Source organism: Lepus europaeus, chromosome 7 (assembly GCF_033115175.1).
Source record: "Lepus europaeus isolate LE1 chromosome 7, mLepTim1.pri, whole genome shotgun sequence".
Classification (NCBI taxonomy): Eukaryota; Metazoa; Chordata; class Mammalia; order Lagomorpha; family Leporidae; genus Lepus; species Lepus europaeus.
In genome coordinates, this window is record NC_084833.1 from 34,506,815 (window position 1) to 34,578,903 (window position 72,089).

The window sequence follows — 72,089 nt, forward strand, 5'->3', positions numbered from 1 at the left end:
ACCCAGAAGAAATGAAGCTAGAACTTCATAGAGGACTTTCTGGATGAGAGACACCTGAGAAGGGACTTTAAGCCTGATGAGATTACAGCAAACCCAAGTAGAAGAGAGTATGCCATGTAGAGAAAAGAGTAAATGAAGGCTGGAAGTTCTGAAAATTTCCAGTACTTAGTAAAACCAAAGTGGTATTCGCAATGGAAGCAGGACTGCCCCCTAGGGGATGTTATGAAAAATTAAAAGAGCTTTATCTTTGTCCCAGTGACTGGCAGGCACTACAGTTTGTAAATGACAAAGGCCGGGGATTGCTAGGTATTCTGCCACAACATATTTTTGAACAGTTTTAACATACATTGAATATTCCAGGGATGCAATTATTATATAAATCAAGAAAATATTATATTTTTGTTTGTAATTTTATTGAGTCATTCTCAATTTCTGAAAGTAATATTAATAATGTAATGCAGCTCTTCATATCTGGTTGCCAATTCAGCTACCTATATCTGTCTTAATTGTTATTATCATAGTAAATATGATTGAATTTTTAAGGCAAGTATCTGACAACTATATTATGTTCACCAGTGTAGCTGTGCCTAAGCATTTTTATACTACTTTGTTTTCTATTCATTTTTCCTTTAGTTATACTTAGGAAAATCCAATTAGAAGATGAGCTATTTTGTGTATGAGTTTCACTTCAGGATAGTGAAAGTGTATTTAAAATGTTCCTTGCATAGAAGGGGAGCATTAGGTTGCAGGGGAGCTAATGGGCTGGTGTGTTGGAAGTACCTCATTCCCTAAAGCTTTCAGTTGTTGCATAAAGATCTTTAATTGCCATGTGATAATCTCAGTTTTAAGGGTCTGATTATGCTTTAATGCTTACTGGAAAAATAAATGTCCAAAATCAAGTTAAGAAACACTTATTTTTCCATGCATGAAACATTTTAACACAACTTTAAACTTACTTTTCCCTGGTTAGTTAAGCAACATAAAAGACCCATCTCGAGTAAAAAAAAAATAAAAAAAAAATAAAAAATAAACCAAGAAATACCTCCACAAATGCAGAATAAACAATGATCCAATTCAAGAAACAAGAATAAGGAAGACAACGTGATGCCCCCAAAAGAACACAACACATCGATACTAGATTGTGAAGATCATGAGATTGAAGAAATGCCCGAAATGGAATTCAAATAATTGACCATAGGGTTACTTAGAAGTAACCAGAAGCACATGCATGAAATAATGAAATCCATACTTGAAAGAAAATTTCTCCAACGAAAATGAGATCTTAAACAGAAACCATATTGAAAACTTAGAAATGAAGAATTCAATAGAACAATTTAAAAATGCAGTGGAAAGCCTTAGCAACAGAATCAGTGAAGCAGAAGAAACAGTATCTGACTTAGAAGACAAAGCACAGGAAATTATACAGTCACCAGACACAAGAAGAAGAAATTAGAAAACTAAAAAAAAAAATTGTTGGTATTCAATAGCATACTATCAAATGACCAAACGTATGGGTTCTAGAAGTTCCTAGAGGCATGGAAAAAGAGAAAGGATTAGAAGGCCTTTTTAGTGAAATAATAAGAGAAAATTTCCTTAATTTGGATGAGGAAAGGGAAATCCAAGTACAGGAAGCACATAGAACTCCTAATAGACATGACCAGAAAAGATCTTCACACAAAGACATTGTAATCAAACTCAACAGGTCAAAACATACAGAAAATATTCTAAAATGTGTATGAGAGAAATGACAGATTACATTCAGAGGATCTCCAATTATACTCACAGTGGACTCCTCATCAGAAACTGCAGGCTAGGAGAGAATGGCGAGATATATTCCAAATCTTGAGAAAACAACTGTCAAACCAGAATACTATACCCTGCAAAATTTTCCTTTATGAATGAAGGTAAAATAAAGACAATCCATGACAAACAGAAATGAAAGAATTTGTCACCACCTGTCCTGCCCTGAAAAAAGATGCGTAAGGATGGGCTACACAAAGAAACACAGAAACATCATTATGAAAGAAGGCAAAGGAAGAAAATCTTCCAGTAAAAGTACAAAGGAAATTCACAGTAAAAAATAGGAAAATTTATGGAAAAATGGCAGGGCAAAATTGTTACTTATAAATAACCACCTTGAATGTAAATGGCCTCAGCTCTCTAGTTAAAAGACACAGACTGGCTGAGTGGATTGAAAAGTGCATCTATTTGCTGATGACAAGGAACATATCTCACAAAGATACAAGCAGACTGAAAGTGAAAGGATGGAAAAAGTTATCCATGCTAATAGAAACCAAAAACTAAGCTGGTGTTGCCATCCTAATATCAGACAAAATAAACTTTAACACAAAAACTGTTAAAAGAGACAGAGAAAGGCACTATGTAATGTGTAAGGGATCAATTCAACAGGAAGATGTAACTATTATAAACATATATGCACCTAATTACAGGGAACATGGCTATTTACAAGAAATGTTAGGGTCTAAAAGGAAATATAGACTCAAATATAATAGAAATGGGGGATTTCAATACCCCACTTTCAGCAATGGACAGATTAATGGACAGAAAATCAGCAAGGAAACAGCAGATTTAATTGGCACTACAGACCAAATGTACCTAACAGATATCTATAAAATTTTTCATTCTACAGTTGCAGAATACACATTCTTCTTACCAGTGCATGAAACTTTCTCTAGGATTGATGATATGGTAGGCCATGTAACAAGTCTCAGCAGTTTCCAAAAAATCAAAATTATACCATGCACCTTCTCAGATTACAATGCAATGAAGCTGGAAAACAGCAACTCAGGAATCTCTAGAACATAAGCAAACGCATGGAGACTGAACAACATGCTCCTGAATAAACAGTGGGTCATAGAAGAAATCAAAAGAGAAATCAAAAAAATTTCCAGAAACAAAAAAAGATGACAATACAACATATCAAAACTTATGGGATATAGAAAAAGCAGTGTTAAGAGGAAAGTTTATAGCAATTGGTACCTACATCAAGAAATTGGAAAGGCACCAAATAAATGAGCTATCAATGCATCTCAAGGATCTAGAAAAACAATAGCAACCAAACCAAAAACCAGTAGGAGAAAAGAAATCAATAAGATTAGAAAAGAAATCAATAAAATTGGAGCCAAAAAAATGCAAAAGATCAGCAAAATGAAGAGCTGTTTTTTTATAAAATAAAATTGACATACCATTGGCCCAACTAAGAAAAAAAAAAGAGAGAGAGGACCCAAATCAATAAAATTAGAAATGAAAAATGAACTGTAACAACAGACACCACAGAAATAAAAAGACTCATCAGAAATTACTATAAAGAGCTGTATGCCAACAAAATGGGAAATCTAGAAGAAATGGATAGATTTCTGGTCACATACAACTGACCTAAATTGATCCATGAAGAGATAGAAAACCTAACCAGACCCATTACCAAGACAGAAATTGAATCAGTAATAAAGATCCTCTCAACAAAGAAAAGCCCAGGACCAGATGGCTTTCACTGCTGAATTCTACGTGACATTTAAAGCCAGCATCACCTTAATCCCTAAACCTAAAAAAGATGCAACTGAGAAAGAGAATTATAGACCAATTTCCCTAGTGAACACAGATGCAAAAATCCTCGACAAAATTCTGGCCAATCAAATCCAGCAATACATAAAAAAGATCATTCACCCAGAGCAAGTGGGATTTATCCTTGGTATGCAGGGATGGTTCAACATTTGAAAATCAATCAATGTGATACATCACATTAACAAAATGAAGAACAGAAACCATATGATTATCTCAATAGTTGCAGAGAAAGCATTTGGTAAAATGTAACAACTTTTCGTGATGAAAACTTTAAGCAAATTGGATATAGAAGGAACAGTCTTCAACACAATCAAAGTGATTGATGACAAACCCACAGCCAGCATCCTATTAAATGGGGAAAAGTTGGAAGCATTCCCATAGAGATCCAGAACCACACAAGGATACCCATTCTCACTATTGCTATTCAATATATTCCTGGAAGTTTAAGCCAGAGCCATTAGGCAAGAAAAAAAAATTCAGAGATACAAATTGAGAAAGAGGAAGTAAAACCATCCCTATTTGCAGATGACATAATTCTATATATAGGGGATCCAAAAGACTCAACCAAGAGACTATTGGAACTCACAGAAGAGTTTGGTAAAGTAGATGGATATAAAATCAGTACACAAAAATCAACAGCCTTTGTGTACATAGACAATGCCATGGCTGGGGAAAAAATTTCTAAGATCAATTGCATTCACAATAGCTACAAACAAAATCAAATACCTTGGAAGAAATTTAAGCAAAGATGTCAAAGATATCCATGATAGAGAATTACAAAACATTAAAGAAAGGACTAGAAGAAAACACAAAAAATTGAAAAATCTTCCATATTCATCAATTGGAAGAATCGATATATATCATCAAGATGTTCATTCTTCCAAAAGCAATTTATAGATTCAATGTGATACCAATCAAAATGCCAAAGACATTCTTCTCAAATACAGAAAAAATGATGCTGAGATTCATTTCAAAACAAAGAAGACCTTGAATGGCAATCTTATACAACAAAACCTAAGTAGACATCACAATACCAGGTTTAAAGACATACTACAAGGCAATTATGATCAAAACAGCCTGGTACTGCTACAAAAATAGATGGATAGACCAATGGAACAGAATAGAAATGCTAGAAATCAATCCAAGCATCTACAACCAACTTATATTTGACCAAGAGCTAAAACTAATCCCTGAAGCAAGGACAGTATCTTCAACAAATGGTTCTGGGAAAACTGTATTTCCACGTGCAGAAGTATGTCGCAAGACCCCTACCTTACATCTTACACAAATGGATTAAAGACCTAAATCTATGATCTTATATCATCATATTATTACATAACATTGGTGAAATCCTGCAAGACATTGGTACAGGTAAAGAGTGCTTAGAAAAGACTCCAGAGGCACTGGCAAATAAAGCAAAAATTAAGAAATGGGATTACATCAAATTGAGAAGCCTCTGTACTGAAAAAGAAATACTCAGGAAAGTGAAGAGGCAATCAACAGAATGGGAGAAATTATTTGCAAATTACGCAACTGATATAGGATTAATAAGCAGAATATATAAAAAGATCAAGAAACTCCACAACAGAACCTACAACACAGTTTTGAAAAGGGCAAATGACTTAAACAGACATTTTTCAAAAGAAGAAATCCAAATGGTCAACAGACACATGAAAAAAAGTTCAGGATCACTAGCCATCAGGGAAATGCAAATCAAAACCACAATGAATTTTCAACTCACCCCAGCAAGAATAGCTTTTATACAGATATCAACAAACAACAAATTCTGGCAAGGATGTGAGGAAAAAGGCACACTAATCTACTGTTGGTGGAATGTAAACTGGTAAAACCACTATGGAAAACAGTATGTAGATACTTCAGAAATGTGAATATAGACCTACCAAATGAACCAGCCATCCCACTCCTGGGAATTTATCCAAGGGAAATGAAATCAATAAGTAAAAGTGTTATCTGTACCCACATGTTTATTGCAGCTCAGTACACAATAATTAAGACATGGTATCAACCTAAATGCCTATCAACTGAAGACTAGATAAAGAAATTATGGGATATGTACTCTATGGAATACTACACAGTGGTTAAAATGAAATCTGGTCATTTGCAACAAAATGGATGAATTCGGAAAACATACTTAGTGAAGTAATCCAGTCTCATAGGGGCAAATACCATATATTCGCCCTAATCAATGAGGAGTAATAGAGCATCTAAAAGGAAATCTATAGAAGTGAAATTGATACTTTGAGAAGCAATGACTTAAATAGCCCTTGTCTTGGCTGTGGAGGAACAGTTTTTTTTTTTTTTTCCTTCTTCATACTCTTTGTTGAACTCCTTACTTCACATAGGTTAATCATATGTGTATAAAGTCCATTGAAAATAGTCTCAGTAAAAATAAGAGTGGGAATAAGAGAGGGAGGAGGAAGCTTGTAACTGTAAAGTTGCATAGTTCCGCATACATTCCTATGAATTTTCTTCTAAGGGTATAGTTTCAAAATTTGCCATGGGATCCAAAATCCCATTAAGCTGGGTGGTAAAAATGCCATCTTAAGTATTAAAGTGATTATATTAAGTATTAAAGTGATCATATAGACAGGATTAAGTATTAGAGAGATCACATAAATAATATCAAGTGTCTGGTAATAATAATAGAATTTAAAAAGAGAGAATGTTCCAACATGGGGAGCATTCCACACAGCAGATTCATAAAATGATAATCGTTTTAAGTAGTACTCTGAACTCAGAATCAGCCCTTAAAGCATTCTGGTCTGGCTTAAAAGTCCATAAAAGCATTTCAGGCATGGAAAGCCAAGACACTATAACAAAAAAAAAATGTCCTACATGAAGGATCTATGTGAGTGAGAACCCAGTGGAAAGAAGTGGCCATCAAAGAAGGATGGACTTTTCTCTGAAGGGAGGTGATAATTTCCACTTTTCTTATGGTCTTATCTAAATACTGACAGAAATTGTGCATTAAAAAAGCTTCCATAGCCTTGGCAGCTCATGTCAAGAGACTCAGGTGGTCAATGATATCATACATGAGAGTGTTAATTGTTAAATTACTTCCTATGCAGGACCTCTGTCTTCATTGAGTTGTATTATGAGAATTAACTTTAGAACTTGTTCTCAAACAGTTGTGTGTGGGTGTATGTATATGTGTGTAAGTCTGCACATTGTTGAAACCTTTACTTACAGAGTTGGTCTTCTGTGTTTAAAGTTAATTGAAAATGAATCTTAATGGAGAATGGGACTGGGAATGGGAGAGGGAGGAAGAACTGGGGTTCAATTGGGGGTGGGAGGGCAGGTATTATGGGAAGAATCACTACATTCCTAAAGTTGTACTTATGAAATTTGTACTCCTTTAAATAAAAGGTTTCTCTGGGAAAAAGAAAGAACCATCTCATCTCAGGGTCTAAGTGAGTAATTTGAGAACTGTTTGTATCGTATTTCCTAATTGATCCTTTAGCACCATTTATTCAAAGATGAAACCATAGTAGACTAGCAGTTATTAAGCACCTATTATGTGATAGTTCTGGTGCTATTTTCCATATATTATCTCTTAATCTCACTATGAAACTGTAAAGTTAAAGACAACTTTAAAGACAAGCAGTGTTAAGTGACTGTTTTATGGCTGCACTGACTTTAAATTATAGAGGAAGGATCCAAGGACAGGTGTGTTTGGACTCAAAGTCCATCACATTTCAATGACACTGAATTTTGCATATGTGAAAACAGCTTTCTGAGTTTCTGTGGTTTCTCACACTTTTGGCAGGAAAAGTTTCAAATTGACAAACTACAGCACACAGGAAATATATTCCCTCTTGAAGTCATGGTGGGAAAACAGCTAAGAAAGAATAGTACATATTCATTGGTTGTCAAATGACTCATGACAAAAGAGCAGGCTCATAGGTTTCTCTCTGAAATATAATGAAACCATATCCAATGTAAACATATATGGGTTTTGGATTTCTCCATTGGATAATTAATATTGCTCCAAGTTTAGAATCATATGCATAGATGTTATTGGACATGACTCTGCCATGGCTCAGTATTAACTGAAATATAGGTCATGATTATCACAAGTTAAAGGAAGGATTAGTAACTGACCATTTTGTCCATGAGTAGAATTGCTTTTTGTCCTTTACTAGCCTGTATTTATCAAAACTAAAAACAACAACAACAATAAAACAGTAGACATGGTACTGAGTCTTCACAGTGTGAGGGGAAGGATTCCTTTACAATTGGACCAAGTGGCTCATCCCATTGTCACCACTATGCTAAATAAAATTACTCAAAAATACTTAAAATAAGGACTCCAAGCAAACTTTGGAAGAGATAATTAGGTCTAAACAGTATTTGCTTTAATAACATACAGAACTTGGGCACCTGCTAAGCCTTACTGTGATTTCTTTCTCCTTTCCCCCACCTTCCTGACTCGACTGCATCAGCACTATCACCATCTACCTGTGGAGATTACTGAGTAGAATATGGCTGCCTTTAAAGCCAGAGGCGAAAGGCGGTGCCTTATTTGAAAAATGGAGATAGAATGATGTATGGAGCAGAAGCATACCTGGCATATAGCATTTGATTGATAAATGATGGTTATCACTGAATGTTGTTAAATACAACTGAAAGGAAGGGGCAGTTTGAACTTCATTTGAAATAGAAAGATTCATATATAAAAGACAAACAATAATAGAATGTGGACTACACTAATTGTGTAATGATTCAGGCAGACAATAAATAGGGAAGAGGTTTCTGCTGGCAGAGTGAGTCAGGAAGGGCTTCTTGTATAAGCAGGGCCCCAATGGGCCTACAGTGTGGGTAGCAAGAGCAGGGAAGTGTTCCCACCAATAGGGCTGGTATTCAGGGGCAGAGTGGGCACAGAGTACCAAGAATACACCTTACTTTTAGTAGTCCATGAAATCTTTTACTTGCTTTTTAGGAAAAGAAACAAAGGAATATAAAAGAATAAATATATAATAAGCAATTCAACTTGAGTTACATTTATCTTCATATAGTAGTCTTCCCTTAACCATGGTTTTGCTTTCTATGATTTCAGTCAACTATGGTCTGAAAACAATCAATGGAAAAGTCTAGAGAAAAACAACTCAGAAATTTTAGATTGCATGCCATTTTGAATAGCATGATGAAATCTCACATCATCCTGCTCCATCCAGTCCAGGGAAGATGGTCATCCCTTTGCCCAGCTCATCCACACTGTGTGTGCCACTTGCCTTTGGTCACTCAATAGCTTTCTGAGTTATTAGATTAATTCTCATGATTTTGCATTGCTTGTGACCAAGTAACACTTCTTTTACTTAATAATGGCTCCAATGTGGAAGAGTAGTAATCATGACAATTCATATATGACAAAGAAAAGTTCTGAAATGCTTCGTTTAATTGAGAAGGTGAAAAATTATCATAGGTATATGTATAGGGAGAAAAAGCATAGCATATGTAGACTTGACTACTAACCGAAGTTTCAGGTATCCACTGAGGGCACTGGCATATATTCTCTGTGGCTAATACACCCACACATTTGTAAAACATAATTTTATTACTTTTTTGTGGAAGAAGGATCCCATGAATGCCAATGTTCCTAGGGTTGATGTAAGCCATAATAGAGACCTCCTTTTGTCAGCTTACTCTTCGAGGAGTTTGTGAATCAAACCAAGAAGCAATTATATTCTATAGAACAACACTCCATGTTATTTTTTTAAAAAGCTTTTCATAGCACATGGGGTGCTTTCAATCCTTCCAAACTCATCTGTCATTTTATCTCATAAAAACCTTCCAAGCTTATTCTAGACTCCCAAGGGATCTGGAGGGAAGTCCTTCAATCCATGGGGATTGTGGTCCCTCTCTGTGCCCATGAGTTCCTGGGCTGTCACCAGATGTTCACTGAAACAGATGTCACTTATTCCTCACCTTCAGAAAAAAAAAAAAAAAAAACAAATGAACAACCAGAGGCTGCTGCATGGAGTGCTTGAGTCGCTCCTTGGATTATCCACCACCACTGAAGGAGCAACACCTAAATCATTCCTCCCTGGGGACAGGAGAAGGAGCCTCAGTCTGAGGATTATTTTTGTTTCACATACAAATCTCAAAATTATCTATCATATTTCCTTTGCTTAGAAGGTAGTGTTATCTTTCTACACTTCTTGTCCCCAAATCCATTACTGACATCAATAAATAAATAAATGAATTTGATGAAGTAAGATCTTCTTTCTAAAATCTTCCCAGGTAGTAAGAACCATAGTACTTTAGAGCCAGATGAGATCACCAACACTATCAGACACCAACCACTTTATTCTGTTGCTGTCTCTAAGAAGACAGCTAATGAAATATCCACCATCAGATTTTTGCCTCTTATTCTGCCACGCAATCTGTTTCTCTTGCATAGTTACTGATTTTTCAGAGGATATTATGTAGCTTCTCTTCTGCCTACCATATAACTATAGTAAAGTTCACCAAGTTTTTGGAACCTTCTCTTTCTCTTTTTATCCTATTGACTTTTGAAGAATACTTTCCAAATTGTCCTTGTTTATGCATCTGTATGAAGATGTTCCTTTAAATAATTCTAGCAGGGAAGGAAGGAGGGAGAGAGAAAGGAAATATCATTATATTCTTAGAATTCTATCTATAAATTACAATGAATCTGTTAAAAACTAATGAACAGTTAAAATAAAAATGTAAAACTAAAAATAAATAAATACATAAATAATTTGGATCCATCCACCCACGCAGAAGAATGTCATCACCTCACCATGGACAAGGGCTATACCTTCAAACCAGTGCTCTCCAGTTCACCACTGCTGGATATTTTTAAAACTTTTGCCTTGACTTCATAGTTCCTAGCCTTTGAATTTTCATTTCACTGCAAAGCTCAGTTTTGAGCCTTAATTTCATCCCCTACTTGGCTTTTAAATACTACACTGGACTTGACTTTCTAATTGGACTTCGGCATTCTCTAATCTTAGTCTCAACTCTGGTCTAGAGAATCATGCTCTACTTCCTCTGCTAAAAGACATCGCTAGTTCCTTGAACCCAGACATGCCTACTTCCTAGCCTTACAGAGAGGAAAATCAGAAAAATGGTCCCATTTACCAAACCTGTATTTATGACTCCTAAATCATTAGATCAAGCTTCTCTCCTAAGCTCCTCATTCTCATGTACAGCTCTTCATGGACATCTCTTCAAAAAACGTCTGCTGGCTCCTGGTCTCTTCAGCTGCAAGATGTGCGTGGTAGAGCTGACCTCCCTTCTTCATTCCCCTCTCTTGTTTATTTGGTTTCACAGTCCTCTAAGATTCCCAAATTTGCCACTTTCCTTCTGTTTGTTGGATTTACCACAGAAAAGTGATTTTCATATCTATCCTCTTTTTGGGTTCACTGCTATCACTCTACCTGTCACTTAACTGTGTGAAGTTGTCTCCAACGTGGATTCTCCTGTTCCCAAAGTTTTATATCCAACTAAACTGTACACAATGCTGTCAGAGTAGCAGTTCTCTAGGAAGACAAAAGAAAGAGTGGTCCAAGCAGAAGGAACAGGATTAACTGAAGATCCAAATGTGTAGCAACTTGGTGTGCACATGGAATTTCAAGTACTTTCCTTCCGCTGTGGTCCTAGCACAAGATGGGGCCCCTACTAAGGGAGAAGTAAAGATAAAGCAGGCCCCTGTTGAAAGGGGTTTTGGTGAACCTTCTTGGGGAGAATTTGACTGCATTTTTCAGTCAATGAGGAGCTGTAATAGAGTTGTAAATCTGCAAGAGTCCGACTAGGACTTGGTAACATTGGAATGTAGGAGTTGACAGAGGCAATAAGGTAGGATTGTAAAATTCTTTGAACAGGAAAATTAACTTTTAACCACTATGACAACCACTGTCCTTTATTTCCCCAATTGTTACCCCCCCTCCCTTCTCTGTTTCATGAAATTCTTGCAGAAGGAAAATGCTAACACCTCTCAAAAGACTCAGGGCATTCACATTGATTGTTCCAAAGCAAAATTATAATCCCATATCTCCTTGCTAGTGATTGATTTAAGGATGAGCATATGACCTATGGTTGCCCAGTCTATTGGAGGTTTCTGGAAAAACTTCCTCCCTGATAAAAATGAGAATAGGGTGCCTACAAGTAAAGCAGCTATCTTATTACAACAAGGGGTCAAGCTCAAGAGAAATAGGCCACAAGTGTGGAAGGCAGAGTGGAAAAGAAGGAATCCTTGATGATATCACAGATACATTAATCCAACCCTGAAACCACCAACCTTTGGAATCGCTGTCATATGAGCTAATGAATAAATATCCTAACTGTATGGCTACTTTTGGCTGTATTTTCTGTTACGTGTAACTGAACCTGCCCTAACTGACACATAATGGGATGATTAAATGCACAGATGTTGGAGCTGAACTTAGGTTCAAGTTTTAATTGTAGCACTTTTGCCAGCAATGTGAGCTTGGACAAGTGACTTAAACTATCTGGCCCTCAGTTTCCCCATTTGGAAATTTAAAAAGAAAATAATAGGCCTACCTCACAATATTTAATCAAAAACAATATATAAAGATAGCATTTAGAATATTCTAAGGTAGGTTCACCTTGTGGTGTAACAGGCTAAGTCACTGCCTGTGATGCAGGCTTCCCATATTAGAGTGCCAGTTGTAAGGCCTGGCTACTGTACTGCAGATTTAGCTTTACTGCTAATGTGCCTGGAAAGGCAGCAAATAATGGCCCAAGTGCTTGGTTCCCTGACACCCCTGTGAGAGACCAGGATGTAGTTCCTGGCTCCTAGGTTTGACCTGGTCCAGACCTGACTATTGTGGGCATTTGGAGAGTGAATTGGTGCATGCAAAATTTCTCTCTCCTCCTTTCTGTCTCTTCTCTCTCTCTCTCTCTCCCTCTCTCTCTCTCTTCCTCTCTCTCCCTTTTTCTCCCTCTCTCTCACTCTCTCTTTCCCTTGTCTCTCTGTCACTCTGCTTTTCAAATCAATAAATCTTAAAAGAATATTTTAATTTACAGCAAAAGCTCAATGAGAACTATTTATACAGACACTTAATACAACTTCTACTGAGTTAAATTCTAGACAAATAACCTTAGTTCCAGATACATTAGGTAACCCATTCACGGTCACATGAAAATTTAGGAACTGAGGTTAGACTAATATCCAGATATAACATTGGGCAGAGTTGGGGTCTCCTGTAGTTCTTCAGGGAATAAACACAGCTTCAGCAGGCTTTGTGTTATCTGCAGTTGACCAATATTCAGAGCTTGTCTTGGGAAAAAACTTAAATTAAGACAGCACTTTTAATTTTAAAATTAAAATTGGCTAATGGTATGGAACTGTAGTTTGAACTTATGCAAAGTTTTAGGGACAAATTTTTCTCTCCTAGAATTTTTCTTTCTTCAGTGAAGAAATGAATCAATGAAGATTGACATTAGAGAGCTTTTGATCATGTGAATAGTACTCACAGGCCTAGTCTTAGTAGTGGCTTTTACATTTATTTTTAGAATAAGCTTAGACTAATTCTCTGACATGGGGTAATCCATACTTCTGCACTCTGGAAGACTTTATCTCAGGAGATTTTGAAAATGTCCTTCTGCCCAATGAAAGAACACCTGCTATCAATTAAATACAAAAAGAGAAACTCTTTTTTATTAAATCAATCCTGATGCTCCAGTCTATATAAAAAGTACAACCAAATATATAATAGCTGCTGGATCAAATACACTTATTTAACAGCTTGTACTGTTGTACAAATAGAAAAGACAGTACATAATAACGTTCACATGTATTTGAGAATCTGGTATAGGGTATACTAAGATAGTATAGGAAAATAATTGCTGTTAGAAAGCCTATCTTCAAGCCCCAGTTTCAAAAGATTTGTGTTAAAACACTTTACTTCTTTGATGTTACTTTTTCCTTAGCTTCAAAATTGGAAGAATGATACCAATCTGTCATAATTTTGATAGGAGATAATTATGTATAAAATGAAAAATGTTATGCAAACATTGTGCTTACATCTTACGTTGACTAAGTGGCTTACAATTTTATTTATTCAGAGCTATAAATTCCTTAGATGTGGGAAAAAGTCTGAGATGAATAGCTCTCCGTCAGTTTTGATACCTTTTGTGATTTCTTTCCTTTGTGTGTATTAAGAATAAAGGTGTTATCTTTATTCACTTGACTTAGTGTATTAACACGTGTCTCATCTTCCCTGCCTGACAATACATTGGCAAAAAGTCCGTGCTGAATGTTGACAACTGTCATGAAATTCCCATGAAGTAACAAGAAAATTTTAATGATGGGGATAAAGATGAGAAATCCATGGAAAAGAAGTTAGTGAAGAGAGATGAGAAATCTGGACAAAGCGATGAAAATCAAGGCTTCACTGCACATCGGCAGGAAGAGGAAGTTGCTACTCCCTAGGGGACACATTGGAGGAGTCTTTCCATCCCCAGCAGACGTTCTCTGGTTCTGATTTGCACAGGCAACTCTGGCCAGCTGCTCAGCAAGTCTTTGCTAGCTGACTGCTTCCCTGTCTGTCACACCTGGTCCACATCGCTTAGTTCCACTGACTCCCTAGCTTCTTCCCTTGTACTCCTCTTATCTGTCCTTCGTTTCTTTCTTTCATTCTCTGTGAATATACTCACGTTTGCTTCTCAGTTTGTAGCATAGGAACACATACAGACACAAACCCTCCATAGTGAATATGAAAACTATTGAATTCAATAAAACTTTATTTTACAGAATGACTGGCTAATATTGTAATAAGATAGCACTATTTATCTGTTAATTTCTGGAGTTTTGTTTTTGCTTTCTTTTTTCGTTTCTGGAGGCTTCGCCCAGGTAAGAATTAACTAGGATATTCCAGACTTCCTAACTTAGGGAAGATAAATACAGCTAAAGTCAGCTTCTTGTGAAGGTCTTGGCAGAGCCTGTATGTCTGGAAGAGTACATGATTTCTCAGAGTTGTTCTTCCCCAACCCAGAGTCAATAACGGATTGGGGAAAGTAAAGAGAATTAGAGAGAGAGTACATACCATAGAATTTGGCAGGTTCCAAAGAGAATTTTCTAATACGTTTTGTGATCTGAGAGCAGAGGATACCTATGCTCTCCTTTTCTGGGTAGAAAAGCCTCAGGTGCATGGTGCAAAAGTGACAGGAGAGAAATGGCTGAGTGTCGTAGCTTCATACTGCTGCTGTAACAAATTGCCACACTTTTCGTGGCTTAATACAACTTAGATTTACTCTCTAATGGTTACAGAAGTCCAATGTGGCTTTCAATGGGTGAGAATAAAAGTACGGTCACAGCTGAATTCCTCGTTGAAACCCTGGGGGAGAATGTGTTTTCTTGCCCTGTCCACCTTCTAGGGGCTGCCCACATTCCTTTGCTTTCGGTAGCCTCCTTTCATCTTCAAAGCCAGCAGTAGCTCTTTAAGACTCACACTGAATCACTCGCTGACACTGACATCTCTGTCCTCTATTCCAAGTTTAAGGACCTTATTATTTCATAAGATCCATGGGGATAATTCAGGATAATGTTCCTCTTTCAGCTTGCAACAACCTTGATTCCATTTGCAACCATAATTTCCCTTTGCTATGCAATAGCATTTGCAGATTCTGGGGATTAGGACATAGGCATCTTCAAAGGGTCATTATTTGCTCCACCATAGCTGTGGATGAGGCCCAACATGATTTTACAGAACACCCAAGGTATCACAGAGAAAGACAACGTGTTTACTCCTTGTGTAGTTGACAATAGCGTGGAGACAGCACAGGTGCTAGAGCATCCAGAGATGCTGTACTGTCAAACTCAGGAGAACACAGTAGGAGATTTGTATAGTGCACCAGTGACCAAAAGTGGAAAACCAGGCACAAGGGAAGCTGACGTGCATTTCAGTAGCAGCCAGGTGGTGGCCAAGGACCAGGCAGTCACCTTGTCCTAACTCCATTAACTTTCTGATACATAATGCCAGATGCCCCCACCCTCCCACTGCTAATTTAGAGGCAGCTTCAAGGAGAAAAGGAAACAAAAAGTCTCAAATCCACTGAACTCCCCTGAAATTGACTGATTTTTTGCTATCCACAATTTGGGGTTATACATTGGAGTTAGGTACATGTATAGAGAAAAAGCATATTTTCATACTGAAGTTTTTTATCTGATAATTATATTTAATGTACATTAAACTCTCAGTAAAGTAATTTAGTATGAGCACTGTCGCTGTCCTTTCTGAACTCATTGGAAGTTTGCAATCTAACCCATGCTTGGATTCCTGACATTCAGATTTCAGAGAAAGAGGGGATAGTAATGGATCCTAGACCAGAGCTCCCATATCCATCGCCTTACTCCTTTGTTTTCCATATTGGTTTCCCAAGGAAGATCTTTTTTCCCTTTAACATATATTTCTATTTCTAACCCATCTGGATTATTTCAGAATGGATGGTAAAGTTGAGACTCCATCAGAAAGCACTTCAAAATCATTGACTTTCCCAAGGCTTATCTGAAAGAACTTTAAAGGGCCCTATTTTTGCTATCAACTTGAAATTTTTCCTTAATAGATGAAATGATGGCTGTCAAAGATCTCTTCTAAGAACTTTATATGTAATCACTAATTCCCACAACTATTCAGAGTATTAATATTCCTGGTTTATAAATGAGAAAATTAAGATGCCAATTTTCCAGGGTACACCTTCCCAAACTGCTTTAGACAAGGTCCCCACTAGCCAAATGGAAAGGATTGTGGCAGGTAGTTTATTTGGGAAGTGAGTTAGGGAGCAGGACATAGGAACACAGGAGAGAAAACAAACAAAAAACAAAACAAACAAACAAAAAAAAACAGAGAAGGAAAAGCCAGTACAAGGGTAAATTATAAATTGGCCACTTCTGCAGATGACAGAGCACCTCAGGTTCTAGTCCCGGTTGGGGTGCCGGATTCTGTCCCGGTTGCTCCTCTTCCAGTCCAGCTCTCTGCTGTGGCCCGAGAAGGCAGTGGAGGATGGCCCAAGTCCTTGGGCACCTGCATCTGCATGGGAGACCAGGAGAAGCATCTGGCTCCTGGCTTTAGATCGGCGCAGCACACCAGCTGTAGCGGCCATTTGGGGGGTGAGCCAATGGAAAGGAAGACCTTTCTCTCTCTCTCTCTCCCTCTCTTACTGTCTAACTCTGCCTGTCAAAAAAAAAAAAAAAGAAAAAGAAAAGAAAATCAGGCCTGCAGAACTGCAAGGCCTGGGTGCCTCCCACAATTCAGTGGAGTTCCCAAGAATATATTTGGCTTTGTGGAATTTAAGCATGAGCTTATTACTGTGGGCAATTAGACGAAGATCTGGTATTGATTTTGCACTGTGTCAGAAGTGGAACATTATAAAACCACTCTTTGTGTTTCTGAAGGAATGAATTCTTCCCCCATTAACTTTCCAAATGGGATTGAAAGTAAATACACTAAATATAGGACTCTAGAACAGCCCTGCCAGGCAGAAAAATAATGCAAACTACATGAGCAGTGTTCATTCTTTCAGCAGCCATATTAAAGAATGGAGAAAGAAGTGAGAATAATTTTCACAACCTATTTTAACTCATCATTTCTAGTGTACTACCTAGCATTTTACATGTAATCAATAAAAAATGATTGTTGAGATATTTCACAGTCTTCCGGTTTGTTCTGTCACTTGAAGTCTTCTGAATCTGGTGTGCGTTTTACACATTAAGCGCATTTCCGTTCAGACTAGCTGTACTTCAGTGGCTCAGTAGCCAAGAGTGGCTCATGTTCCCATTGTGCATAGTGCTTGCAGCTGTAGGATGTTTTTCTCTTGGGAACTGAAAGAGTTAATCTGTGAACCTTAAAGCTGTTGCACTTTTCCTTGGGATGAGATGGAGTAGGGAGGATTCTTATACCCTTTCCTGACATTCCCACTTTCATCTATATTATTTCTCTCTGAAATAAACAAAATGTCAAATTGACAAGGTTCATGGCCAGAAGTGATTAGAACAGTAACTTGAAGACCAAACCAAGCCATACGTGAATTTAATATTTCAGGGTTTATTTCTCCTGTTCCCGTTTTTTAAATTGCAAGACATGCAATTTTTAACTTAGAAAAGAAAAATAAAGAAGAAAGTCGAACACATTGGCAGGAAAAAAAAAAAGTAACAAACAAGGTATCTAGTTCTGTCTGAACTGTCATATGTAAGTCTGCTTGCGATAAGAAAAAAGTATATGTTTTTATGGGATTTTACTCACATATAAGACATGCAATTTACATAAAATTCAGTAAGATATGTCACAGATATAGACATTATAATATAGAATTTAAAGCTGGATCTGGGTTTAAATCCCAGCTGTATTACTAACTATGCAACTTTGAGCCAGTTACATAAGCTTCTTGAGGCTCAGTTTTACCTTCTCTGAAATGGGGATACAATGCCTCTTTTACAGTATTATTTAAAAAACTAAATAAGATAGGATATGTTGGCAGCATGACACAGTATCAGGTATATAACTAGCACTCAACAAATGACAACATTTACTATTAGTAAATAAAAATCTAACAAAAAGGCAGAGTACAGAGTGTGCACCTTACCTTCAACTTTTTTCACAGTCTATCAGTTATGAAACCCAGGAAAGGAAACATGGATTGCTATGGGTGCCACTGAACCCTTGCATGTCCAGAAATGTACCAATCAGAAAGGGTAGTTCTCATTCAATGCTGGAGAATTGTTCATAAAAATCCGTGGGCTCAAAGCAACCTGGCTGGGAAGGCCTTTTTTCCCTCCATGTTCTTTTTTTTTTCTCTTAATCCTCACACTGTGGCCTGATCCCTATAACAGCTGAAATTAGCACTTGAATTTCCATATTATCTTGTCTATATTATAGATGCATAATGTGGTGGAATAAAAAGAGGAATCTTAGAGGGAATTACCAAAGATGGAAAAAAAATGTATCATGCTTCTTCCTGAACAGTCTTTTCTGTCCTGCATGGACTTATCACCAGCAAAGGAAAATAGGTGTCCATCCATTCAGTGTGGAGCCAAATCACACAAGCCGTCCCTTGGGGAGACAGACATCTCCTGAGATAAGCCTCCGGCATCCCTTGTTCCACATTCTCTTTTCACTACCTACTTCAAGCCAAGTGGTTAGGTTCACTTGTCTCCAAACAAAATACTATAGATTACACAGCAATAGTAATAATAATAATAGCTCAAATTCATCAAAATTCACACATGCTAACTCATTTATTCAACACAGGAAGTGTCTTAAAGATATAGCAACTGAGGCACATGGCTTAACAACTTGTGCAGAATTAGTAAGTTATGGAGCTAGGACATCAACAAAGACATTCTGACCCCAGTGCCTGCACCCAGTAATGCTGCACATAACACAAAGGAGACTCAACACAAGTACAATCTACCAAAAAGTTCTGCTAGCTCTGCTTTCAAACTATGCTTCCAGTTCAGTCCTTTTTTTTCCATTTTCACCTGCATCACCCTAGTCTAAGCCACCATTGTCCTTTGGTGGAGAGCTGCAATGGCTTCTAATTAGGCCCCCCAGCAACCTGGTTCTACACAGCAGTGTATAAATCAGACTTCGCCTCTAATTTTTCTTGAATGTGTTAAGCCCTCCAAGCCCTCTTGAAATAAATTTGAAGTCTTTACCACGGTCTTCAAAACTGTAGTCTGGGTGCTATTGACTTCACCGTATCTCTTCTTACCCTCCTTCTCACTCATCACTTGTCTTTTTTCCTTTTCTTTAAGTATTAGCAAGCTCAATCTTTATTTAGGGCATTTATACTTGTTGTTCCTCTACATGGTCACAGAGCAGAATGCCTCTCACTCAGGTCCAAAATGGAACTGACGCTCCTGAGGAACAGCTTTCCTTATCACACACACTAACTCTGCCCGCTCCATTCTCCACTTCTCTGCTTTGTCTTCTTAACACCTATCTCTAGACAGAATTATTCATCCATTTATTTCTTAATATATTTTGCTTTCTGTCTTCTCTCCACTACTCGAAGAATGTAAAAATCTACAAAGTCAACACCTTATGTGTCCTAGCCATGGCTTTAATCTGCCAGGCCTATAACCTGACAATTAATAGGCATTTATTCAATGAAAACTTTATTCACTAAAAATATGAATGAATGAATGAATGAATACCAGGACCATGTTTCCATGCAGCACCCTCATTAATTTCCATAAGGAGGTGAGAAATGGGATTGAACAGGAATATTGACAGAGAAGCTATCCAGGGATGAGAAACGTCCAGTCCATGAGCTGGTTAAGGCCCACAAAATCTTCTGAGCTGGTACTCAAAATATAGTACACTTATAGCAGGCTAATTTTTAGTATCATAATTTTGTATGGACCATGCATGAGGTTATAAATATCAAACGGCCCTTGGCAGAAAAAGGTTCCCCACCCCTAAAGAAAGAGGAAATCTAACATAATATATTTTACGCTGTTGACACCCTTTTCATGCTGCCTGTTTTATCTCTGCCCTGGAGACTTTTTCATATTTATTCTCCTCTTTACTTCTCTGAAAGAAAATGTTGGAAAAGTTATACACCATATATTGTGCTAGGTATTTAATTTTGTAAATTAATAAAGAAGTCTGGAAAGCGTTCCATGTATTCACACAAGCAATATTGATACAAATGCTCTTTTTGTGGCTTGCAAATGTTTCTGAACAATGAAGTATTTACTAATCCTTTAAGATGGCTATAGGTTTTAACAGCAGGAGAAAATACTTATGCTATCTACATTTCTGAAAAAAATATTTGATCTGCTGAATACTTAAAATATATATTGAAAATTACTAGCAGCAATTTTTAATGAAGGTAACTGCTAGCAACATTTGCTTCCTGATAATAGAATAACAAATGTCCTCCTCTCCCTATCCACCTCTCACTCCTCCTTCTTTTTCTGGTTCTAAATCTCTCAGCTTAAGTTATACTATGCTTCAAAAAGGAATTATTCTGAGATCTTACGTCTTTGCTATTTTCTTATCCACTGTAGGGTTAGATGTAGCTCTACTTCACATTCTCTTCTCTCTTACCCATGCCAACAGACAAGTTTCTGTTTGGGACATTACAGTCTCACAACAGAAGCTCAAAAAATATCTGTTTTCTCACATTTCATTGGCCTAAGCAAATCACATACCCTGTAGACTCAGGGAAGGCCCTCCCACATTTGGAGAAACAAATTAGCCCACCACAGACCTCATATACTTTGCAGATTTTCTGCAGTGAGTGCATAAATTATTTATTAGAATAAAAATATCTGAGATGTGGCTTTTAAAGGAATTTTATTTTTATTTAGCTAGAAATACATTTAGCTGCAAATTATAGAAAATTCGACTTTCAATGGACCAAAACATAAAAGATGTTTTCTTACAGAATAACAAGTGTGAGGGCTGGGTTTTCAAGCTTTGATTTACAACTCAGTTGTGTCAGAACCAACTTCTCATCAGTTCTTTTGACTTTTCCCTTGTGTTTACAGCCATTTTCAAAAAAGGGTCCTGTGGCTATGGATGTAACATTGCCAATGAAGGAAAGAGGAAGGGGAGGGGGGAAAAAGCAAAACAACCTTTTTCAAGAAAGCCAAGAGTTCCAGATCCTGCATTGTGGAGCAGCCAGTTAAGCTGCTGCCTGCAATGCCAGCATCCCATATGGGGGATGGTTCAAGTCCCAGCTGCTCTTCTTCCTATCCAGCTTTCTGCCTATGCACCAGATGAAGCTCCTGGCTTCTGCTTCAACCTGGCCCAGCCTTGGCCTTCATGGCCATTTGGGAAGTGATCCAGCAGATGGAGGATCTCTCACTCTTTCTGTCTGTCCCTCTGTCTCTTAGAACTTCCCCCAGAAGATTCACCCTCATCTCCTATTGGTCAGCGATTAATCAGATGACCACTCAAATACAATGAGGTTTTGGAGAGCAGAAATTATTTCTGTAATAGGTGTAGGGTAATCCTGGGGCTCAGCTATTGGGACTTTAAACAAAGCCTAGGTTATGCTCAAAAAAAAGGTGTTGGGGACTGGATCTTGGTTTTGTGGCCACCACAGAAGCTAAGAGAGTGCAACTGGTAAGTGAACCTGACGGACACTTCAATTGGATCTAGAAAGAGAAGTGAGATTGTATCCCAAAGGGAAGAATGCTGTTTATGCAGGTTTGGCCTGATCCAGAGCAACAAAGTAGTTAGAAAATTCTTATGTCAGACTGTCCAGAGTATGGCACAATACTTAGTGCTCTTAGCCATCAATAGCAGCCTTCAATCATTTTCTGTCTCTCTCTCATGCACACACACACACACACACACCCCTCCATTCACTTATAAGCATCCTCTTCAGAGCAATATTCCAGAACACTTCCATCTCTCTGTACTCTCTTGAGAAACACTGGTTAAAGTGACAGAAGTAGAGCTTGGTTCTAGCTGCTACTCACAAATTAATTTATTTACTTATCCATAAAATGGACATAATTTTGATATCTACCTTATTATATAGATCAAAGGAAATATGCAAAACACAATCCCTGAAGCATACTCAAGCATATAAGCATTTCCAGTTGAATATGCTAGCTTGACCAAGTAAAGTGGATTAACTTTTCTACCCTTTTTCCTGGGAAATGCTTAGATAGGTGAACAAAATGTTAATTCACTGGCCCATTCTACACTTCCATATTCTGGTTCCTGCTCATTTAAGAAATTAGATAACTTAAAGAAATATTTTCAAAAATTAAATATAGTTCTGGTATTGGAGTAAAGCAGGATACTGTGGAAATAATAATAGGAGAAGGGAGAAAGCCCATTCAGGAAAAGGCGAAAATTGCAGATGGGTAATGTTACAGAATCCCAAGAAGTTCCATTTCTTTTATCTATGGGCTCATGGATTGGAAAATTGATTCATATATCTTTTAGGATTTCTTACAGATAATAGTTCCTTAGTGAATGGGAAGTTAACCAGTTAATCCAGAAAATTCATCAAATTGCTATAGTTCTATAAAACTTCTATGGTTGAACTTACTGATATATAGTGTTAAAGAAGTAAATAGCTTTAATTGTAGTATATGGAATTCCTTTATGTATTGTGTTGACTGTAAACAATAACCTAAAGATGAATCACTATTTCTTTTTTAAAATAATTTTTATGTTTTCCCAAAAATTAAGACTCATAAAAATTATGCATATTTTGGGGTTATTATTGCTGAATTGATTAACTGGTTGGAATGAAAACTGCACTTCTATCCACTGAGTTATATCCACAGACTCACAGATATATAAATGCTTTTGCCACAGAGACTTAACAAATAGTATGTGGGACCATTCACAAAAGCTCTAAACTTTCCAATATCAGTGAAAATAAGGAAGAAAAAAAGGGATATTATTCAAGACCTTGTTGAATGTGCTAATTTTCTTTAGATTCGAGTTTTATATAAATATAAGCTGCGTTATAAATATAAATTATTCTAGGATCAAAAATATTTCTTAATTAGCTAAATTCACTCTACTGGATGGTTCCTGTTGATACCTAAGATATTCCCCACACTATTTTAGACCCTGGAGGCAAAGCTTTATAGATCATGTCAACTGAACTCCTGGCTCTCCGGCATCCACTTGGGTTGAATTGACAGGAGAAATGCTGGGTTTGGGCATAATTTAAGTATGTCCCCCAAAGATTCATATGCTGGAAGCTTAGTCCCTAGTGTTGAATGGTGGTAAGATCCTTACCAGATTGGTTGTGATGAAAGATGATTAAGTCTTTAAAAGGGATTGATGGGACTTCACTTTCTTTCTTGTGGGAAGTTCCACAAGAATGGGTTGTTGTAAATTAACCTAGCAACTCCCCCTAAACTTCCTTCCTATCCACATGTGCTTCCACCATTGTTAAACCATCTGCCATAATCTCATCACTAGAGCTAAATAGATGCCAACACAATGCTCTTGAACTTCTACAACTGTGAACTAAATAAATCTGCTTATAAAGTACATAGCCTCAGGTAATTTTTTAACACACAAAATACAAACAGACTATACAAAAGATAAAATACATACAAAATCGCCTGAAACAACAGATAAGCAGGAGATGGGTGAATGGGAAGGAAATGAGTGGGAAGTAATCCTCCCATCTCCCTCATTGTGTAGTCATGGCAAATTGGCTGTATTCCTCAATCAAATACCACAGCTTTTGCTTGGCAGCCCTTTCCTACACTTGTAGATAAAGCAATACTTTGTAATCATTCCAGATTCCAGGAATCATTCCTTCCCTTTATCCTTGTAGGCAAAGGGGTGGAGCGTAATAGTACCCCACTCTTAATAGCATTGGGGCATTGTGTTATCCTTTCTCTGTCTCCCTGAAGTCTACAGCATGTTACTCATTAAATACTCCATAACTAGTCAGTTTTGAGGATGCCATGTGTTTCATGATAGAATTCTGACTTATACATTCACCTCATGCTGCTATGGTATTTCAAAGATTACGGTAGCCTAGATGGATGCCTTGCCCAGTAAATGCTTACAAATGCTGACTACTTTCATTTTCTCTTCATGAACTCTGGGTTATTCTCAGTAATGGGCACTTAAATATTAGGAAAGTAGAAATACATCTAAAGATGAATTTAGATGACAAACATTTCATAGCCTTCATTAAACAACATTTGTAACTAAAAATAAATATATTTGATTAATTTCCTCCAAAACTTGGACATGGATTTTAATCGCATTATTCAAAGTTCAGCAGAGGTGGTGTATTACATTATAGTAGATAAAAAAACCACATTAATTAGTGAAAAAATGGTGATGCACTTTAGACAGGTTAATTGAGAAGAGTCTAATAAAAGGACTACTTATAAAGATGTTGACAAGGTTAAAAGAAACCTGTAGAGAAGAGTAAAATATCCCTGTGTTAGCAATATTTAAGACCTGTTGCCATCCTTAGGCCAGAAGGGAAAATGGAGAGAAAATTAGGAGGAATCAGTTACCTAGCCTGGAGACACCCATAGTCTCATTGTAGGGATAGCTAACTAACAAGTACTTTGGTCCTCCATAGACTACCAAGGGTAAGAAATTACCTTAACATTCCTTTTTCTCACCTTCCAATGTCATATTGTCACATGCCCTTGGGACAAGGTATGGGAACTCAGTTGACTCAGTCTGAGTTATTGTGCTCTCGGGAAGCAGAGTAACAGGATGTAGAATTGTAGAAGGGTAGAACACAGGCTTGAGGATGTCAGATGGAGAATGCCCAAGACCAACAGCAAATGCAATTCTCTTATTGACTTTTTTTCTACATGTCTATTTCTGTATTCCTCCAAAAAGTCATTAGTTTTGATTGACATTTTAAGAGACTTTATGACACTGGAAAGTAGACTTATTAATACTGTTGGAAGATGCATCCATTCAGGAATTGTATGATTCTCAGATACTTAACCACGGCTTCTCCTATGATCATTGCAAAAATCAGTATTAAATATTCATTATATACCAGGCATTTTACATTTATACTTCATGTTACCTTTGTATCCACTATAGAAGGAAGCCATCATTATCCCATCTTACATATACACATATAAAGAGATAGTAAGTAATTTGACAGTTTTCATATTATTATAACAGCAGGCTCTGGACAAAAAGGTATGCTCAGCTTAGTAGCTGGTAAAGCAGACCAAACATAAAGCAACTAAAAAGAAGGAAATGATAATATAGGAGACACAAACAAATCAATTTTTTAAAAGCCAAAAATAAAAAATGCAGCAATTTCCAAAAAAAATGGACTTTTTAAAGACTTCTATTTTGGAATAATTTAACTTTAGAGAAAACTTGAATAGGTGATAATATCATGTATGTCTATGTATAAATATGTGTATATATATGTATGTATATAATATATATATATCATCCAGTTTTCTTCAATGTCTTATACAAGCATCTCACACTGTCATGTTTTCAAAACTAAGAAATTGACATGGGGATATTACTATTAATGAAACCTCAGACTTCACTTGGATTTTGCCATTTTTTTTCATTATTATTGGGCCAGAAATTTTAAGGAAAAAATTAATCAAATAGCACTATGACATAATAAGAAACATATATTTATGATCCTATGCCCCTAGTCCCTGGCAGAGAACTCCTGAAACCCTTGTAACCTCTTGAGCAATAGCAAGACTAGGAGAATCTTTTGTTCAAATACTTTATCTTTTACCTTGGTGCATGTATGAAAGAAGCATCTGGGCCGGCGCCTTGGCTCACTTGGCTAATCCTCCACCTGCAGCGCCAGCACCCCGGGTTCTAGTCCCAGTTGGGGCACCAGGTACTATTCTCGGTTGCTCCTCTTCCAGTCCAGCTCTCTGCTGTGGCCTGGGAAGGCAGCGGAGGATGGCCCAAATGCTTGGGTCCCTGCACCCACATGGGAGACCGGGAGGAAGTACCCGGCTCCTGGTTTCGGATCGGCGTAGCGGAATGTCTCTCTCTCACTGTCTATAACTCTCTGTCACTGTCTAACTCTGCCTGGCAAAAAAAAAAAAAAAAAAGGAAAGAAAGAAAGAAGCATCTGACACAGAGTTCCTGAATCCCTGGGAAATTTCTGGGTGATAAGAACATTTTTTGTTCCAGTGAAGTGACTCTGGATGGGCTCCTGGCTGGATCTGGTCACCAGAAAGACCAACCCATCATTGTGAGCTTGTAGCATTCACCTCCCTTTCCCCTTCTCCAGAGAGAGAACAATGACTAGAAATGAACTTAATAAACAATGATGACTATGTGATGAATTTTCCATGACCATCCCTACCTGTAGGGTTCAGAGAGGTTCCAGGCTGGTGAACATATCCATGTGCTAGAGGAATGTATAACCTAACTGTATGGGAACAGGATTTCCTGCACTTGGGATCCTTCAAGATGTTGCCCTCCATTTCTTTACCTCTGTATGTCTTATTATACCCATGATAACGGGATAGCTGTCACTGATCCGGTATGGAGGAAGAAAATGGGGGAATGTGTTAATAGGTAGTCAGGGTGGTCCCAATAGAATTTGGGGTGTAGAATACATGCTTCCTCACCCAAAATGTTATCTCTAGCAAGAATAAATAGGCTGCCCTCCTTCCTTCAGAATCTCCAAATTTACCATGAGCACAGCAAGGGAGCTCTTCCTGAGCTCACAGCTTGCAGTGAAAGCAAGTTACCTGTCCCAGCCTTCTGGATGGTTTTTTGTTTTGTCCTGAGCAGACCAGACAGGATGGAGAATTGTAAATCAGGTCTTTTGATGGGTTTTGTCCGCACCTGTTAACTGAATACCAATCTGTCAAGTTTTTTTTTTTTTTTCCCTTCAAAATTATACTTTAAAAACCCCTGTGCGCTATGAGGTTCTTCCGGTTTTTTCATCTGGAGGAAGCCCCACTCCGTGCCACTCTGGTTGGAGGTCTTTGACTCTAATAAATCTTTTTAAATCTCTCTGCTCATCCACTGAGAAATTCTTCTTCCGTGTAAGACAAAGAAACGAGGTAATAATAATTTCTCCGCTGCCATTTTCCCGTGACAGAAGGACATATTTTCTTTTAATCTTTACCCAAAGGGAGAAAAGGAACGTCTTTCACAACCAGAAATCAATAACTTTAGGAGGGAAATGTTGGGTCCTTCCCTGACTCTTTAAGCCAGCTGTATTACTGGTACCAAATTCTAAAGACTGACAAATGCCGGAGTCTCCAAGGCTCTGCTCAGCCAGGATGGAATTTCCATATGCTGCTAGTGTCTATTCTTTCCACCATCTTTACTGATTCTGGACTCTCGCTCTTGCTACCCAGATTTATATTCTGCCTCTGATGAAATACAAGCTCATATTGAGTCTTTCCAGGTCTTGAGACTTGGATTTTTCTGAGAGATTTTCACAAGGTTTGCACTTCTGACTGTCAGAGGTCCTGGTTTCCCCACCACTCTGTTTTGTCTCACATTCACACTTCCTAGCCAAGAAAGTCCCAGAGCACTGGGACCAGGAAACAGTCTGGATCAGAGATCCCGAGGAGATATTCATGGTTTATGAAATGGCACATAATCATTCATGGTGAGAAAAGTGTGGATTTTAAGGTGAGGGCCACCCAGGATTGAGTGCCGGGCTCCAACCATTTTATTTTTACCTTAATATCTGTCCATCCATATATTTACCTGCAATGTAGGTACAAAAACATGGACTGGAGTATATGTACACAGTGCATAATTGGGACTGTTCCAAGATGAATCTGAAAACCAGGTAACATTAGGGAACAAAGAGGATTTTAGCCTTTTCAGTAATGTCTGAGTACTTTTACATCAAAAAAAAAAAAAAGTAAAGATACTATGACAAAATGTTAACATTTAAAAATTCTGCTGATGGGTTATATTATTCTCCCTTTTGCTCTACATTGAGCATCTTTTCTTAAATTTATTTGTTGCTTTTGCTTTGTTTACTATGTGTTGTTTATTCACAATTGCCTCCTTTTTTGTCCATTAAGTTATTTCTTTCATATTGCTTTGAAGTTATGGATTGTAATACTAATTCTAGATTGATTATGTAGATTGTGGGTATCTTCTCTCTGTCTGTGATTTATCATCTTTTTTTTGAGGTGACCTTTTATAAATAGTGAATGACAAGTAATGGCAGCAGGTGACTTATCAAATTTTCCTTTAAGCTGTGAGTTTTTGGTGTATTGTCTAGAGTGTTTTTCCTTACCTTGAATTCATAAAGTTAGTTATTTTCATCTGATACCCTGAAAGGTTTATTTTTCTCCTCCTTGTAGGTCTCTAATCAATATTGAATTAATTTGATTTATCAAGGATAATTTACAGATTTAATTTATTTTTTTCTTTATGGTAATCCTATTGTCTCCAAACTATTTAATGATTGCTTACAGGAATGCTATCGATTGTATACCAGAAAACTTGTTGAATTCTCATGCATTTTAATAACTATACATTTTATTTAATTTTCTATGTAAATAAATCCCTACTATAGCAAATAGTGACATTTTTGTCTATCTCTAAGTGTTATATATTGTCTTTTTTTTCTTTCCCTATTGTACTGTCCAAATCTGTAATACAATGTTAACTGCAGTCAAGACAATGGGCATTCTTATCTCATTCTTCACATTAATGAGAATGTTTTGGAGCTTTTTACTATTAAGTAGAAACTTACTTTTGCTAGATTTTTTAAAGATTTATTTATATATCTTGAAAGTCAGAGTTATAGAGAGAGAAGGAGTGAGAGAGAGATAGAGGGGGAGAGAGAGAGAGAGAATCTTACACCTTTTGGCTCACTTCCTAGATGGACAAAACAGCCAGAGCTAGATCAAGCCAAAGCCAGAGTGCTAGATGTTTTCTATTAGGTTATAGAAGTTCTCTTCTGTGTGTGTGTGTGTGTGTACACAGTAGATGGATATGTGGGACAAATCCATTTATTTATTTCTCACAAATGGCTTAAAGGGTCAGAGAAGGACCTAACATTTCCTCCTAAAGTTAATGATTTGGGGCTGTGGAAGACTTTCTTTTTCTCCCTTTTGGTAAAGATTAAAAGAAAATATATCTTTCCATCCCCTTTCTCCCATTTTCTTCTCCTTATCAAATTAGTGACAGCCAACATGTTATCACCACCCCTTCGATTTAAGTAGTAGATATTAGAAACTGAAAATAGAGTGACTGACAAGATGTAATCCCACCCATTTTTGCCCTTTCCAAGTAAAAGTCAGCATCTCATTGGTGAGAGCATAGGAAGCATCAGCTTTATGATGAAAATAGAAAAGGATCATAGAAAGCACTAGCCGGCAGACCTCACTGTGGGTCTGCCAGATGGGAGGCTTGATGAGGAAGAGAGATGTGCAGGTGAAAATGGCTTGTAGAGAGGTTAAAGAAGTCGATAGGAAAAATGAGACAAAAATCCTGGGAGCACAGTAAAGCTCTTCAGCTTTCATAACCCCACCACAATTGTGTCAGCTTAGCTGGGTCAATTAGCTGCCTACTCTATCTTCCTCTGTTGTTAATAATGGCCAATATCCTCTCCCTTTAAAGAATGAAAATGAGGGATTTGTGGTTATAGGAAGCTATCATTAAAAGCACATGAATTCCTAAAAGCCTCTGAAAATAAATTAGTCTTCACATTACCATCTGCAACCATTTCACCTCAGCTAGTGATCCCATTAGCCCTTGTGCACTCTAAATAGGAGCGGGTTTAGATATTACTTAAGGAAAGATCTCCAAGGGAAAGCAAGTGGTTGCAGGGATCAAAAAGAGAAATTCCAAAGGTGGCTTCTCTACTCTCAGATCACTCCAGAGTCGGGACCCCTGTGTCACACAAGGGACACAATTGGGCCATCTCTCAAAAATGCAGAAAGACTCTCCAGGACAAGACATCAATAAAACTTCAGGACGAACAGAAACAAGACTGGAGCCTGCACCTTCAGATGCAAATGTATTCTACTTAAATTCTGTGAGTCTCTATTTTTCCAATAAACTAGAATGAGCTTGAAGCCATTCTCTGGACCTCTCAGTAGCATCAGATGCTCTGGACACTGGCTCCTTTTGGAAACGTTGTTTCCCGTGGTGTGCTGGGTTGGATAGTGTCCTTCAAAATCCATCCTTCCAGAAACCTCAGAATGTGGTCTTATTTGGAAAGAGTCATCATTGGTGGGCAGTGGGTCTTTAGTACAATGTGATTGATGTTCTAAGAAGAGGAGAAGAGACACAGGGAAGAGATATATAAGGATCCACCATGCAGGTTGTTGGAGATGGGAGTGATGGGTCTACAAGCCAAGGAAGCCTAGGAATTGCCACCAGCTACAAGAGTAGCTAAGAAACAAGCATGCACAAGATCTTGCATGTGAGCCTCCAGGAAGGAATCAACCCTTTTGGCAATTTTATTTCAGACTTCTGGACTCCTGAACTTTAGGAGAATGAAACTCCATTTTAAGCACTCAGCTGTGGTATTTTGTGCTGCACCTGATGACACTGATACACTTGACCATACCATGTTGCTTGTTCTTGGATTTTTCCCTGATCACTGTTTGCCTGGCCCTTAAATGGTCAGAGTTTTCTCTGGCTCTGTGCTAGGCATCTTCTTTTTTCTTACTCTGGTCTCTCTCTACTCATCCCTACTCATCCTTCCATTACAGTCTTTGTGCAGTTGATTCGTACACCACCTCCGACATTCTACATGTAACTTACTACTTGAATTCATTTCTTGGCTTTCTCAGCTCTTTGAACACATATGTACCAGACCAAGCTCACGCATTCTCCCAATATCATGTGTGTATGGCATACAAATGCGTGACAGTGCTTCAAAGTTTGTGGAAAATGGAATTAAAATATAACTTTAGTTTGATGCAAAAAAGCTTTGTAATCGCTCATAAACTTTTTCATAAGATGCACTTTACTTGAACTTTTTGAAGATCTCTGGTGTGCGTGCAGGTTACTATCCTTCCCCACCATTGCCCAGGCCAGAGTGAGAGCAAACTTTCTGTGAACACCCAAAGAACGCAGTTTTTGCTCTTTGTGAGTCCATGTCTGTCACAATGGCTCAGTTCTTCACTGAAAACACAACAGAAGCCTCACAAAGCACATAAGCACATGAACATAGCTGTGTTCCACCAACACTGTATTTTAAAAACTGGCAGCAGACAAGATGTGGCCAACATGCTGGGGTTTGCTGACCCTTCTCTTAACAAATGCTCCTGTCTGTTGCATTACCTGTTACATCAACCAGAAATCTGCATTTAGTACCCCTCCCCATAACAATTCCCCCATAATATCCCCAGTCCTCTGTGTTTTACTTCCTAAACAACTCTCATCCATCCACTCCTCTACATTTCCTCCAAGATGTCTCTGGTTTTCTTTTGCCTGGATCACAGCACTGCCTTCTGACTTGTATGCCCACATCCATTTCTGGTTGCCTTTCCAAAGTGCTCTAGGTGCTTCCCTAGAGTGATCATATCAAAATGCAAATTGAGTCATGCCACTTACATTCAGTGGCATCCCATTGTTCTTATGAAATAGACAAAATTCCTTAACACAGTCAACCATCCTTTTTCACCGTCCCTTCTCGACCTATCACTCCAGTGTCATCTCTGTCTACATGTTCTTCTCTTGTCCTTGACATAAGTCCATATTTTAATTTTTCAGTTCCACCCATTCACCTAGAGATACAGTTTTACACACACATTTTCCTCTTCCTTACGTACTCTTACTTCACTTTATCAGTCACTAAATTTTGATTCATCTTTCAGATCCCATCTCAAGCACCACTTTCCTTAGAGAAGACTTCCTTGACCACTTCAACCAGATCATGTCACTCATTATAATTTATTATGTAACCTTACAGTCAGAGTTGTCTTACATCTTGTCATAATTTGATTTTATGATTTCTCTACTAGAACGATTAGAAGTTTCATGAAAGCAAGAACATCTTTTCTTTTGCCTTTTATTTGGTCCCCCATCACCAACCACAGTAAGAGCTCAGTGATAAATGAGTGCGTAAACAAATATAAATTTTGAGGAGCCTAAGAATTCAACCTCCTTTCACCTGTGCTATTACTATAGATTCTCTACCTTTCTCTATTTCATATACTGGAGTTTCATAAAGACTTCTTTTTAAGGAATGATTTAATATGCCTGATAGGTATGAGTGACAAATTTATTTTTCCAAGAATAAAGCCAGAACTGAGTGGGCACACCTGTGCGGGAATGCCTTTTCTACACAATGCAACTAGACCTGAGATTTGAGAAAATCTTGCCTTTTCTTCATACAATGATAGATAGTGTAAATTTAAAGTTTGGATCCTATTATTTTTTTCAACTTTCTATTAATTTTTTAATAAGAAAGCATCACCAAGATATATTTTTTCTACTCTTCAGGCCCTATGTCTTTCTGGACACCAAATAAGGTTAGACAGTTGTAACCGTGCAACTTTATAGAGAAAGTACTCATGAAGTAATTGAAAATAACAACTCTCATCTGTCCTTGATGAGCTAATTTGTCCACTGTGCTTGCTTCAAAAATGTCTATTTTCAGTGTAATGATGAAATTATATGCCTATCCTCATTAGAATCTGGCATCATATCAAAATTATGTGTGTTGAGCCTGACAAAGTGGCGAATTCTATTTGAGTTCATTTCATTTATGATAAATGTTGTACATATGGTGTTTTTAAATAGGACTCTTTTCTGTGTACTTATGGAAGGTTGTTGTATAGTATCCAAGAAAGAGCTTTGACTAAGAATTGAGTAAGTCAGCCTCTGTCCTGCTCCTGCCACTAATTATCTTTCTAGCCTTACAGTTAGATTCTCTGCATCTGTTTCTTCACCTATATAACGAGAATAACAGCATTTTCTGTGGACTTGAGAGGATTGTTTAGAGACTCAAGGATAATGGCATGTGTGAAAGAATTTAAATACTATTTAAATAGTTAAAACATTATGCAAATATGAGGATGAATTATTGTTGCTATTATGCATCAAAATCTGTTTTAGTCCACTTGGGTAATTATTTAAAAAATACCATAAACTGGGTGATGTATAAACAATAGAAATTCATTTCTCTCAGCTCAAAGGTTAGCAAGTCCAAGGCAAGACCCCAGCAGATTCTGTATTTTGTGAAGGCCAACTTCCTGTTTCAAGAATGGCTCTTTCTGCTGTAATCTCAGATAGCAGAATGGACAGGATATGCCTCTGAGGCTCCTTTCACATTCATTCATGCAGCCTCTTCCCTCACAGCCTTATCACCTCCCAAGGTCCCCAGCTCCTAATACTGTCATCCTGGAGATTAAGTTTCAATATATGAATTTAAAGTAGAGAAGATACACTCAGATCTTAGCAAAAGCACTTAAGAAGACAAATCACACATGCAGAACAAGGCAGGTATGATCTGTTGAATAATAGTTGACTGAGGAGAAACTTCAAGTTATCAGAGGGTAGTAATTTAGTGGCTATTCACAAAAACATTAGTTATTATCACTGCACAAAATATGATTTCTTCCCAAAATAATTGAATAGTTAATACAATGAAGGCAAAATACCTAGATGTTGGAAATCATCAAGAGAATGATTTAGAATAATTTAAATTTATCTAAAACCAAATGAAAACCCAAGCTAAAATTTTTCATGTCATTGCTGATGGAATTAATCTGTGTACTCCTTGTGGAGTGAAATGTGGCTATGCATATTAGGTGATATAACCTTGGAACCACAAATAATTTATCTAGAAACTTCACTTAAACACATGGCCAGTGATATCTTCAAAGTTATACACAGGTGCTAGTGTTGGTTAAGGCACTGCCTGCAATGCCAGCATCCTGTATGGAACTGGTTCAAGTACCAACTATTCCATTTTTTTTTTTATGGTGGAAAAACATATATTTAGAATTAGCCAGCTGGACTCAGTTCAGATGATCCCAATTTTGTCGGCAACGACCAGAGCATCATAGTCAGGAGCCTTCTTCTCTCTGTCAGGTCTGATCAGGGTGTTGACTTTGGCCACATCAATGTCATAGAGTTTCTTCACAGCTTGTTTGATCTGGTGCTTGTTGGCCTTGACATCCACAATGAACACCAGTGTGTTGTTGTCTTCTATCTTCTTCATGGCTGACTCCGTGGTCAGGGGGAACTTGATGATGGCATAGTGGTCAAGCTTGTTTCTCCTGGGGGCGCTCTTCCGAGGGTATTTGGGCTGCTGTCGGAGGCATAGTGTCTTGGGCCGCCGGAAGGTGGGGGACGTGCGGATCTTCTTCTTCTTGTGGCTGTGGACGCCTTTCAGCACTGCCTTCTTGGCCTTTAAGGCCTTTGCTTTGGCTTCAACTTTAAGAGGGGCAGGAACTTCCTTCTTCGTCTTTGGCGCCATCTTGGTGAAAAGGCAACTATTCCACTTTTGATCCAGTTCCCTGCTAATGTGCCTAGGAAAGCAGCAGAGAACATCCCAAGTCTTTGGGCCCTGCACTCATGTGGGAGACTCAGATGAAGCTTCCGGCTCTTGGCTTCAGCCTGGCCTAGCCCTGGCCATTGCAGCCATTGGGGCGTGAAGCCATAGAATATCTCTCTCTCTTTCTCTCTCTCTCTCTAACTCTACTTTTCAAATGAATAAAATGTTTTTTAGTTTTTTAAAGTTATATAAAAAAATTCACAAAGTCAAAACCACAATAAGATACTCCTTCACACTTATTAGGATGGTTATTACAAAAATCAGGAAACAATAAATGTGGATGAGAAAGTAAAGAAATAAGACCATTCATGCATTTCACAGGGTGGGAATTTAATGGTGTAGCCATTGTGGAAAACAATTGGCTTTTCAAAACATTAAACATAGAACTACCTTCTGATCCAGCAATACCACTTCTAGATATATACTCAATAGAATTGAAAGCAGATATCTGGGGGCCAGCGCTGTGGTATAGCAGGTAAAATCGCTGCCTGCAGGGCCAGCATCCCTTATAGACGCCAGTTCGAGTCCAAGCTGCTTTACTTCTAATCCAGATCTCTGCTATGGCCTGGGAAAGCAATAGAAGATGGCCCAAGTTCTTGGGCCCTTGCACCCATGTGGGAGAACCAGAAGAAGCAGCTGGCTCCTAGCTCCAGCCGTTGCGGCCAATTGCAGGGTGAACCATCGGATGGAAGACCTCTCTCTCTCTCTCTCTCTGCCTCTGCCTCTCTGTAACTGTGCCTTTCAACTAAATAAATAAATGAATATTTTTAAAAAAAAAAAGAAAGAAAGCAGATATTTGAACATATATTTATTTGTACATTCACATCCCTAGGAACAATATTCACAGTAACCAAAAAGCAGAAACCCAAATGTCCATCATCAAATAAATGGGTAAAATGTGTTACAGAAGTTCGCAGTTTATAATGGTTTTGCTTACCATTTGCTGTATTTTATAATATTGTGAAAGCAAAATACATTAATTAAAAGCCATACTTTGGGGCCGGCACTGTGGCGTAGTAAGTTAAGCCTCTGCCTGTGGTGCTAGCATCCCATATGGGCACCAGTTCGTGTCCCAGCTGCTCCTCTTCTGATCCAGCTCCCTGCTTATGGCACGGGACAGCAGTAGAAGATGGCCCAAGTGCTTGGGTCCCTGCACCCTTGTGGGAAACCCAGAAGAAGCTCCTGGCTCCTGGCTTCATATCAGCCCAGCTCTGTCCATTATGGCCATTTGAGGAGTGAACCAGTAGATGAAAGACCTTTCTGTCTGTCTCTCCTTATCTCTGTCTGTAACTCTACCTCTTAAATAAATTAAATAAATACATAAAATAAAAGCAGCCATATTTCAATTTTTGATATTTTCCTGAACTCTGTTGTGATGCAGAGCAGTGGCAGAACTCACAGCTCAGCTCAGTCAGACACATGATCATTGTGGTTAGCAATTGAAACTCTACAGGGTGCTGTATTGCCAGACCATGAGGTTACATAGGTTAGGTGTATTAAATAAGATTTTAGTTTAAGATATTTTCAGGTTGGGCTGGCTTAATTGGTATGTAACTTCACCATAAGCAGATATGTGTGTTTGTGTGTGTGTGTCTGTGTGTGTATGAAATATATACACCTTAAAATGAAGAGATATTGGTATGTGCTACAATTTGTGTGCACCATGCAAACATCATGCAAAGTGAAATAAGCCAGAAGCAAGAGAAATTTGTTATTATTAACAGGTCCAGAGATTAATTTTTGGATGATGAGAAAGTTCTGCTCATGAATAGTGGTGGTTCTTCAATGTAAAAGCATTTTTAATGCCACCAGGATGCATGCTTTAATTAAAATGATACATTTTATGTTGTCTATATTCTACCATAATAAAAAAGGGAGAATGGAGAGGATTGCAAGGTGGTCTGCTCTACTCTGGGCTAGAGAAAAATCATAAACCAAAAAAAGTGAAGAAGGTGCATTCTCAGGGGAAAGTGGCTGGCAGAACCAAAGTGGAGAGTCCGTGAAGCAGGAGAGATGCCAGTTATCTGTGTGGAAGCTGCAAACATGCAGCAATGAGCACAGACAAAACAACAACCCCAGCAGCTCTGAGCTGAAGAAAATGCCAGCTTTGGACAGCAAGGGGGGGTCAGACTGCAAAGCCCATGCCACTGTGAATATAGCTGGAGGGAGAGCCTACCAATCTACACTGATCTTGAGCCCTGAGGGGAGCAAGATGCTGCTCATCAAGAAAAGAAGAAAAAGTCTCTCTCTCCCCATACCGTCCCCAAAGCACCTGGCATCCAGTAGTGAGAGGGCAGGTCCATTCTGGACATCAGTAGATAGCAGCCACTGCAGCGCTTGTGTGTGTACCCAGCAACTAGCAGGGACAGTCTCCGTTTTGCTAGCAGAAGCCACCACAGGAGCTCCATTGCACTCACCTGGCAACAGGCAGAGAGAAGGAACCATTTCAACATAAGTACTGCCTGCAGAGACTCTTGTACGTGCCCAGCACAATTGTGAAATGAGTAGGGTGGCAGCCAGTGGATAGTTTGCACAAGTGTGTTCCAGAGATTATACCAGAGGGAAATATCGGTGTTCCTCACTGACTTTGAATCTGGCTGGGAGGATTAACAGGGGGCTGGGCACTGACATGCGCCTGTGAGATGCCCCCAATCTATAAACAAATAACAGACTTTGGGACTCCAAGGGTCTGGGTGCTGAGACTGTGAGAGTACTATGACTGCATGGGAGGGCACAGGGTGTAGCTGGGTATCTGGGCAGTCACTGTGAGTGGCACCACATACTCAGAGCTCCCTGATTATTTGTGGGGAGTTACTGCAACTCTTAAGAGAAAAAAACTGTCAATACAGAACACTGTGCCCTACAAAGTTCTCATTTATGAATGAAAGTGAAATAAAGACCTTCCAAAACAAACAGAAATTGAAAATATTTGTCACCACTCATCCAGCCTAACAAGAGATTCTTAATAATGTGCTACACAGAGAAACACAGAAAGATAGTCATCATTATGAAAGAATTTGGAAAAAAAGAATAATGTGAAGGCAGAAAATCTCCCAGTAAAAGTACACAGGAAATCCAAAGTAAACAATAGGAATATTTATGGAAAAATGGCAAGGTCAAGTCATTGCTAGTCAATTATAACCTTGAATGTAAATGGCCTAAACTCTCCAGTTAAAAGATACAGACTGACTGAATGGATTAAAAAACAAGATTCATCAATTTGCTGCCTACAATTGACACACCTCAACAACAAAGATACACACACAGACTGAAAGGAAAGGAATGGAAAAGATATTGCATGATAATGGAAAGCGGAAAAGAACCAGTGCAGCTATCCTAATATCAAACAAAATAGACTTTATTTAACATAATAACTGTTAAAAGAGATGAAGAAGGACACTATGTAATGATTAAGGGATCAATTCAACAGGAAGATGTGTCTATAATAAATGAATATGCACCCAATTACAGGACTCAAGGCTATTTAAAAGAAATTTTAATGGATCTAAGGAGAGACATAGTCTCCAATACAATAGTATGGAAACTTCAACATCCCACATTCATCAATGGACAAATCAACTAGACAGAAAATTAACAAAGAAACAACAGAGCTAATCAAAACTATGGACTAAATGGACCTAACTTGTATCTACAGAACTTTTCATCCCACAGTTGCAGAAAACACATTCTTCTCATCGGTGCATGAAATTTCTCTTGGATAGACCATATGCTAGGCAATAAAGCAAATCTCTGCAAATTCAAAAAGTTCAAAATCATACCATGCATCTTCTCTGACCACAATGGGATGAAACTGGAAATCTGCAACTCAAGAACCTCTAGATCATATGGAGACACAGGAGACTGAAAAACATGCTCTTGAATGAACAGTGAGTCATAGGAAAACTCAAAAAATTTCTGGAAATGAATCAACATGACAGTGCATCATATTAAAACTTATGGGATACACAAGGGCAGTGTTAAGAGGAAAGTTTATAGCAATTGGTGCCTACATCAAGAAATTGGAAAGCACCAAATAAATGAGCTATCAATGCATCTCAAGGACCCAGAAAAAACAACAACAAACCAAGCATAAAATTAGTAGGAATAAAGAAATAATTAAAATTAGAGAAGAAATAAACAAAATGAAAACAAAAAATACAAAATATCAATGAAATGAAGAGTTTGATTTGAGAAAGTAAACAAAATTTATACACCATTGATCTAACTAACCAAAAAAAGATGGAGAAGACCCACATCAATAAAAATCAGAGATTAAAAAGGAACTATAATTACAAATATCACAGAAATAAAATGAATAATCAGGAGTTACTACAAAGAGCTGTATGCCAAAAAATCAGAAACCTAAAAGAAATGGGTAGATTCCTAGACACATATAATCTATGAAAATGAGTCATGAAGATAGAATACCTCAACAGACCAACAACCAATATGAAGACTGAATCAGTAATAAAGACCTTTACAATGAAGAAAAGCCCAGGAGTTGATGGTTTCACTGCTGAATTCTATCAGAGATTTAAAGATTATCTAATTCCATTTCTTTTCAAGCTATTCAAAAAAATTGAAAGGGAGGGAATCTTCCCAAACTCCTTCTGTGAAGCCAACATCACCTTAATTCCTAAACCAGAAAAAGATAACAACAGAGAAAGAAAACTACAGATCAGTATCCCTGATGGACATAGATGCAAAAATCCTCAACAAAATACTAGCTAAAAGAATCTAACAACACATCAGAAAGACCTCTCACCTGGATCAAGGGGGATTTTTCTCTGGTATGCAGGGCTGGTTCAACATTTGCAAATGAATACATGTGATACATGGTATTAACAAATAAGAACAAAAACCATGTAATTACCTCAATAGATACAGAGAAAGCATTTGATAAAATACAACATCCTTTGATAACGAAAACCTTAAGCAAATTGGGTAAAGCAGGAACATTCCTTAACACAATCAAGGCAATCTATGACAAACCTACAGCCAGCAAGTTATTGAATGGGGGAAAATTGGAACATTCCCACTAAGATACGGAACCACACAAGGATGCCCACTCTCACTATTGTTAATTAATACAGTCCTGAAAGTTTTAGCCAGAGCCATTAGATAAAAAAAAGAAATCAAAGATCAAATTGGGGAATAGTCAAGCTATCCTACTTGGAGATAACATGATTTTATTTACAAAAGAATCAAAAGACTCCACTGAGAAACTATTGGAACTCATAAAAGAATTTGGTAAAGTGGCAGGATATAAAATTAACACACAAAAATCAACAGCCTTTGTATACACAGACAACACCATGGCTGAGAAAGAACTTCTAAGATCAATCCCATTCACAATAGTTACAAAAAAATTTAAATACCTTGGAATAAATTCAACCTAGGATGTCAAAGATCTCTACAATGAAAATTAAAGAAAAAAAAAAAAGATGAAGACATGCAAAAAAAATGGAAAAATATTCCATGTTCATGAATTGGAAGAATCAATATCATCAAAATGTCCATTCTACCAATAGCAATTTATAAATTCAATGCAATCCCAATCAAAATACCCAAGGACATTCTTTCCAGACAGAGAAATGAATGATACTGAAATTCATATGGAAACACAAGAGACCCTGAATACCTAAAGCAATCTTAAACAACAAAAACAAAGGAGAAGGCATCACAATACCAGAGCTCAAGATATATTACCAGGAAATTATAAACAAAACAGTCCTTTACTCTACTGTTGAGAAATAGTTTGTTTGTTTTTTTTTAATACTATTTGTTGAACTCTTTACTTAGTGTAGGGTTAATCCTGTGAGTACAAAGTTAACTGAAAATAGATCTTTTTAAAAATAAGAATGGGAATAGGAGAGGTAGGAGGAAGGTAGGTTGGGAGTGTGAGTGGGAAGGAGGATAGGGTGGGAAGAATCACTACATTTCTAAATTTGAGTATATGAAATGCAACAACAACAAAAATCTAATTAAAAATGGACAAAATAGGGGCCAGTGCTGTGGCGTAGCAGGTAAAGTGTCCGTCTGCAGTGCTGGCATCCCTTATGGGTGCTGGTTCATGTCCCAGCTGCTCTAATTCTGCTCCAGCTTTCTGCTGTGGCCTGGGAAAGCAGCGGATGATGGCTCAAGTCCTTGGGCCCCTGCAACCATGTGGGAGCCCCAGAGGAAGCTCCTGGCTCCTGGGTTCAGACCAACACAGCTCTGGCCATTGCAGCCAATTGGGAGTGTACCAGTAGATGGAAGGAAGACCTCTCTCTCTCTCTCTGGCTCTCCTCTCTCTGTGTAACTCTGACTTTCAAGTAAATAAACATATCTTTAAAAGTGGACAAAATATACAAACAGACATTTTTCAAAAGATGAAATACAAATGGTCAACAGACACATGGTAAAATGCCCAGGATCACTAGTCATCAGGGAAATACAAAGCAAAACCACAAATGAAACCTCAACCCAGTTACAATGGTTTTCGTCCAAAAATAAAAAATTAACAACTGTTGATGAGAATGTGGAGAAAAAAGTACCCTAATACACTGTTGGTGGGAATGTAGCTAGTGCAATCATTATGGAAGACACTATGGAGATTTCTCAGAAATCTGAAAATATGATCCAGCCATTCCATTCCTGGGCACTTACCCAAAGGAAATTAAATCAGCATATGAAAGAGTTATTTGTGACCCCTCCCTCCATGTTTATTGCAACTCAATTCACAAAAGCTAAGATATGGAATCATTCCAGATGTCCATCAACTGATGATTGGATAAAGAAAATGTGGTACATATACATGATGGAATACTACTCAGCCATGAAAAAGAATGAAACCCTGTCTTCTGTGATTAAATCCTGTCTTCTAAAGACCATCATACCTAGTGAAATAAGCCAGATCCCAACAGACAAATATCATATGTTTTCTCTGATCTGTCATAGCTAATATAAAGAGTACAAAAAAAGTAATAATGCGTATCAAGCTAACCTAACATACTGTTATTTGATTGTTGTCCATAAACCTGTCTATATGCCTGTGGAACAGTGGTCCTTCTAAGTTTTACTTGTAGAGCTCTTTGTTTAGAAGAGCATTGACTCTGTAATTATAAAGTAAATTGAAAGTATGTGATTGCAAAAAATTAAAAGATTAAAAAAGGAAAGAAATGAAGGAGGAAGGGAGGAAGTATTTTTTTGCAATCATATCTATGAAATTCATGAAATATGTTCTCCATATATTAATAATAAAAAATGAAAAAAAAAACTGGCACTCAAATAAATAAATTCAAGAATATTAAAAACTAAACATTAGTTGTCTTGGAATTAGTGTCTGGAATTAACAGCACTGTAGAGGGTTACCTCAAAATTATATTAGGAGTGGACAGCTCTGTGGTGTAGTGGATTAAACTTCTGTCTACAACACCAGCATCCCATACAGGCACTAGTTCAAGTTCTGGATGCTCTACTTCTGATCCAGCTCCCTGCTAATATTCCTGGAAGAGCAGCAGAAGATGACCAAAGTTCTTGGGCCCCTGCACCCATGTGGGAGACCTGGCTGAAGCTCCTGGCTTAGACCTGTCTCGGCCATGGCCATTGTGACCATTTTGGGAGTAAACCAGGGGAATGAAGATCTCTTTCTCCCTCCCTCTCTCTGTCTGTAGTTTTGCCTTTCAAATAAAGTAAGTCTTAAAAATGGGAAATGTGTATTATGAAACAACTATGCATGGATTTCAAACATTTGTTTCATGAAAATAAACTTACTGTTTAAATCCACTTTTCCCATGAACTTTTTTAAGTACTCTCATAAATCTGGATTGTAGTGTTGATTACATGGCTGCATTTATTTTTAAATATTACCAGGTTGTACAATCCATTTGATGGCATGGAATATTTACCTCAATAAAAATAATTAGATAAGAATGTACATTTAGGTGGAAATATTTTCATAGAATGGTACTAAAGGTAAAACAGAAAATATAAAGCAACCAATGCTTCATAGAGCCAGAGAGATGGGAGGAAAGCAGGGAGGAAAGAACTTAGAGGAGGGGCTGGCGCTATGGCAGAGAAGATAAAGTCGCAGCCTGCAGTGACAGCATCCCATAAGGGCACCAGTTGGAGTCCCAGATGCTCCATTTCTGAGCTAGCTTCCTGCGTATGCACCTGGGAAAGCAGCAGAAGATGGGCCAAGCCCTTGACTGGATGGAAGAACCCTCTCTCTCTCTCTCTCTCTCTCTCTGCCCCTCTGTAACTCTGCTTTTCAAATAAATAAATAAATCTTAAAGAAGAAAAAGAAGACAGAGGAGAAGGAGGAGGAGAGGAGGAGGAGGAAAAATTAGGAGGGAAAGAAATGGTAAAAGAACATAAAAATGTGATAGAAATACCCCACTTATTTTTTTTTTAAGATTTTATTTATTTATTTGAGAGGTAGAGTTACAGACAGTGAGAGGGACAGACAGAAAGAAAGGTCTTCCTTCCATTGGATCACTCCCCAGATGGCCACAATGGCCAGAGCTGCGCCGATCCGAAGCCAGGAACCAGGTGCTTCTTCCCGGTCCCCCATGCAGGTGCAGGAGCCCAAGCACTTACGCCATCTTCTACTGCTTTCCCAGGCCATAGCAGAGAGCTGGATTGGAAGAGGGGCACCCGGGACTATAACTGGCTCCCATATGGGATACCGGTGCCACAGGTGGAGGATTAACCTACTGCACCACAGTGCCAGCCCCAATATCCCACTTTTAGGTGGAAAATATGAATGCTTTTTACTCTTTGTGACTATATTTGTGAAGACAAATAAAACATTTGCTTAAAAGTGTGAATTTAGGAAGATGCTCAATTTTTCATATAATTTACAATACATAAATACATAAAGCCATATATTTGATATGGCTTTATTAAATATTGCTTGGTGGGATAAAATTTAAAACATTACACTTTTGCAACCTTTGGTGTCATCCATGGTGGTAAGATTAGTTGAGATATGTTTTAAAACTTGTTTTAAAAAAGCTGGGTTTCACTCTTGCTCTACAATTTTTCTACATGATGGATAATTTGGGAAGTTCTCTGTCAGAACAAAGAAGAGATACGCAGATGATCTTTGGAAAAAATATCCACTTTATATTTGGAATAGACTTTGTTTTCAAAGTTAGATTTATGTTCTACTTTAAGAAAACCTCAATGAAATCTCCAAGAAAAATTGTCATTGTATCTTCAAAAGGGCTTTGCAACATGACATATATGGGAAAGAAGAAAAGCTCACAAAATTGAATGTTGGTTCCTTGAAATCCATATATCTGGTAATGTGGTGGTTAGGTATGTCAAAAATCTATTTTCTCCTTCATCTTGATGCAACAAAATTTAAACATCTCTTTGGTTTTCCATGCCTAGATTTTTGAAAACCTAATTGAAAAGAGTAAATATCTATATTGACTTTTGTCTTCTGGAACTTGAAGTAATTTCATGTGCATACATTGTAATATGCTGTCACCTGTATTATCTCCTAAAGAAGAGATGGAAAGAAACATTGAGATTCCTCCACATTGATCATGAAAGTTTTAATGCTACAAAGATTGCTTGAGATAATCCAGTCTAGGGTAAAGGAATAGGTTTTCTTCTCATATTTCACTGTCAGTCTGTTGGTTGAGTTGCCTGGCTTCCTAGAGGAAAAAAAAATATTTAGAAACCACATCCATGCTGAACAAGACAGTGAGCTATAATTAATTACCAAAGTCTAGCCTGACCATGGAAAGGGGAAGTGGTGAGAAACATGTCAAGAATTTGCTGTCTCAGATTTAGTCCAACTCATTGATGTTAGAAAGAAAGAAAGACCAGGGAGTGGAAACTGTTGATTCATGAGATTGACAAAACTCAGTAGTGCCTGTTATCCTGCAAGCTCAAATCTCATCCCCGGATATCACATGATTGTTAGAGACCCCGTGATTACAGGCACTCTTCAGTTACAACCTACTTGAACCAAACCTTGTGCCCTATCACCCAATTCTCTCTCTCTCTCTCTTTCTCTCTCTCTCTCTTAATCCTTTGAAAAATGAAGAATCATGGCAGATTGGGTTTGTGTGTGTGTGTGTGTGTATTTTTGATGGAAGATAGGTTTGCCTATCCACAGACAAGTTTTCCTCCATTGTGACTGTCATCAGTCCTGCTTCCAGTCCAAAAAGAATTTATCCACTTAAGAACTCAACCTTGAGACTTGGTTATGTCCCCCACTGTCTCTTTTTTACCTCTTTCTCTACATTCTAACGTTTATGTTGGTTGTGTTGCTTTTTCAGATGCAGGTGATCTATTTCAAGGATAAAGAAACCAAAAGGAAAGGATGTCAGCAAAAAAGGATAATGAAATTCTCAAGGATAATAATACAAATCATATATAGGAAGAAAAAAGGCTGGAGGGCTGACATTGTGGTATAGTGGGTAAGGCCACCACCTGTGATGCCATCATCCCATAAGGACACTTGTTCAGGTCTTACCTTCTCTATTTCTGATCCAGCTCTCTGCTAATGTGCCTGGGAAAGCAGTGAAAGATGACCCAAGTGCTTGGGCACCTGCACCCACATGAAAGGCTTAGAGAATGTCCTGGCTCCTGGCTTCAGCCTGGTCCCTTCTGGGCCATTCTAGCCATTTGGGGAGTAAACTAGTAGATGGAAAATCTCTTTGTCTCTCCCACTCTGTCTCTCTATAACTCTGCCTTTCAAATAAATAAATAAATCTAAAAAAAAAAAAAGATGACCCAGGTGCTAAAACTATTAATTCTGCTGCTCAACTGATCATCTCATAACTCAGTGGCTGAAAACCATACATATTTATTTTTTCAGCTCATGTTCTGTAAGCTGGTTGGGATGACGAGGGCAGCCAGAATGCATAGGGTAGCTCTTGTGGTCAAGGCAAAAGCAAGTGCTCTTTGCCGTTGGCTGTTAGCTCTGCCTAGTTGGATGGTGGTGGGATCTCAGCTGGTTATCTTGTCTCTGCTCCAAAACACACACACTCACACACACACACAAAGGGATAAGGAGAGGCACAACTTCTCAGGATCCCGATTCAGAAGGAGCTCAATGTCCTTTCTGCTGCCACACTCCAGTAGACAAAGCAAGTCACAGGAAAGACATAGTACAGATGACAAAGACGGTGTGTCCAGTGTGGAAAGAGAACAGATGAGAAGACACCAGGAAAGAGAAAAACAGGGAAAGTATAGGCAGAGGGAACACACTATCAGGTAGGTTTTGGCAAGGGATTGGGAAGTAGTAAGAACCCACCCCTGTTTCCCTGCATCACAGTTTTGTGCTATTTTTCACAGAGAGGGGCTTCCACTCTAGACAACTTCAAAGGAGGTCATGTCCTAGAGGATGAGCAAGGTTTTGGTTAAAAGAGAAGGAGACTCAAACATTTAGATAAAGAAGACTTTATGATTAATTCACTGTAGCCCCCGAGGGAAGGACCTGGGAGGAGGGGGAAAAAGGAAAGATTAACTGGGGAGCAGCAGGTGGACAAATGAGCTTGGGTATTTAGAGTATGAAAGAAACTACTTGCAGCAGTATCTGCAAATGATGAGGTAAGGGAGATAAATTAACGAAACTCCAGGTTTTTAGTAGAAATTTGATCAAGGGATAATTTTCACGCCAACACTGTCATTGTCCCTATGTCTGGGAAATTTCTGCTTCTGTGTGCACTAGACACCAGGTACCACTGCAGGCAGGGTAGGTGCGGTTGTCAGATTTAGCAAAGAAAATACAGAATTCCAGTAAAATTGGATTCTCATATAAACACAAAACAATATTTTTGTGTAAGTGTGTCTCACAGTTGGGACATATTTTTACTGAAACACTCATTTTTGGTCTGATGAATTCAGATTTCACTGAGGGCTCTGTATTTTATCTGGCAGCTCCAGAGTTGGGGGAAGGAAATGAAGCAAACATAAAACAAAGCTGATCATAGCTAATATTTCCGGTGGCTGATGAGTGAGGAACCAGATTTGGAACCAAGTTCTCTGACTTCCAGGCCGGTACCCTTTGCCCCTTCCATTTGCCAAGCAGATTTTCTTTTTCTTGCTTTCCCCCTTCCATCCCCTCTCCTTCCCTCCTTTTCCTCTCCATCTCTTTCCTCCCTAGGTTTTCCTTCTTCATTACTTCCACCTTCTTCATTCCTATTTCCTGTCCTCCAGCTCTCCTGGTGCTAAACCATGGGTGTCCACTCTTCCCTATCATTTTCTGGTCGACCCTGCCAGTCAACTTCTAATTCACTATAAAATTAGCATTTCTACCCCATTAACCACATTTCCAGACTTTTTTTTCCCTAATGAATGGGGATACAATAGACATCTACCATAATTAGAGGGATGGGATACTTCTTCAATCATACTCTGAAGTCTGTAACCCTAATGCTGAAGCTGAAAGAATATATCACTAATTTTGCAAATTGGGAATGATGATGACACCCATTAAGTAATATCAAATAAAATATTTAAATGTATTTAGATTTCAAAACCTCGGGTTTAAGAAGCCATAGTATAACTGATTGTGGAAACCCTTAGGGTTTGTAAGAAAGGCTGCTTCTTTTAGTAAGCAGTGAATAAATATCAAAATGAAGTACTCAAAATTGGTTTACAATACACCTCAGTGCAGAGCCAATAAATTAATAAAACCTGATAAGTTTCCACATCCCTTGAGGGGTGAATATGCAGCTTGCAACACAGCGAATTCACAGCAATATCACAGAGCAGTGAAAGTTAATTTTTTCATTCCCTATATAGCAAACCCTAGATAATTTTTCACTGCCAGTCCCCCTTTTAAATATATATATGCTTTATAGTGCATATTGCTTAATAGTGATTTCATGTCATTCTTTTTTTCCCAATCATTTTTGAGAAATTTTAACTTACAAATAAGGAGAACTGCAGATGGCTTTTATCTTATTTACTCAAGTATTTTCAAGGCATTCAGTAATCAGTGGGGTACGCTTATCCTGATGTTAGGCAGGGAATTGCATACCCAGCTCCCATTACAGTTCATAAATTATTGTTCCCATATGCACCATCCTGAAAATGCACCCCAATGGGGCTTTGTTTGGGCTGTGTATTCCTGTACTTGGTAGTGCTAGGAATCTCACCAGAAACTTGGAAAGACCCATTAAAAGGCAATTCCTGCTTTCCCATTCCAATAATGCTGACCAAAGCAACTGAACATAAGGAGATAAATGTGAATTATTTTCCATGTTGTGCATAAATGTTGTACATTTTAAAATACATTTTAATATTGAACACAACATAAAATCCCTTAGAGAGTTTCGTTTACAAACCATTGAAAGACACATCATATAGACAACCCACCTTTGTAATTCTAATGACATATCATATTTTACACACAGGTAGTTCTCATAGCAAGAGCTTGAATGATTACAGATATACGTAATAGCATAAAGAAACATGCAAGTCTTTATTGAGAGAACAAGTTAGACACTTTGAAACAGGTAATATAGTGTTCATACCAGGGTCAACTGTTGAACTTCCACAAAGTCATCTTACTTAATGACTCTCTATGATTAAATAATGTTGTTACACGGTATGGATAATTGCTAGGGTTTCCTCTTGGGGATGGTCCCATTTCATAGAGGCTCACAAAAGTATTCCACAAAGGTTTGTAGGCTTGACACAGTGTTTTATTTACTGATTTCTCAAGTACATCAGGTGGAGCAGAATAGCACCCCCACCTGTCCCCAGGTGAAGGAGTCCATCCGAGAAGGAGTTCGAAAGGCACACCTAAGCCAAAGATGATGCTGCCTGCAGTACAGGACTGTTTGGTCAATCAGGACCTCTTTTTCTTCTGGGAGTACTGGTCTTAATTACTAAGGGAAATATTTTATTTTTTTCTTCACTCTTTACTTACATGAACTTTCTTTTTTCCTTCACAAATAAATATTTCTTTCTGAAGAAGCGTCTTCATTTAACAGTTACCACGTAAATAAAAACCCATAAGTAACTTAACCATACAGAAATACACAATGACTGGTCAAATAAAAATAAACACTCTAGCTCAAATATGAACCAGAATTGTGACTCAGATGGAAGAAAAGAGAAATATTTTGGTACTAGCAGTGAACCTTGGTTCTAGTGATGTGAAACATGCCACCAGATTCGTGAGCAGTTTGCTTCTTTCCACATATCCATTTTATCTTTATTAGGGAAGTTGATGAAGCCTTTGATGTTCCAAAAATGCAATATGGGATGAATTAAACATCATTTGCACAGTCACGTGTGCAGATTTGAACTTGAGAATTTTTTTTAAAATCCATTCGACCAATGTCCAAAATATTTTTCATTTTTATTAACATCTCCTACCAATTCCTTTCCCAGCCTGATGCCTGATTAATGGACTAGTAGCAGGGACTACTTTTTAAAAATGATGTTTTGCTTAGAGTATCTATTAATGTTCCAACAAAACAAATAAAGTCAAGCATATTAAGGAATATGGTGTTTTAGAAACAAAGAAAACAACCATGATGAGAGGAATGTTAACTGTTCCCTGGGGAGAAACCCTAGTGGTTATACTGTTTCATCAGCAACAATACGGAAATTGTTTTAATGGTGTTTCGAACATCTTATTCTTGCAAAAATAATAGCCATGCTCACAAAACACAAAGGTTGAAACCAAGGCTATCCATTTGGAAGGTTGGCATTTATTGAGAGCAATATTTCATAAAGTCTGTTAAAGTCAGTAGGGTGAGGCTATGGAAACCACGATATGCCTACTTGCTGGATCAAATACCTTTCAGCTAAACTGATTAGTAGTGTTGAGAACAACGAAGATTATTCAGGATCTGAAGGGAAGTTTACTTCTTAGTGCTCAGTTCTTGGGCAAAAACCACATCACAAATCTTTTTTAATAGCAGCTGAAGAGAGATCACACAGCAGACAAAACTAAAGTCTTCTGTTTATGGAAGAGCCAAAGTGTGCCCGTGGAGTTTTCCTTTGCTTTCTTTTTCCCGATTAAAACTACAACAGTCTTTGCTGTCTGTTTTAATTTTCCAGACCTCAGTTTAAAAATGGAACTATTCTAAATACTTCAAGGGAGGTATTTTTTCACATACTGAAATGTGCATCCATTTTTCTGTCTTTTGGACAAATTATAGCCATTCATTGCATGTTGCCATCACCAGATCACCTTGGAGAAATTCCTAAGCTTGGTCACACAGCAGCAAACTCCATCCTGCAGATTTTCAGGTGTAAACAGCCGGCGCCAGGGCCACCTCAGGCAGAACATCCATGTTAGAGTCTTTAACATTTCTCTCTCCCTTGGTCTAAGCTACAGATCGGTGTCCTTCCACGAAATGCTTTGGTTTGTCTTGATAAAGGCTGTTTGTCACAATCCGTGTTTGGGGGCAGAAGTTCTTTGGTAAAACTTGTCATTATTTATGTACAAGAAAGGAAAACCCTGTCTATTAAATTAATTAGAATGTAGCCTGAAAAGGAATATTTTTGATCAGGGAAAACAGAAGTCTTTGCGTAAAGGGGGGTAAAAAAGCAGAAAGGTTCAAAATATAGAGCTGCATTGTTTGCTGGGAGCCTGCTGCTGCTTTTATGCCTAACTGAACCATGCCAGGAGCCCTCTTGAATTTCTACAAGAATACAGTTTCAGATCATCTGCATTCAGGGCCAGAGTCATGGCCCTGGAACCGATAATTGCCTCTGACAGGATTTAATTACCTTCTCTAGGACCTTTTCTCTGTTTGATTGGAGACCACCCCCTGCCTCCGATCAAATCAGACAGTAATAACACGCTGAAACGCAGCAGCCAATCACGAGTCAAGTCTGAACAGTGACCTTGCTGAGCCGAAGCTGATTGGTGGTGTCAGCCTTGTCAACGGTGTCAGTGAACCATCAGACAAGAAAGAGCGAGGGGGGAGCGCAGGAGAGCGAGGGGGAGATAAGAGAACAGCATTAATGCTAATGGAGTCTGTCAGCATTCAAGGCTCCAGGCCGCCTCACAAGCGGCCTTGCACAAAAACAAAAATATTAGAGAACTCATACAAGTCTGAAATATTCAGAAGGGGAACATTTCTGATTCTCCAGTTTGGGGAATATATTCAAGGTATAATTCACATGCAATTCAGATAAAGTGGCAGGTACATGCACATGATGTTTCAGAATAATTTCCATGGGAAGAAAAAGCCCCACAAAACAGCCAGATGAGTTTGGGGGGTGTTGGGAGGTACAGTGGGGTGATAAACCACATGATGTTATTTAAACCATCGGACTGAGAGTCCTAGCATTTAAGATGCACCACGAATCTGCATTTAATATTAACCTGACTTAGCAGTCACTTTATTATTTATGACCATTCTAGTGTGGAATACAAGCCTACCTATAATTTTAACAAAGAATAATACATTCATTAAATAGCCAATCTTTATGTACATAGAACTTTAAGATAATTTATAGTAATACATAATTCTAGCAATATGCAAAAGCTGCTGTAAGTAGACATAAAACTTGGTTAACCCCTACTCTGTTTAAAAGAAAAGATACTTTTCCCCAGAAAAACAACAGAGATCACCAGCAAGTTAGAAGATGCAGACAATCTGTGGCAAAAATGGCAATACACTGAGATTTGAAAGAGAAGTAGGATACTTTCTTAGGTCTGTGTTAATTTGGAATTTATTCATTATATTTGTCTATAAATAACTTCCCCAAAGCACTTGTTTTGTTTCTGGCTCACCTACATCTCTAAGATACACAACCAATAGAAGGAAACACTTTTACAGAGGTATTGGAATTTTTCTTAAGTTAGAGACTCAAATTCAGTTATATTTAGTACATGTGGACTGTTTACCTCCTGGGATGCACAATGTTTTTCATAAATTGTAGAAGGAAACCGTGGTCTAATTTAACTTCTGTGGAAAGGAAAAGACTGTTTTCTACCACTCTGCCACTTTAACCAAGTGAAATGTTACTTTAAAACAATAACTTTAAGGGAAGTTCCTGCCACCTCTCCACACGGAGACATCTCTTTGAACAGTTTCACCTTCTTCAAGGAATATTATCTAAATGCAATTGTAGACATTGATTTGGTGTTTTTGATTCCTGTTCTATTCTTTGTACACCTCTCTACCAAGAAACATATTTGATGAAAAATGGATTCTTTTCTAGTATCCCTATAATTCTTTTCTTATATCATTAGAATTTAAAGGACAGCTTAATCAACATAAATGAATCATATAGTGGATCAAAATGTAAAATGGACTTGTAAAGATGACATGGTTACTTTAACTTTTAAAAGAACTCTCTGAAACAACCTACAGAGATCCAGTGCTGCTTTGAGAAGATTGTTTACTGTCAGAGCTCCATGGTTAGAACAAAATACTTAGGGGAAAAACATATTATACACAGGAAATCAAAAGTGCTAGAGTTTGATTCCAGCTTTGCTATTGAGAAACTGTCCACTTCAAGTCAAGTCAATTTGTCTTCATGGGCATTGGTTTTCTCTGCTACTAGACACAATTAACATAAGGTTAGCTAAAGAATTAAAAGTGTGTAGACTGTTGGTATAATTAGTATACAGACAGGATAGCAGAGTCATTTAGCTTCTCAGGAACATGGTTCAGCTTTAGTGAGTTTCTTTCTGCCTCTATACCCTCCAGCCCCATCATGTGACACACTTTCACAGCACTCAGATTACACATACACAAAGCACACACATACACACCCACACAAATAACTGTTTTGAGCAGTGCTGAGAGAGAGACACAATCAAGGAGGTCAGGACTAGGACTTCGTCTTCTAAATGTTATTCCTAGGTTCATTCTGATCTCAGCTTTTTTTTTTTTTTTTTGAAACACGTATTATTTGTACTCAGGTAAGTGTGGATATTTTATTGCAGTGGCTTAAAGGATTTTTCATTTGTAGACTCTAGATCCACCATACAATCTTACCTGTTTAATGAGACAGATGCTGAGCAAATCATTTTACAAACTACAAGAATAAACCTAGTACATGTGTGATTATCGACAGTTTGAAGCATTACTCACGGAGGCCACTATCTGCAAGTCTAGAATGCACAAGGGTGCTTCAAAAGGTTCATGCGTAGGGGCTGGTCTTGTGGGGCCTGCAACGCTGGCATCCCTCATAGGCGCCAGTTCGTGTCCCGGCTGCCCCACTTCCCATCCAGTTCCCTGCTAATGGCCTGCAAAAGCAGCAGAGAACGGCCAAAGTGTTTGGGCCCCTGCACCTATGTGGGAGACCTGGAGGAAGCTCCTGTTTCCTGGCTTCAGCCTGGCCCCACCCTGGCCATTGAGGTCATCTGGGGAGTGAATCAATCGATGGAAGTTCTCTCTGTGTGTCTCTTGGTCTCTCTCTCTGTAACTCTACCTTTCAAATAAATAAATGTCTTTTAAAAAAAAGTTTCTTGGATAATGACAGTAAGAGGTAAGTTTACTGGTGGGCGTTTGGCCTAGCTTGGAGGCACTGGTTAGGACTTCTGTATCCCATTTTGAAATGTGTGACTTTGATGCCTTCTTCCTGACTCCAGCTTCCTGCCAATGCAGAATCTGGGAAGCAGCTGCTGATGGTTCCAGAAGCTGCAATCCTGCCACCACATGGGAGACCTGGATTGAATTCCCAGAGCCCAGCTTTGATCCAGCCCAGTCCTTGGCATTACAGGCATCTGGGGACTGAACTCTAGAGGGGAAATCTTTGTCTCTGTCTCTGTGTCTGTCTCTTTCTCTCTCACTGCCTCTGCCTCTCAAATAAATAAAGACAAATAAGGGAAAAAAAATGGGAATCTGTCTCTGTCTCACTCTCTGCTGCTAAAATGAATATATTTTAAAAATTATGTTAAAGAAAAGTTTATTTTGATGCAAATTTTTTGAAATTCATACATAGGAGTTAATTTCAAAATGTTCACAGAAAATGTGTATTATGAAAAAACTACAGGATTTTAGAATTTTCTGCAACAAAATAGATTTATCTTTTATTTCCATTTCCTATCATCTCTTAAAAGATTTATTTATTTGAGGTCAGAGCTAGAGAGAGAGACAAAGAGAGAGAGAGGGAGAGAGATATTCCATCTGTGGGGTTCACTCCCCTGATGGCCGCAACAGCCAGGGCTGGGACAAGCCAAACCCAGGAGCGTCCTCCAGGTCTCCCACATGGGTGGCAGGGACCCAAACACTTGAGCCATCCTCCACCACTCTCACCCAGGGCATCAACAGGAACCCTACCAGGGGTGGAGCAGCTGGGACATGAACCACAAGGGTCACCAGCATCACAGGCAGCCCCCCATCTGCTATACCACAACTCCGGTCCATCCGTCAACTTTTTTTTTTTTTTTATTTGACAGGTAGAGTTACAGACAGTGAGGGAGAGACAGAGAAAAAGGTCTTCCATTGGTTCACCTCCCAAATGGCCGCCACAGCCGGAGCTACGCCCATCTGAAGCCAGGAGCCAGGTGCTTCCTCCTGGTCTCCCATGTAAGTGCAGGCGCCCAAGCACCTGGGCCATCCCCCACTGCCTTCCTGGGCCACAGCAGAGAGCTGGACTGGAAGAGGAGCAACCGGGACTAGAACCCAGCTCCCACATTGGATGCCGATGCCACAGGCAGAGGATTAGCCAAGTGAGCCATGGCGCCGGCCCCCATCCGTCAACTTTTGAAGTACCCTTAAATGGAACTTGGAAAATAAGGAACACTACTGTTTTCTATTTTGAAAGTATTCAAGATACCAAAACAGATGAGTCTCTTGTATATTCCATATATAACAAGAATTATTATGTCTCAAAGCAGATGGCCAATGACAATTTATTCCAGTGGAAGATACTGCATTTTCCAAAGACAATCTACTCCCAATTGCAAAGGAAAGGGCAATGTTCATTCCTTCCTCTTATCACATACATCTTCAGCCTGCTCAGATCGGCACAGTCTCAACAGAAAGGACAGGAAAGAAGCCAGTGTTGTGTTTTCCTTCATTTCTTTAGCAACACTTCCATCCTCACCCTGGCAAGGTGAATAATTAATACCCACATGACTCCACCTAATTAAGTCCACATTTGCTTGTTTTGTTCATTTGAACATGCTTTCCTTTAAAGAAAATAACCTTTGCTTATCTTCACAGTTTATATTTCTTAAATGAACACTTTGGGAATTAAAGAGATTCTATCTTGGTTTTATAAAGCCTTTCCCCTTTTGTGCCAATCATTAGGCATGAATGACAAATTTACTATTTTTTTAAATGGGAGAAGGAATATTAACCAATTGTTGGATTTAGATTCTTTAAAAAATAATCAAGACTCCTGTAATTCTAGATTATGACCCTTTCATTTTTTCTAGCGAAATGAAAAAGACGAAAAAGCTCCGTAGTCCTTTAAAAACCAAACACACACACATTAGAAGTCATGCACCAAATCCTGTTTTATCTTGGTTTCTGTTTCAGAATGATCCTTGTGTAATCTGAGATACACAGCAGAATGACTCTAATTGCAAATTCAATCAGTCCTTGACTGAAGTTCAGAAATCAATTCCCAGTAAAATATGAGTCAGTCATTCAAAACAATACAATGGTCAATATGTCACCATCAGCAGCCTAGTTAGGACCTATTTCAATACAATACAAATTCAGTTCTTTTAGAGTGCCACACAAATCTTTTCTATTCTGTGGAACCCTGCCTCACATGCCCAATAACCAACATCATAATGGAAAGTTAAATAAAATCATAAGGTTGCCCAGAACTATAGGGAAAATTTATCTCAAACACTTCTGATTTCAGACTTCTGATCTCTTCATTAATTCATATTGATTGTCAACCTCATTTGTTATCCTCATGGCTTGGCAATTTTTGTTTAGCCAAAGATCATCCAAGTGAAAGGGAGAGAGAGTAATGTGGACTGGGGCAGGAAAAGAAGAGGGTCAAGAAGATCTGGGTTCAATGAGATGGCCTAGGATCTGCTCTGTGATTCTGGAGTCCTGGGGGTTCCTGCTCCTATAATAACTGACCGGAATTTGCAATTGAAATTTCCAGTACAATCCACTTTGGCGTTATTTTCCTTCACTCCTGAGTCTAAGAGAAAAGATAGTACTCAGATATGGAATTAGAAATTAAATCTTGCTAGAAAACTGGTAAATAGATGTGTGTTTTTTTAAAGACTTATTCATTTATTTGAAAGGCAGAGTGACAAAGAGAGGGAGAGACACAAGAGAGATCTTCCATCCTATGGTTCACTCTCCAATGCTGCAATGATGGGGGTTGGACCAGGATAAAGGCAGGAGCCTGGAACTCCATCTGAGTCTCCATATGTTTGCAAGGGGCGAAGGAGCTGGGCCATCCTCTGCTGCTTTCCCACACGTTAGCAGGGAGGTGAATCAGAAACAGTGCAGCCGGGACTCAAACCGGTGCCTATATGGGATGCCGGCATCACAGGTGGTGGCTTAACCCATTGAACTACAATGCCAGCCCCAAATGGATTTTTTTTTTTTAGATTTATGTATTTGAAAGTCAGACTTACACACAAAAGGAGAGGCGGGGGGTGGGGGGGAGGCTTCCACCCGATGGTTCACTCCCCAGTTGGCAGCAACGGCCAGAGCTGTGCCAATCCAAAGCCAGGAGCCAGGAGCTTCCTCTGGGTCTCCCATGCAGGTGCAGTGGCCCAAGGACTTGGGCCATCTTCTACTGCTTTTTTTTAAGATTTATTTATTTATTTATTTATTTATTTGAAAGTCTGAGTTACACAGAGAGAGGAGAAGCAGAGAGGTCTTCCATCTGATGGTTCACTCCCCAATTGGCAGCAACTTCTTCCAGGTCTCCCATGTGGGTGCAGGGACCCAAGGACTTAGGCCATCTTCTACTGGTTTCCCAGAGAGCTGGACTGGAAGAGGAGCAGCCAGGACTAGAACCGGTGCCAGGGCATTAACCCGCTGCACCACAGCACCGGCCCCGACTGCTTTCAAATGGATGATTTTTTAATCATATTTCCAAGACAGAAATTCCCGAGTTTTGACTCCTCGTACTGTTTTTACTTCTCACTTGGTGACCTTATTAATTACCCAACTGCCAAAATATCAGTTTAAATTTCTAAATCCTGAATTCAGAGGTATTATGACATGATTTTCTCTGGTTTGAACCTTTATAATCCTTAAATAAAATAGCCAAGACTTGCATTTTTTTGGTCATGCTACTGTCATTACTATTGCAGCAATATTGGGGTTTGCCAATATGTTTAGAAAGGGGTGTTTCTAAAATGAATACATCTGATTAAGTGCATTGTTTATTTACTTTAGGATTCACATTTTAAAAGACTCACACACAAAAGGCTTGGAAATGCTTCCAAAATGAGAAACTCTAGTCAGGAGATTACTCAGCTGGCAAAATGGAAATTTCAAGTTGCATAGACTGCTAATTGTGGCCTGCCTCTGGAATGACAGGTCTATAATTTTTAGTTTTGTGTGCATTGAAAGCCAGTCACCTTGACACTCAGTGGTCCATTATCCACCGGCCACCAACCATATGATGATGATCAAGGAATGACAGGCATTTTCCATTATGGGTGCTGCAATACACCGTGGTTTATTTGGATAAAGCTGTCCTAAGGAAAAAAGAGAGAACCAGGTGCTTACTCCTCCCCAAGAGCAACAGGGACACTGGAGCACCTTTAATTCCAGAGAAGCAACTTCTTTGTTCTTGTGTAAAAACAACCATCAGTTACTCTTGCTGTTCACTGCCAATATCTATAAAGTGCTTTAATGTGTCACATGCTAGCCTTTTAAATATGAATTTCACCCTTTAATGTCAAGAATTCTCCCCATTAAATTATAAGAACTTAAAACCTGGTAAAGCCTACATCCCAGGGAAATATTTAACATGTTTGTACTTTGCTATTTTTTTCTCAAAGCTGGTCTTTCAATTGGTCTAAATCTTCATGAAGCAGAGGGATATTATTAGACTGAGAGCCAGAGAGGAGATGGCATTGTAACTTCAGTCGTGAACTAATTGGTATTGACTTTCAAGAATGTTATCACCTCTCTGAGCCTCAAATATTTAAAACAGAGATGCAGAACCAGATGTTCTTTTTATTCTCTTCTATCTCTGTACACAAATGTTACAACTGGGATCATAAAATTTCGCTTTCTGAAAACAGCCCTGAGCTTCATTCCATCAAATGGAGCAGTGAGGATGTATTCAGGTGCAAGTAACGACCTCAGTGAACTCTAGCATAAGCAGAAATCACAATGAATTTTCTTATCTAACAGGACATTAGCAAGCATGTTCTCCAAGAGTCTGTGGAACAGCTCAACATTGGTATCAAGAGCCTGGGCTCTGTCTTAGTTGTTGGATTTTTACTTATAAGAATGGCTTCAGGCATCAAAGTTTCCAGCAAAAATTCCTAGAAAAAAAAATGGAAAAGGAGACTGATTATCAGGAAGTAAAAATTTACCCAAAATGTCTTGTGGCCACCTTATCCTTGTCATGGCTCCCAGAACCTATGAATAGTATATTTTTTTGCAAAGGACTTTGTAGATGTGATTAAATTAAGGATTTTGAGATAGGGAGCTTATTCTCTATTACCCACTGGACCCTAAATATAGTGACAAGTCCTGACAAGAGGGAGATAGTGGGAAATCTGACACAGAAGAGAAGTAGGAGGTGTAACCACCAAAGCAGGAGGTGGAGCAGTATGTGGAAAGAATCATGAGCCAAGAACACAGGCAGTCTCTAGAAACTAGAAAGACAAGGAGTGGATTCTCCCCTGGAGTCTCTGGGAGGAACAGTCCTGTCTCCAGAACTGTAGACAATACATTTCTTCTTTTAAGTCCCTAAATTCAGAATGATTGGTTAGAGCCTCAATAGCAAGCTAATACAAGCCCCAAATAACTTTCCTTTACATCTAATTGGTCAGACAGAGACCACATGTAAGCCATTCCTAGTCAAACGGAGGCTACATTGATCAGTACCAGGCATATGTGAAGAAAACAGATGTGGTTGTATTAGGCCTAGTTTGATCCATTCCTTGGGACTGGGCATGTTGCTGGCCTCAGATGAACTGGAGATCTATATGTGTGCAGTTGGTGGGGGGGGGGGTGGCAAATCAGTAGGATTCACCACATTAAACTTCAAGGAAATCTGTGAACTTTGAGATTATTCCTATCTTGATCCATTTTAAAAATGTCGCATTTACAATATTTATTAGGTGGTTAGTCACCCAGCTTAAAACTCCAAAGACTTGCAAAATTCTCCTAGTCTACCCCTTGCCTGTCTTTTCAGCCTATCTCCTATTATTCTCTAGGGTTCTAGCACTACTGGATTTTTGACTTCTGTTAAAAGCTAGGCTTTCGTCCTCAAAGCTATTCTACCAAACATTCAGTTTGCTCTCCATGAACATCTCCCAAAGCTGTCTCTACTCTCATAGTTTTGGCTTAACTAACTTCCACTGACATTCCAATTCTCAGTTTAAACAACAACTCAAAACTGTTGCCCCAATTACCCCAGCCTAAGTGTGTAAGCCTTGTTATGTGTGCACTTAGCATCTTCTCTGTAACACTGATAAGACTGCAAGCTTTCTGTCCGATATTTTCTCCACTAGGTCAGGGTGCAGCCTAACCCTAACCACAGAAGAACATCCTTAGGGAGAGGCTAGGCCAGGAAGTGAGATTGACCAGAACTTTTCTAGCTGTTTCATTGTGTGTGTGTGTGTGAGAGAGAGAGAGAGAGAGAAAGAGCGCATTGATACTTCCATAGTGTATTGAACAGTTTGGTTCTTGATTTCAACTGGTATTTTTTGATATTTAAAAAAATAAAAATCTCTACCATCATATCAATATATTACTGTATGAATGTTGGAAAAGTGCTATGTTGAATATGTTACAAAGGGAAAGTGGAGATACTGAAAACAGTTCCCTTTACATAACAGTCAAAGCTCCAATGGACTGCCTTGTTGACTTTTCTGACAACAAAATAAGGCACAAAGAATTCTTTGGAGAAATTACATCTATTGAGTAAAGGCACCAAGCTAGACACTGGAGCTACACAAAATACAGATCTTGCCCACAGTGTGGTCAAACCTATCAAATCACAGTTCTAGAGTTTATTTTTCTCTTTTTAGAGTTCAACATTTATTTTCCGACACCATTTGCATCAGAATCACTTGCAGTGCTTGTTTCAAAGGGGTATTCTTGGGGGCGGGGCGGTGCTGTGGTGCAGAAGTTTAGGCTACTACCTGAGCCATCTTCATCCATACAGGAGTCATGGAGTCCAGTTCCGTTTGCAATCAAGTTTCCTGCTAATGTACATCCTGGGAGACAGCAGGTGATGGCCCAAGTACTTGTGTCCCTGCCACCAACATGGGAAACCTGGATTGAATTCAAGGCTCCTGGCTTTTGCCTGGCCTACGGCAGATCCTTGCATTTGAGGAATGAACCAATACATAGAGGATTTCTCTCAGTATGTGTTTGTGTGTGTGTGTTTCTCTTTTCTTCAAATAAATAAATAATAAACAACTATACTTTAAAAAGTATTTTTGGGTCACACCTCTGACTTATTGACTCATGTTTTCTTGGAGAGTATTACTTTTGATGATTTTAGACCAACAAAAGTTCAAGAATCACTGCAATATACAGACACCACATAGATAGTGCTGTTTTTTCTACCCAAGCACTTTTCTTTCATTTGCTTGCTTCTAGTCATTGCAAAGCTTCACCTAGACACTCACACTTTCTGTGTATGTAATAGAATGTTTTCTACACATCTTATTTGTTTGGATGCTGCACAACTGTGCAATTTCAGGATCAGCTTCTGTACCTCTTTGCAGCTAAAGAAATAACACCATTTATGCCACAAGATGGCTTGCATGTGGGGACTCGGCTTTCATTCAATTTCTTACAATTAATGAACAGCTCCTATCAGCTTTAGTGGTGCTATCTCAGCTCCATATTTTGGTGTAAATTATTTATCCTACTAATGTAATGGCAAACGGTCACCAAGGAAGCTTAAGGTGATAATTTCACACGTGTATTGGTTATAGGTTAATTATTTAGGTGCCTCAACTACCTTCGCAATAATGAACTCTCCTGGGCAGATCCCATAAAATAGATTCCTCAGCTTAAAAAAAGAGAAAAGTCCAATGTTTTAAAGTTTCTCATGCTGAGGTTTATATAACCTTCTGAAGTGTGCCGAAATTTTAAGGAAGAGAAGGGAAATGCTCATGCCAAATAAAATACAAAGAGACTATGAGAAAGGAATAAAGAGCAGGAACATTTGCAAGATATTTATAGAAAAGTCCTGAGAATTAGTGTTGCTTAATTCAAAGAACTGATGAAGGTAAAAATATGAAGTACCAGGAGACTGGCATTGTGGCACAGTGAGAGCTAAGCCATCGATTGCAATGCCAGCATTTCCTATTAGAGTGGCAGTTGGAGTCTCAGCTTCTCTGCTTCTAATGCAGCTTTCCACTAGTGTGCCTGGGAAAGCAGTGGAAGAAGGTCCAAGTGTTTGGGCTCCTGCCTTCCAAGAGGGTAACCTGGATAGAATTCCTGGCTCCGGCTTGAGCCTGGCCCAGGACTGGCTATTGCGGGCATTTCATAAGTGAACCATAGTTGGAAGCGCTTTCTCTGTCTCATGGTCTCTCTCTCTCTCTCTCTCTCTCTCATCATGCTTTTAAAATAAATAAATAAATCTTTAAAAAGCAGGAACACTTGAATTTTATGAAATGGCATATTTTTAAAAAGGCCTCCATATGTAATACATAGGTATTTACTTAGTATTTATAGCGTCTTATGTTCTTTTCAAATCATTCATTCATTTAAACATAGTAAATAGCTTTTAAAAAAAAAATAGCCATTTTGACACAGCAGTGGCTCTCAACCACTGCGAAGTGATTCTCTGGTGCACGGCACATCTTCCACAGGCATGCGCCGAAGTTTAGTCACTTTGAAGGCTTTATTGATTACAAAGTGAGATGCGTATTAGACAGAATAAGCGGCCAGCACAGTGGCTCACTAGGCTAATCCTCCACCTGCGGCGCCGGCACCCCGGGTTCTAGTCCCGGTTGGGGCGCCGGTTCTGCCCCGGTTGCTCCTCTTCCAGCCCAGCTCTCTGCTGTGGCCCGGGAGTGCAGTGGAGGATGGCCCAAGTGCTTGGGCCCTGCACCTGCATGGGAGACCAGGAGAAAGCACCTGGCTCCTGGGCTTCAGATCGGCGCAGCTCCAGCCATAGCAGCCATTTGGGGGGTGAACCAACAGAAGGAAGACCTTTCTCTCTGTCTCTCTCTCTCTCTCCTTGTCTAACTCTGCCTGTCCAAAAAAAAAAGAGAATAAGCAACAGAGCAGCTCATGCCATGTGGAGTGTTGAAGAATACAAATCATATGGAGGAAAAGATGCAGTGTTAATAGAAAGTGTGCATGTATTAAGGTTTGAGAAATGTGCCTCCTGAGTCTAAATCAGAGAGTTAAACATCCCTCTCAAACAGCAACACGAGGCTGAAGGGCCACCTAGTGAACACAGTGGTATTGACAAGTGTGAATTAATGTCTTCAAATGTTCTCTAAGAAACTCTATGCAAAAATAAAAAAATGTTAGGGTGAGCATTTGGCCTTGCCGTTAAGATGCCTGCTGGGACACTCACATCCCTTATCTGAGTGCCAGGTTTAAGGCCCATCTCCACCACTGATTCCAGCTTCCCGCTCCTGTGCAGCCCTAGGAGGCAGCCGATGCTGGCTTGAGTAACTGGGTCCCTGCCACACATGTAGAAAACATAGGCTGAGTTCTTGGTACTTGTCTTTGGCCTGGCCCAGCCTCAGCCACTGCTGGCATTTGAGGAATGCACTGCCTCTCTCCTTTCCTCTGTTTTTCTGTCTCATTGCAACTCAAATAAAAAAGTAATAAAAATAAAAACGAGCAAAAAGTTGAGACCCATTGGCAAACAGTGATAAGGTCCGTTGCAGAGATACACACTAAGCAATTTGGGACATGAAGGAGGAACTCTTATTCTCTTTTTGTCTGTAGGCAGAGGATTTTGCTTCAGGAATTGATATTTCATAGAGTAGTTGAAACAATAAGGGGCCAGTGCTGTGGCGTAACAAGTAAAGCCACCTCCTGCAGTGCCGGCATCCCATATGGGGACCGGTTCTAGTCCCAGCTGCTCTTCTTCTGATCCAGTCTCTCTGCTGTGGCCTGGGAAAGCAGTAGAAGATGGCCCAAGTCTTTAAGCCCCTGCATCCACATGGGAGACCTGGAAAAAGCTCCTGGCTCCTGGCTTCGGATCGGCACAGTTCTGGCCATTGCAGCCAATTGGGGAGTGAACCAGTGGATGAAAGACCTCTCTCCCTCTCTCTCTCTCTCTCTCTCTCTCTCTGCCTCTCTGTCTCTCTCTCTGTGTAACTCATACTTTCAAATAAATAAATAAATCTTTAAAAAACAAAAGAAACAATGAAGAACATAAAATGTATGCAATCTAGAATAATGAGCAGAAAGGCAGGTCCCGTGTTGAAGAGGACAAATTATTTCTGCTGTGAGGGATCCAATGTTCCCATCTCTTGGATACCCATATCATCTCCATCTCTGTTTCCCCCTGCATAATAACCAGGTGCATATTCCCATGTCTCTGAGACCTGCTGAGATTAACAAACCAACATTTTACCCCTGCAAATCTGGGTCCAGATAAGCAAAGTGTGAAGTGCAAGCTTTTCAACCATTGAGGCCAATATAGGTCCTCAAAGTCTCCTATCTACTTAATTCTCTTAACCCAAGACACTCAGGAAATCTTTCTGGTTCTTCTACTCCGATGAGATCATTATTTGTCCTCTGTTCCTTTGCTGTACACCTAGAATGAATCTCAACTCTATCAGCCCCTTCTGCTGCAATTCCACAGCACTTCATGTCTTTATCCCTTTCACTCATACTCATAAGAAAAGGTTCCTTTGCAGGACTGAAATATTCTCAGGATCTATGAACACCAAATGAGCTCTGAAGTTTCTATGGTATCTTTGGAGATTTCCTATATTCATATCTCATTTTAGTTATTTTGTCCATTTTTCAGATATTGATTAAAGAGTTAAAGTGAGCTATCATCTCAGTTCTCCATCATCTCAGTTCTGCAACTCTGATCATCACTTACTATAGAATATTCTAATCCATCTACCTCCTAAGATATCATTAGCATTTTATCTCTTGATATTTTAAATATATTATAATGGGTGAGACTATTACATAAGATTTTATATTACAGAGCATTTATGTAATTTTGAATCTGGAATGAACATAGTCCTTTAATGAGAAACTATTGGTATTTACTCACAGTAAACACTGGAGAAGAATCCCATCATGCTTCCATCAGGAAGAGGGGGAAAAGAATCATATTGAAATCTTTCAGAATATTCTTTATTTTGTAACAAGGCCTGTGTTTAAGAGAAACAATTTTGCCACTGCCTAACCTGCTGGGGTTTTATCAGGCACTTGAGTAAGAGAAATACTCAACTGTAGCCCTCATTAGCTTTCTTTTTTTCTTTCTTTTTTTTTTTTTTTTTTTTTTTTTTTTTTGACAGGCAGAGTAGACAATGAGAGAGAGAGACAGAGAGAAAGGTCTTCCTCTTCCATTGGTTCACACTCCAATGGCCGCCGCGGCCGGCGCGCTGTGGCTGGTGCACTGCGCTGATCTGAAGCCAGGAGCCAGGTGCTTCTCCTGGTCTCCCATGTGGGTGCAGGGCCCAAGCACTTGGGCCATCCTCCACTGCACTCCCGGGCCACAGCAGAGAGCTGGCCTGGAAGAGGGGCAACCGGGACAGAATCTGGCGCCCCAACCGGGACTAGAACCCAGGGTGCCGGTGCCACAGGTGGAGGATTAGCCTATTGAGCCACGGCGCTGGCCTCTCATTAGCTTTCTACATGGATAAAGAGAAATAACACAGCTCCAGCCTCCTCTGGTCATTCTGTGCTCTATGGGACAACAGGACAGAAAGAACTAAGAAGTCCTACTGATGTTCACCTCTGAACAATGTGTTTGATTGTGTATGCCTCTGTGTGTGTGTGTGTGTTCAGGAACGCCTGTGAATGAGTGCAATGAAGAAATTAATGACAGCAACAATACAGAGGAACAGGACAGGAATCAGGATGTGTTGTTATTAGGAACTACTTGCATTATCCATAAAGTACTTCAGTGCTATTTGAAAGTGGACTTGGATTACTTGTAAATGATACTGCAAACTTTGAAGCAACTATTTAAAAAGTGGGGAAAGTAAGTGCAACTAATATTGTAAGCAAGATAAAATAGAATCAAGTAAAATGCTCAATAAAACCTTAAGAGGTAGAAAAGGTGTGGAAGGCAAAAACAGGAGAAAAGAATAAGAGAAACAAGTAGAAAAAAGTAACAAACAGCAAAAAATGTGATAGTCAGTAATCCAACAATGTCAGTAATCATTTTAAAGTCAGTTACATAAACACATTAGTTAAAAAACAGAGATTATCAGTGCCGGCACTGTGGCATAGTGGGTAGAGCCGCCGCCTGCACTGCCAGCATTCCATATGGGCACTGGTTCAAGTCGTGGCTGCTCCACTTCCTAACCAGCTCTCTGCTGTGGCCTGGGAAAGCAGATGGTCCAAGCCTTTGGGTCCCTGAACCAGCATGGAAGACGCGGAAGAGGCTCCTGGCTCCTGGCTTTGGAATGGCAAAGCTCTGGCCGTTGGGGCCAATTGGGGAGTGAACTAGCAGATGGAAGACCTCTCTACCTCTCCTTCTCTTTCTGAGTAACTCTGACTTTCAAGTAAAATAAATAAATATTTTTTTAAAAAACCATAGATTATCAAAATGGAGCAAAAAGCAACATCCAAATGTATGGTATTAGAAATGCATTTTATAAAGATATGTATAAAAAGTAAATTAAGATGTAAATGAAGAAGATAGATTTATCATACTAATTCTAATCAAAAGAAAACTGCAGAGAAGGGAAGAGGCATATATAGACAGAGCAAGAGGGCTTGGGAGGCCACAAAACTGCTCTGCATGATACTCTGATGACAGAAACATGTCCTTATATGTTCATTAAATTTCATAAAATTTGCAACCCTAAGAGAGAAACTTATGGCATTCTACAGACTTTGGATGATAATGTATTGATGTGGGTTCATGGATTGTGACACGCACCACTACAGTATGGGTTGCTAATAGGATAGGATTTTGTAACTGTGTAGGGGTAATGCTGTCGAGGGGAACTCTCTGTGTTTTCATCTCAATTTTGTTGTGAATCAAATTATTTTAAAAAATAAAGTGTATTAATTTGAAAAAATGAAATGACTTATCCAACATCACCCAGCCAACTGTTTTGAAGATAGAGTTCTAGTTTCTTATCTAGCATTTTCTCAGGACATCAGACTCCCATTCATCTGTCAGTTTTTATTTTTGCTTTGCATTCAGAAAAATTAGATAAAATATCTGTTTGTTATGTTCCCTTTCTTGTGTAGAATCTGAATTACTCTTTGATAAGTGGACTATAATTTTCCATCCAGATGTTCTTCTAGTTACCCTTTTATAGATTTATTTATTTATTTGAAAGGCAGCATTGTAGAAAGAGCAAGCAAGGAGAGACAAGTGAGAAAAAGAAAGAGAGAGAGATCTTCCATCTGCTGATTCACTCCTCAAATGTCTGCAGTGGCCAGAGCTGGGCTGATCAGGAGCCAGGAGCTTCTTCTGGGTCTTCCACATAGGTGCAGAGGCCCAAGTACTTGGTCTATCTTCTGCTGCTTTCCCAGGCACATTAGGAAAGAGCTGGATGGAAAGTGGAGTGATTGAGACTTGAACCAGAGCCCATATGAGATGCCACCATAGCAGCCAGTAGCTTTGCCTGCTATGCCGCAGCACTGGTCCCCTTCTAGCTACAACGATACTCCTACTCTCCAGATTGAGAGAATAGGGATTAGCCCTATTTGTATTTCAGGATTTCCCTAAGGACTCATTTTTATATTTCAGGGGTATAAAGTTCAAGTATCTTTTTTCTTTCTCAGAGTATCTGATAGTCTTCTCAGGTGCATGTGGTCTTCAGAAGCCTCAAGTAGATCATTTCCATGCCAAGAGTTGTTCAGTGCCATAAATTTTAATTTCTTGATGATCTGTTTAAACATAATCTGTATTTCATTAGTATTACTTATTTCTCCCCAGAGAAAACTACAGACATCTTGCATCTGTTTCTCATAGTCTGATATAAATAATGAAGATAAACTGTACATATGAAAAGACAGTATACTGTTTCAAAATATTTTCTACTACAGTCCTGTATGTTCAAAATTTCTTTTGCTGAAGTTAATATTATATCTTTAAGCTCTCAGCTATATAAGGAGTTGTAGAAAAATATTGTGAACAGGCAATATTTCCCACCATCCATATTCAGTATCTGTAGACAGCTTATCCTCCACCAGGAAGCAATGTCTGGTGATTTGGATGGAGTTCATCAAAGTTCTTGCAAACTGGCATTTAAAGAATTAAAATCACCTCTAGCTTAAGGCAGAGGCATCATTATGTGAAACTTGAGAAAATCAGCCAAACAGAAATCCTACACTTAAGATGCTTCTAAGACCTGAACAAGAAAAAGAAACTTGAAGTAGAATTAATATTTTTTATTAAACTTTTATTTAATGAATATAAATTTCCAAAGTATAGCTTATGGGTTACAATGGCTTCCCCCCTCCCATAACTTCCCTCCCGCCCGCAACCCTCCCTTTTCCCACTCCCTTTCCCCTTCCATTCATGTAAAGATTCATTTTCAATTCTCTTTGTATACAGAAGATCAGTTTAGTATATATTAGGTAAAGATTTCAACATTTTGCCCATATAGCAACATAAAGTGAAAAAACTACCATTGGATTACTAATTATAGCATTAAATAGCAATGTACAGCACATTAAAGACAGAGATCCTACATAATTTTTTTTCAAATTAATTAATTTTCTATGCCATTTCCATTTTAACACCAAGTTGTTTTTTTTTTCATTTCCAATTCTCTTTATATACAGAAGATCACTTCAGCATATAATTAGTAAAGACCTCATCAGTTTGTGCCCACACAGAAATGCAAAGTATAAAAATACTGTTTCAGTACTAGTTATAGCATCACTTCGCTTTAGACGACACATTAGGGACAGATCCCACATGGGGTGTAAGTACACATTGACTCCTGTTGCTGATTTAACAATTTGACACTCCTGTTCATGGCGTCAGTAATCTCCCTAGGCTCTAGTCATGAGTTGTCAGAGCTATGGAAGCCTTTAGAGTTCGCTGACTTTGATCTTATTCCGATAGGGTCATAGTCAAAGTGGAAGTTCTCTCCTCCCTTCGGAGAAGGGTACCTCCTTCTTTGATGGCCCCGTTCTTTCCACTGGGATCTCACTCACAGAGATCATTCATTTAGGTCTTTTTTTTTTTCCCATGAAATCTTGGCTTTCCATGCCTGCTATACTCTCATGGGCTCTTCCGCCAGATCCGAATGCCTTGAGGGCTGATTCTGAGGCCAGAGTGTTGTTTAGGACATCTGCCATTCTATGAGTCTGCTGTGTATCCCACTTCCCATGTTGGATCTTTCTCTCCCTTTTTGATTCTATCAGTTAGTATTAGCAGATACTTGTCTTGTTTGTGTGATCTCTTTGACTCTTAGACCTATCAGAGCTATCAATTGTGAGCTGAAATTGATCACTTGGACTAGGGTGATGGCATTGGTACATGCCATCTTGATGGGATTGTGTTGGAATCCCCTGGCACATTTCTAACTCCACCATTTGCGGCCAGTCCGATTGAGCATGTCCCAAATTGTTCATCTCCTCCCTCTCTTTTCCCACTCTTAGATTTAACAGGGATCATTTTTCAGTTAAAATTTAAACACCTAAGAATAATTGTGTGTTAATTACTGAGTTCAACCAATAGTACTAGAACAACAACAACAACAACAAATACTAAAAAGGATAAAGTAGTACATTGTACAACCAAAATCAGGACAGGAACTGATCAGTTCATTGTTGCTTATAGTGTCCATTTCTCTTAACAGGTTTCCCCTTTGGCACTCAGTTGTCACCGATCAGGGAAAACAAATGATATTTTTCTCTTTGGGACTGGCTCAATTCACTCAGCATGATGTTTTCCAGATTGCTCCATCTTGTTGCAAATGACTGGGTTTCGTTGTTTCTTACTGCTGTATAGTATTCTATGGAGTACATGTCCCATACTTTCTTTATCCAGTCTACTGTTGATGGGCATTTGGGTTGGTTCCAGGTCTTAGCTATTGTGAATTGAGCTGCAATAAACATTAATGTGCAGATGGCTTTTTTATTTGCCAAATTAATTTCCTTTGGGTAAATCCCAAGGAGTGGGATGGCTGGGTTGTATGGCAGGGTTATGTTCAGGTTTCTGAGGAATCTCCAGACAGACTTCCATAGTGGTTTAACCAGTTTGCATTCCCACCAACAGTGGGTTAGTGTCCCTTTTTCCCCACATCCTCTCCAGCATCTGTTGTTGGTAGATTTCTGAATGTGAGCCATTCTCACCGGGGTGAGATGGAACCTCATTGTGGTTTTGATTTGCATTTCCCTGATGGCTAGTGATCTTGAACATTTTTTCATGTGTCTGTTGGCCATTTGGATTTCCTCTTTCGAAAAATGTCTATTGAGGTCCTTGGCCCATCTCTTAAGTGGGTTGTTTGTTTTGTTGTTGTGGATTTTCTTGATTTCTTTGTAGATTCTGGTTATCAATCCTTTATCTGTAGTATAGTTTGCGAATATTTTTTCCCATTCTGTTGGTTGCCTCTTCACTTTCCTGACTGTTTCTTTTGAAGTACAGAAACTTCTCAATTTGATGCAATCCCAAATGTTAATTTTGGTTTTGACTGCCTGTGCTGTTGGAGTATTTTCCAGGAAGTCTTTGCCTGTGCCTATATCTTGCAGGGTTTCTCCAATGCTCTCTAATAATTTGATGGTTTCGGGTCGTAGATTTAAGTCTTTAATCCATGTTGAGTGAATTTTTGTGTAAGGTGATAGGTATGGGTCTTGCTTCAAGCTTCTGCACATGGAAATCCAATTTTCCCAGCACCATTTATTGAATAGACTGTCCTTATTCCAGGGATTAGATTTGGATCTTTGGTCAAATATAAGTTGGCTGTAGATGTTTGGATTGATTTCTGGTGTTTCTATTCTGTTCCATTGGTCTATCCATCTGTTTCTGTACCAGTACCATGCTGTTTTGATAACAACTGCCCTGTAGTATGTCCTGAAATCAGGTATTGTGATGCCTCCGGCTTTGTTTTTGTTGTACAGGATTGCTTTGGCTATTCGAGGTCTTCTGTGTCTCCATATGAATTTCAGCATCATTTTTTCCAGATCTGAGAAGAAGGTCTTCGGGATCTTGATGGGTATTGCATTGAATGTATAAATTGCTTTTGGGAGAATAGACATTTTGATGATATTGATTCTTCCAATCCATGAGCATGGAAGATTTCTCCATTTTTTGGTATCCTCTTCTATTTCTTTCTGTAAGGTTTTGTAGTTTTCATCGTAGAGATCTTTAACGTCCTTGGTTAAGTTTATTCCAAGGTATTTGATTGTTTTTGTAGCTATTGTGAATGGGATTGATTTTAGAAGTTCTTCCTCAGCCGTGGCATTGCCTGTGTATACAAAGGCTGTTGATTTTTGTGCATTGATTTTATATCCTGCTACTTTGCCAAACTCTTCGATGAGTTCCAGCAGTCTCTTAGTAGAGTTCTTTGGGTCCCCTAAATAAAGAATCATATCATCTGCAAAGAGGGATAGTTTGAGTTCGTCCTTCCCGATTTGTATCCCTTTAATTTCTTTTTCTTGCCTAATAGCTCTGGCCAAAACTTCCAGAACTATATTGAATAGCAGTGGTGAGAGAGGGCATCCCTGTCTGGTACCAGATTTCAGTGGAAATGCTTCCAACTTTTCCCCATTCAATAGGATGTTGGCCGTGGGTTTTTCATATATTGCTTTGATTGTATTGAGGAATGTTCCTTCCATACCCAGTTTGCTTAGAGTTTTCATCATGAAAGGGTGTTGTATTTTATCAAATGCTTTCTCTGCGTCTATTGAGAGAATCATATGGTTTTTCTTCTGCAGTCTGTTAGTGTAGTGTATTACATTGATTGTTTTGCGAATGTTGAACCATCCCTGCATACCGGGGATGAATCCCACTTGGTCTGGGTGGATGATCTTTCTGATGTGCTGTTGCATTCTATTGGCCAGAATTTTATTGAGTATTTTTTCATCTATGTTCATCAGGGATATTGGTCTGTAATTCTCTTTCAATGTTGCATCTCTTTCTGGCTTAGGAATTAAGGTGATGCTGGCTTCATAGAAAGAATTTGGGAGGATTCCCTCTTTTTCGATTGCTCTGAATAGTTTGAGAAGAATTGGAGTTAGTTCTTCTCTAAATGTCTGGTAGAACTCAGCAGTGAATCCATCTGGCCCTGGGCTTTTCTTTGTAGGGAGGGCCTTTATTACTGTTTCAATTTCTGTGTCAGTTATTGGTCTGTTTAGGTTTTCTATGTCTTCCTGGCTCAATTTAGGTAGGTTGTATGTGTCCAAGAATCTGTCCATTTCTGATAGATTTCCCTGTTTGCTGGCATACAAGTCCTTGTAGTAATTTCTGATGATTCTTTTTATTTCTGTGGCGTCTGTTGTTATGTTTCCCATTTCATCTCTGATCCTATTGATTTGGGTCTTTTCTCTTCTTTTTTTAGTTAGTTGGGCCAATGGGGTGTCAATTTTGTTTATTTTTTCAAAAAACCAGCTCCTCGTTTGGCTGATTTTTTGTAATGTTTTTTGGATTCAATCCTGTTGATTTCTTCTCTGATTTTAATTATTTCTCTTCTCCTACTGGGTTTGGGTTTGGTTTGCTGCAGATTTTCTAGATCCTTGAGATGACTTGAAAGCTCATCTATTTGGTGCCTTTCCAATTTCTTGATGTAGGCACCTATTGATATAAACTTTCCTCTTAACACTGCTTTTGTTGTATCCCATAGGTTTTGGTATGTTGTGCTGTTATCCTCATTTACTTCCAGAAAATTTTTGATTTCTCTTTTAATTTCTTCTATGACCCATTGTTCATTCAGGAGCATGTTGTTCAATCTCCATGTGTTTGCACGTGCTCTAGGGATTTCTGAGTTGCCAATTTCCAATTTCATTCCTTTGTGGTCTGAGAAGCTGCATGGTATGATTCTAATTCTTTTGAATTTGCTGAGACTTGCTTTATGGCCTAGTATGTGGTCAATCCTAGAGAGGGTTCCATGTACTGCTGAGAAGAATGTAAAGTCCATAGATGTAGGATGAAATGTTCTGTAGATAACTGTTAGATCCATTTGGGCTATAGTGTCATTTAAATCTACTGTCTCCTTGTTGATCTTCTGTCCAGTTGATCTGTCTATCTCTGAGAGTGGAGTGTTGAAGACCCCCAGTACTATTGTGTTGGGGTCTAAGTCTCCCTTTAAGTCCCTTAACAAGTCTTTTAAATAAGCTGGTGCCCTGTAATTAGGTGCATATACATTGATAATCGTTATATCTTTCTGTTGAATGGATCCCTTAATCATTATATAGTGCCCCTCTTTGTCTCTCCTAACAGTTTTTGTGGTA